We start from the raw sequence: 51,569 nt of genomic DNA, 5'->3' as shown, positions 1-51,569 counted from the left end.
CTGGTCCTCCCCTGGGAGGGCTGGGCTGAGCTGAGCTTTTTCTGTCTTGTCATCCAGTAGCAATTTTTCTCCAATTCAGGATAACAAGCAGGTACAGAGGGTTTCAATTTTATAAAATTTGTACCCTACTGGGCAAAGTGAAGGGGACGAGGCTGGTAAGATGCAGGCATTAGGGTACTCTGCCTTCTGTAGGAAGCCTGGGGCCTCCCTGCTCTGCTCCCCCACAGGTAAAGATATACCTGGCCTGCTCTCCCACTCTCCCCTCTGTCTCCTCTGTGCCATCACTCCAACCCCACATAACACCTCTAACAACGTTCTCCTTAAACTGTCCCCTCACCTTGCCCTTATCCTTTCCAGAAAAATCACGGTCTCCTTCCCATTTGCCGTTTTCTCTTCAGCCCTTATCCTCACGGGGCTGTGATGAGAGCTAGGGGATTGGTGTGTACAAGTGCTGGCACCAGGAGATGCTCAGTAAGTGTTAACTCTTGCTGTCCACTGATGACTCCCAAGGGAAGCCGCAGTGGCCTGGGAACTGATCTCCTGCAGGTCTCAGCCCACCAGTCCAGTCCCCATAAAGCAGCCAGGATGCTCTTCCCAAGATGCAGGACTGATCTTGGCACAGACTTCCCACTGCAGTTGGATCAGGGCCAAATTCCTAGCTGTGGCCTGCTGGGCCCTGCCTTCCTTACCAGTCTTATCTTGGACCTCTTTTCCTGCATTCTCTGGGCTCCAGTCCTTTGAGCTCTCCTAAGGGCCATGACCCCATCCTTTGCCTAGACTACTCCCTGTTCCATCACCCAGTGAATTCCCTAAAATTCAGCCACAGTTATGATTCTCATTGCAGCAGTCTGCTTGACCTACTTATCTCTCCCTCCATTTTAGTTAGCAGGAGTCAATTTCAAGGTCTGATTGCTTAGGTACTTATATTAACCCCATTCACGAGTGTAGAAACCAAGGCTCAAAGAGGTTTGAGAACCTTGCTGAAGGTCACCTAGCCATCAAGAGGTGGAGCTGGGATGCAAACCCATGAATGACTAGTGGTACTGGTGCAATACAGCCTGAAGCACACCTTGCAGGCCATCACTTCCTCCCTGGTCTACCTCAGGATGCTTACCTGTCCAGGTTTGATCCCTGGTAGGGGGCGTGAAGGAGGCAGCTGATGCGTTTCACTCTCACAATGATGTTCCTCCCTCTCTCTAAAAATCAATTTTTAAAAAATCTTAAAGAAACCCCACTGCTATATCAGTCAGAGAGGTCCCAGAAAGCTCCTTGTCCTGTTAAACCCAGCAGAGCCCTGAGATCTGGGTCAGTGCCCCTTGCTAGGGTCTCCAGTCTACAAAGTCACCATGAATACATGTGGGTGCCAGATGCCTGCCTCTGCCCTGTCTTGTCCCCTCCCACACATTGCCATGGTAGCACTGGCAGCAGGCGGAGCTTTGTGAGCCTAGAAGTAAAGAGAAAACCCTGAAGAACAAGAGGAGTTTAGGGGAACTGATCTGAAGGGAGACCCCCCAGTGGAACCCCCTCTTTCCCTTCTAAAAATAATATTCTATAGAACAGCAGGGTCAGGAGGGATATGAAAGGTCACTTGGTCTTCCAGCTGGAAATGTCACCATTTAGATTTACTTGGGTCACAAAATTATTTGTGTAAAGAGCAAAGTAGGGCAGCCTGGGAGAGTGGGAAAAATATGTTTTAGAGTCAGACAGACTTGGGTTCCACTGCAAGCTTCTCTGCTGCCCAGCTCAGTGTCTTAGAGAAACTACCAAACCTCTCTGGGTCTTGGTTTTCTCGTCTATAAAATCTGATAGAGCTCAGACCAGGGAGGTGGCAGTGAGGAAGGGAGTGGTCAGATCCTGGAAGTATTGGGAGACTGAGCCAAGGGACTTGATTTCTCTGTTCTCTGCAATGCCTGTGGCAGTGCTTTGCACTTTAGAGACCCTCAACAAGGATTTTTTGCATCAATGAATGGATGAGCCACTACTCCTTAAACGCTAGATACCTTTTAATCCTCACAACAGTCCCCAGGCTAAAACAGATTAGGAAATTTGCCAGAGGGCAGCTGTCCTTAAATGGTGGAGCCGGAATTGGGAGCCAGCTGGCCCTTGGCTTCACTCAGAGCTGGGCACCCAGTGAGGCACTGGGGGAGGGGGTTTACAGATTCCATAAAACATGGCTTCTGCCCTCAAAGCTGCTGAGAGACAGAGATGCCAGTGGAGAAATGAAAAAAAACAGTGCCTGGCAAATAACAGGCGCCAATAAATATGTTTTGCTGTTGACCAGTTTCAGAACCCTAACAGTGTGCAGACATTTCGGCAGGGCCCAAAGGAGGCACCTAAGTGTGTTGGATGAGGGGCAGGGAAGAGGCTGGAAATGCCCGGAGGGGACGTTTGAGGTGGACCTTGCAGGGCAGTAGTGTGCCAGGAGCCAAGGGGCCTGGGAATCTGGAACAGCACGAAGGAATAAAGAAATCGATCTGAGAAAATGGGCTTGGAAGAGCTTTGAAAGCTATGCTGGGGAAGATTATGTTAGAATTCCCGCAAGTACCTCCGTGGTCCTGGTCCAGAAGGGGCTAAGGTTCGGCCCGACGCCCCCTAGCGCTTTCCTCTTTGGGGCTGGCATCCGCCGCTCCCTCCGGGGGGCGGGGCCTGAGCGTCCTCAGCAGACCTGTCCCTGTCGACGTCACGCAGAAGGCGGGGCTCAGGACTGTGGGCAGGCCCGACCAAGGGGCGCGGCCAGACGAAGCTCCTGGCCCCGCCCCGAGAGAGGCTGGAGCTAGGAAGACCGGAAGTCCGCCCGCCCCCGCCCGCCTCCGTACTCCCTGTAGTCCCTCCCCTCAGCTCCGCGCACAAGGTCGTGTCCCGGAAGTGAAGGGGCCATGTTGCTGGGTGACCCGGGGAGAGGTACCAGGCTAGAGGCGAATCCCGAGGAGTGGTAGCGCGCGCGGTCCGCGGGTGAGTGAGGGGAGCAGTGAGGGCCGGGGGCCGGGGCTCGCCGAGCCTCCTCTCCGACCGGTGGCCGGTGCTCCCCATCCGGCCCGGGGCTACGGGCCTGGACGCCGGGGTCTCGTCCCAGCCACCCCGGGCATTCTCCGCGAAGCCGCTCCGGCGCCCCGAGCCGGCCTGCCCCAGCCTCTAGGTCTCCCACCCCGACTTGGACCGGTGCCCCCCAGGATGGGCAGAGGAACTGGGGACCTGCCGGGACTCAGCTGCTCACTCGTCGAGAGACCCCGTACTAACAGCCCCTACGTGACAGTCGCCTCCCACCTCATAAAGCACTTTTCCTGTTGATTTTCTGGGTTCATCTCCCACCCCGGGAGGCCCTTGGGGCCGAGGGGAGTTCTCCAGTGGAGGAAATGGGACGGGGACAGTGGCTTGCTCAAGCTCGCGCAGGAAGGTAGCAAGGCCCGAGGCTGATGGCCACCGACTTTGGGCCCAAAGTCTAGATCTGTTTACCAGATATCTCCCCCACTCAGTCTCATTACTTTATTTCTGAAACGGGAGTGAACATTCCTTCCACATAGGGACGTCGTGAGGATTCCCTTTTTCATTCAGCTTAGTTTTGAGCTCCTGGTACGTGCCAGGCGCGGTGCTGGGAAAGTACGAGCATCCAGAAGTGCTGTTTACATACATGCAAGGCCCCAGCGAGAGGAACTGCCCTTGCAGCGGCCGGAATCGGCGTCAGGGTGCAGCCACCCTCCAGTCGTGTTCCCTCGGCAAGTTCCCTCCCTCTGGGAGCTTCAGTCGCCTCCACTTAAAATGGGGATAATGATGACACTGGGATGGTTGACAGTGAGATGTGGGACATGCTTAGAGCAGGCAGGCGTGGTATGTAGTAAACAGTAAGTGTTCACTATTGTTATGAGCCCTGACCACCTCATAGGCTCCTTAAATATGATAACAGATGACAAAGCACTTTACCGAGGTAACACTCTACTTGTGAAAGGGTTTATTGTTACCGAAAGATGGTGGCAGTTTATGTGGAACTAAATCTAATATTTATTAGGCACTTACTAACCAAGCTGTGGCACTAGTGATAGTTATGTCCCAAGTGCTGTTCTAAACACGTTCACATACACTAACTCATTTTGTCCTTATACCAGCCATATGGGCAGAATACAGTTTTCGTTCTCGTTTTACAGATGAGAAACAGGTAAGCACAGAGGGGTTAAGAAACTTGCCCAAAGTGATGAGCTCATTAGTGGTGGTGTCAGGATTTAAGTATGGCTGAGAGTCATTCAACAAGTCTGGACCACCCCTGTGGTGAAATTCTATTACAGGTGCTTTACATGTATTAGCTCACACAGTTCTCAAAACTGGAGTAGGTACTGTTAGTATCATTTCCATTTGACAAGTGAGAAAGCTGATGTGTAGAGGGGTTAAGTACATTGCCCCAAGTCCTGTGGTAAGTGGCAGAGCCAGGATTCAAGCCCAGGCAGTTCAGCTTCCGAGTCCTGGCCTTTCAGCAGAAACTATACTTTCCCAGAAGCGGGGATAGAGAGGCTGGGGTCTAGTCTTAGCTCTGCCACTAAGTTATATTAAGTTGTAGTGGCCTTGGGGGTCTCCTAGACCTAGATTAAGAATTCTTGAATTTTAAATAATCTCTATAGGCCCATCTCTTATCAGTTCTGATTCTAGGCTTCTGTTTTTTTCCCTTTGCTATAGCTTGACGCCCAGCTGCTGCCAGTCCCCCATGGCCCCATGGAGCAGAGAGGCGGTGTTGAGTCTCTACCGGGCTCTGCTGCGCCAGGGCCGAGAGCTTCGCTACACTGATCGGGACTTCTATCTTGCCTCCATCCGCCGTGAGTTCCGGAAAAATCAGAAGCTAGAGGACCCTGAGGCCCGGGAGAGGCAGCTGGAAAAGGGCCTGGTCTTCCTCCACAGCAAATTGGGGGGGATTATTTAGGATCCTCTTCCTTCCTCTCCCACCCTAATTCCAAGGGAAAGAGGGCAAAGGTGCCTTCTGTAGATACTCCTGCTCTCTCCCACCCCCACCTCACAGATGCAGTAAGAAGCTTCAGGTGGGTAGACCCTTGTTTCTGTAGTTTCATTTTTTTTCTGAGGTAGGGGACCAGGAAAGGGAGACCCTTTTCGCTCAGTGACGAAAGTCCTTTAATCATTATAGAAATCAATGGAGAAACTACAGACATGTTAACAGAAGTAAATTCTCTTATTGAGAAAAAATAGGCCCTGAGTTTCAAGTCCTACAAGAATAGGTTTGTTATCACCATTTTATTTCAAGTAGAACAATTTACATGTGAAAATGTTAGAAAAGACATTGGTTAGAACTATTAGAGTTCAGTTCCAGGCTGGCTTAGTTTTCACTGCATTCAGTTATCTTGTGGGCCTGATCACACTCCCCAAAACATAACTATATTCCATTACAAGTCTGTAATATAAAGCAAACAGAGTGTACAGACGTCAGAGGATAGCATTGCTTCACATCCTGGCATTGCTGCTAACAGCTGTGGGATTTAGGGCAAATCACTAAACCTTTCCAAGCCTCCATTTCCTCACTTGTAAAAGGGACATCACAGTACCTACCCCTTCAGGTTATGAGAATTAAATGAGACAGTGCACACACAGCACTTAGAATTTCTTGGCAAGTGGTATTAGCTCTTTCCTCCCAATACCAGTGTTATTAAGAAGTCCCTAACTATAAACTAATGGTTATATTTAATTCAGTGACTTTCCCAGTGGGCCTTTGTGGTGCTGGCATTCTGATAGGCTCTGGGTTAGAAACAAATGATACGTCCATCAAGGGACTCTAATTAGACTCAAGTCGAATGTGGAGATCACCAGGACATAATGCCAGCACGAGCAGCTCTGTAGTAGAGGGTTAGGTGCAGAGCTTAGAGACAAAGATGAGAACATATCTGCCTTGGGGAGGTGGTGGTAGGGGGAATCACAGGTAGATGTAGGAAAGAGGACGTTTGAGGTCTGCCTCAAATGAGAAATAGGTCAGTGAGTAGATCGGCAAGAATAAGCAAATGTGGAGGTGGAAGCTGTACTTTTTAGTCTGGAAACCTGAGTCTGGCATGGCTAGAATGGTGTACCTGTAAGGCAGGTGGCTGGAGTTGAGGCTGAGCCAGGTCCAGAAGGACACTGAATCCCCTGTTGAGGAGATTGTGACATCTGATAGTAGGGAGACCATCAGAGCGTTGAAAGCAGTGGAATGTCGTGGCAGAGGGATTGTGGCAGTGGCAGCCTGGAGAATGAATCGGTGAGATTGTAGAGGCAGCGAATATGGCCAGATGAGATTGAGGGACTGAGGTGGTGGGGTGTTCGCACATAAATACATGTACAGCAGCAGGACTTGGTGACCAGTTGGCTGAGGAAAGAGGAGGAGAAAGAAGAGTGAAGGCTAACTGAGGTGTAAGGCTTGCCAGCTGGGTAGAGGGTACTGTTTTCAACTTATAGAGGGAAAGCAGGAGGAGGAGCTTTATGGAATGGCTTTTGATTCTCAGCCACTTGGGTTGATTGGCAGACCAGTCTTTCGCAGTGTAGGGCCAGGGTGGGTTGATGTCATGGGGCCTGCCTGCACAGGGAAGGGTGGTGGGTCTGGAATGAAATAGAGTTAGTCTTTGTGCTCCCAATCTATTTTAACTGTGAGTTGGATTACAGGTTGCCACCAGCCCCTCCTCAGAAAAAGAAAAAGCCACAGGGTTAATAGCTCATTTGTTCAACAAGTACTGTGTGTCAAACACTGATGGCCCTGGGTATTAGCAGTGAATGAGCCAAAATGCCCCCCAGAAGCTTGTGGTCTAGTGGTTAATAGAGAGGATGTGAGCAAGCTACCGAGACCCCGTAAACTGCATCATGAGCTCTAGGTTCAAATCTTGGTACAATTTAGCCATGGTGACCCTGGGCCTGTTACTTAACCTATGAAAAGCAGAGATAACAATATGATTGACCTCATAGGGTTGATGTGAGGATTAAGGGAATTAATATGTGAAAATGTCCAGCACATGGTACACACTCAGCATGTTAGCTGGTCTCATGTGTACTCAAGCCAGATATGTTTAAATTGTATGAACTTTCAAGTAAAAGAAGTTAGAATATTCATAGTTCTGTGTTACCACCTTAGGAAGCTGCAGGGCCTCCACTGGGGTGATGAGTATTTCTGTTCCCATTTCTCTATCTAGGGAGACAGGTTATAAAACTTGCCTGAAATATTGGCAGCACTCAGATTCTCCATCCCCAGCCCTGCCCACCAGGTCAGTGTTCCTACTTTTAAACATTTTAACCATTTTTTAGTGTGCAGTTCAGTAGTGTTAAGAATATTCACATTGTTTATGCTACTCGAACAAAACCACAAATTTGGTTTTGGTACTTTTTGTTTCTTTTTGTATTGAGTTGTATAGTACTTCCAAACTCAAAATGAGAAAAAAGGCTGTTCTTTTTTTTTTTTTTTTTTTTTAATTTTTAAAAATTTTTTGATAATCAATGATTGATTTTATTTTATTTTTTAAATCTTTATTGTTGGATGTAAAATGTATTACAGATGTTCCACATTTTTCCCCCATTGACCCCCTCCTCCCCACTCCTGCCCCCCTCCCACCTTTTCCCACACTATTGTCTGTGTCCATTGGTTATGCATATAAGTTCTTTGGTTTATTTCTTCCCACCCCCCAACCCCTTTCCCTTTGAGGTTTGTCAGTCTAGCATTGAATTTGTATTTATTAATCCCTTCACCTTTTTCACCCATTCCCCCTAACCCCCCTCCCAACTGGCAACCAACAAAATGTTCTCTGTATCTATGAGAATGTTTCTGTTCTACCTGTTCACTATGTTTGTAGATTCCATTGTTGATAGATTTGTATTCATTGCCATTTTGTTTGTTCATATATTTTATCTTTTTCTTCAAAAAGACCCTTCATCATTTTATATAATAACGGTTTGGTGGTGATGAACTCCTTTAACTTTTTCTTGGCTAGGAAAGTTTTTATATGTCCATCGATTCTAAATGACAGCTTTGCAGGATAGAGTAATCTTGGTTGTAGGTTCTTGCTTTTCATCACTCTGAATATTTCTTGCCACTCCCTTCTGGCCTGCAAAGTTTCTTTTGAGAAATCAGCTGACAGCTTAATGGGAACTCCCTTGTAGGTAGGAACTTTCTCTTGCTGCTTTTAAGATTCTCTCTTTGTCTTGAACCTTTTGCATTTTGATGATGTGTCTTGGTGTGGGCCTCTTGGGGTTCATCTTGTTTGGGACTCTCTGTGCTTCCTGGACTTGTATGTCTGTTTCCTTCTCCAAGTTAGGAAAGTGTTCTGCCATTATTGTTTCAAACAGGTTTTCTATTTCTTGTTCTCGCTCTTCTCCTTCTGGCACCCCCAAGACGCGAATGTTGGCACGCTTGAAGTTGTCCCAGAGGCTCCTTACACTATCCTCATTTTTTTGGATTCTTTTTTCTTTTTGCTGTTCTGATTGGGCATTTTTTGCTTCCTTATATTCCAAATCGATGGTTTGCTCCTTGGATTTACATACTCTATTATTGAAGCTGTGTAAATTATTCTTTATTTCAGTTAATGCCTCCTTCAATTCTAACTGTGTGTCCATGATTTCTAACTGGTCCTTTTTTATGCTCTTGAGGCCCTCCCTAAGTTCACTGAGGTTCTCACTAAGTTCATTGAGCATCCTTATAAGCAGTATTTTGAACTCAGTATCCGTTAGGTTGCTTATCTCCTTTTCGCTAAGTTCTTTCATTTGGGATCTGTTTCTTTGTCTCCTCATTTTGGCTGCCTCCCTGTGTTTGTTTCTGTGTATTACTTAATGAGAGGTATGGGGCTCGCTGAGACCAGATGCTGCTCGTTTGAAAGAATTTAGGAAAACCTGAAGCAGGATCCAAGACAGGCCAATCCTGTGGTTAAGCAAGTGGCAACAGCTTGGGTGGGCTTGAAAGTTGGGTGGGGCAGGGCAGGGCCTCAGGGAATCACCAGGGCGGGGCAACTAGTGTGAGCCAGGTTGCTGGAGTCCCAGGTATGGCTGCTGTCTGCCGCCCCGGGAAGGGCTCACCAAAGGAACAAAGGCCTCTTACAGCACGTTTGTCCTGGAGAAAGCCCCCTCTCCAGCCCTCGCTCCAGTGCTAAACAGCTCAGTTCTTCCGTGTATATCTCTGGTGCCCCTCTAGCTGCCTCCCCTCCAAGCTTAGAGGGAGAGAGTCCGATAAGTCTGTGCGCGGGCCCTTTAAGGAGCTGCCTGGGGCTCCAGCCGCTTCAGCCTCCCTGAGCCTCAGTTCCCACTGGTTTTTCCAGCCAGAAGTTATGGGGACTTCTCTTCCTGGCACTGGAACCCTGAGGGGGCACCTGGTGTGGGACGGGGACCCCTCAGTCCTCAGGGAGGACCTTCCCAGCCGAGGTGTCCTCCTGATTTTTATCCTCCACACATGGGTGTGGGACCAGCGCCTCGCGCCTCCGCCCCTCCTACCAGTCTGGATGTGGCTGCTGCTTTAATTCCGTAGTTGTAGGACTGCCATTCAGCTTGATTTCAGGCGGTTTTGAATGATGGTTGTTCTGTCGTTTAGTCGTAACTTTGATGTGGTTGTGGGAGGACGCGATACCGCGTTTACCTACCCGCCATCTTGACCAGAAGTTCTCTGATTGATTGATTTTAGAGAGAAAGGGAGAAGAGAGTGATAGAAACATCGATAAGAGAGAACATCGATTGGCCACCTCCTGCACGCCCCCCACTGGGGATTGGGCCCACAACCTGGGCATGTGCCCTGACTGAGAATTGAACTGGCGACCTTTTGGTGCATGGGTCAATGCTCAACCACTGAGCCACACCGGCCGGGCACAAAAGCTGTTCTATATCAAATCATCTAAGCAATAAATGTTATATTTTAAAAATAGCCAAAAAGAAAATATTCACACTGTGGTGTAACATCTCCAGAACTTTTTTATCTAGCAAAACTGAAACTCTTGACCCCATTAAACAACCGTGCTCCTTTTTTTTTTTTTTTAATACTCACCTGTGGACACTTTTGCAGTCATCTTCAGATAGAGCAAGAGGGAGAGAGGGAGAGATAAACATCAATGTGAGAGAGACACATCAACTGAGCGCCACCTACATGACCCTAACCAGGGCCAGGGGCAAACTGCAACCAAGGCACATGCCCTTAGTAGGAACCAAGCCCGGGTCTCTCTGGACCGCAGGCCAACACTCCAACTGCTGAGCCAAACCGGCCAGGGCCAGTGCTCCTTTTATATTGTACCGAGGAGCCAGGCCCCTCTCTTCTTGCCAGGTGGAGTTTCTGTCTCCTAGGAGGCTCCAGGCTAGTGCAGCAGAAACTGACTGGAGGATGTACAGTGGAGAAGCTCTTAAGCTCTTTCAACTGGAACATATATTTTTGTTTGTTAATTTTGTTTGTTTGTTTGTTAATTCTCACCTGAGGATATTTTTTCCATTGATTTTTATTAAAAAAATTTTTTTTTAACTTATTGATTTGAGAGAGCATGCAAGAGAGAAACATCCATTTGTTGTTCCACTTATTTATGCATTCATTGGTTGATTCTTGTATGTGCCCTGACTGGGGATTGAACCTGCAACCTTGGCGTATTGGGGTGATGCTCTAACCATCTGAGCTACCCGGCCAGGGCATTCCATTGAATTTTAGAGAGAGGAAGGGGCATTGATGTGAGAGAGAGACACATTGATTGGTTGCCTCCCACATGTGCCCCATTCGAGGGCCAGGGATTGAAACTGCAACCCAGGTATGTGCCCTTGACTGGGAATCGAACACACTATCCTTCACTGCAAGGGCCGATGTTCTCACCATTGAGCTACGTCAGCCAGGGCATGGAACAAGTTAAGTTTTAAAATGAGAGCGTATGTCTCCCTGTTGGAGCTTGTGGATGCTGTCTCCTTTTTCAGGTCACCCAGATATTGGATGAGAGGAGCATACTGCACTAGGGTAGGAAAGCCTTTTTTATTATTTTGTTTTTGTGTGACCATTTCTTTTTTTTTATTAATTTATTTTTGTTACAGATATTTCTCCTTTTTTCCCCCATTGACACCCTCCTCCCCATGCCCCCAACCCCGTCCCTGGCTTTGTTGTCCAAGTCCTCCATTGGTTATGCGTACATGCATATAAGTTCTGTGGTTTATCGGAAAGCTTTTCCATAAGCCTGCTCACCTTCAACAGTTTTGATCTCAAGCCCAGGACAGCATCAGTATGAATTTTAGAGACCATTCCTGGCTCTGTCTCAGAAGGTCAGATATAACTCAGAGGACAGTCTGGATTGCTCACTGCCTTCTGGAAGTTGATCTTTTGTCCTGTAAGTGGTAATCTTAAAAGACTTAATGATAAACCCACATTTTTGGAGTACTTTTACTGTTTGTAAAGTGTTCACATACAGTATTTTAGTAGATGCTTTTTCCTTACTACCACCCTATGATTTAGGCCACACAGGCATCATTATCCCCTTTTCATAGTTGAGGGGTTAACTCATTTGAGGTCACCCAGCTAATAAGTCAGGGCTCAAAGGCAAGTACTTGGTCTCAGCATTTCTGACTTGAAAACTCAGGCTCTTTTCTACTCTGCCACAACACCGTCTTGCTCTTACCAGTCATCATCAGATGGGCCAAGGACGAAATGACCCAGGGAGGCTCCTTCTGGCTTCTGCTCAGCGGGAGGACGTGCCCTTCTGGTCTGCTGCATCACATCGGGATCCCTTAAAGTGTCTGCATCCAGGGGTTCTCCCTATTGTAAATATAGCAGTAAAGGTTCTTTTGTTTTAAAAAAATGAAACTGGTCGTTGTTACGTGTGGGAACCATGTAACATTCAACATAGTCCTGACTGGGTTACTTTGCTCGGTTGAGTTTATATGTCCCAACTCTGTCTCAGTGGCCACTGGAGAGAGGCTGACTAGCATTCTTGCCTGACCCCACCTGTAAATATAAAGTTGAACTCTTCTCCTTGGCTTTGCTTGCTCTGTGCATTTGAAGTGGCAATATATTTCATTTGGCCAAGTGGTCTCATATGTCCCTAACCTGAAGCTTCTATTGACTATAAAAGGTGGAGAAAAGTGCCATCAAGGTTGTGAACTCTAGTTAGGGAAAAATATTTTGGGGCTTGACAGTGACTGTTAACTCAATTGCTGGAATAAGAGTCAGAAAGGTTTCTTTTCTTTTTGGGGGTGCGCAGAGGTATAGGCAGCGCACATGAACTGTGAAATTGGCAATCCCAGTTGTAACATGGTATAAGAAAGAATGTCACTTTACACTGGAAGATACACCAGGGCCTTATGTTTCTCTATCCTCCCATTTTGGGTATATTGGGATCCTGAATGGTATACAGTAGTGTTTTCCCCTACATAATTCCTGGTGTACAGGATACAGGAGCTAGGAGAGAGGAGTGGTATTAGGAGCAGCATTCAGGCCTGAAGCACTTTGCCATCCTTTATCTGGGTCGGGCCCAGGGTTCTAACTCCATGGGAAAAGGGCTTATTTGGGGACTAGAAGAACTTCAGGATGATTCCATTGTTGCCAAGGAGCAAGTGTGTGCTGGCCTCGCTTGAGCTGTGTCCAGGAGGCCAGCCTCTTCAGTACTGTGCCTAAGAACTCCTTTTAGGTGTCCACATTTTTAGTTCATTTTTCAAGTGCAATTGAGCAGATGAGTTTATTTTGTTTTTCAGTTAACAGCCAAGTCTACAGTATCCTTTGTGTTTCTGCTCAGTCTCCCAGTGCCAGTCTCAACTGAGCTCGTTGTAGGCCCCCTGCACACTTGTCCCAGGAAACAAAGCATTTGTCAAGTGGGAGTGTCCACAGAGGGTTATTTTCTTCTTTGAACCTTTCTCACATAGGGACTTATAGTCATGTACCTATGTGCAGGTGTTTGGTCCATGCCATTTTGTGGTGTTTTTTTTTTTTTTTTTTATCCTCACCCGAGGACATTTTTCCATCTTTTGTACAGATAGAGTGGGAGGGAGAGAGAGGAAGAGAGAGAGAGAGAAACATCGACGTGAAAGGGACACATCGAGTGGCTGCCACCCACACGACCAACCAGGGCTGGGGACAAGCTGCAACCGAAGTACGTGCCCTTAGCGGGAACCGAACCCGGGTCTCTCCGGACCGCAGGCCGATGCTCTAACCGCTGAGCCAAACCGGCCAGGGCCATTTTGTGGGTTTTTTGTTTTTTTGTTTTACAGAAAGTAAATAGAATAGGAAGAGTTTGATGTGGACAAGGGTAAATATGATACTGAAAAAGCATTGCAGTCGGATTTGGGAATCCTGAGTTCTGGAGATGGCTCTGCCATTTCCTTTGTCTGGGGCCTCTAACAAGTCACCTTCCTATGTGTGAAGTGATGCAACGGGATAAGATGAGCCTCATCTAATCTATTAGATTAGACCTTCTCAGATCTAACCTTCCATGAAGCAGTAGCCAAAGGATCAAAACACAATCTTCATTGTAACATTGGGCAAGGGAAGGGAGATGGCTGTGGTGGGGTACTTCACTCTAATGCAAGAAAGGACCAAAATAAGTAAGCTTAATGCTTTGTATAATTTCAGTAGACTAGTGGAGAGGTTTTCCTACAGTGAGCATGATAGGTTCCCCTCTTACATTCAAATACATCACAGGACTTGCTATCTCCCTCTTGACCCTAGAGCATGCAGTGCTAGAGGCAGGAGGATTCACTGGAACTCACAGTACCCTGAGCTGGTTGGGGACTGGCCTGATGGGGGAGACAGGAGGGACAGTTCTTGAGGTCCCAGGTGGTGATGGCTGTGTTCTGCCTTCATCCTCAGGTGAGCAATGGCAGGCGCCGGTGAGCGCAAAGGCAAGAAGGATGACAATGGCATCGGCACAGCCATTGATTTTGTGCTCTCCAATGCCCGGCTGGTGCTGGGGGTGGGTGGAGCAGCCATGCTGGGCATCGCTACACTGGCGGTTAAGCGGGTAAGTGCCTGCAGCCTGAGCCAGGGGTGGGAGAGGTGGGAGGCTGCCTCTACAGAGTGGAGGTGACCTGGACCAAGACTTTGATGATGCTCAGGGAGGAAACTTTGATCATTTGGCATTATTAGATGAGACCTTGAGAGAATTCAGTTAAGGCTACTGCTAGGTCTCTGGCCTAAAGAAACTGTTGCAGATACAAATAAAGAAGTGTATTCCAGCAGGTAAAAAAAATTGTAAATAACCAAAATATCCTTCCTTGTCTACCTTGTTTAAAATAGCAATACCCCCTCTACATACACACTTCCTGTTTCCCTTTCCTACTTTATTCTTCACATTTATCGCTTTCTGCATGGGTTGTATTTAACTTGTTTATGTTTTACCTGTGTCCCTCTACTAGACTGAAAACTCCATGAGGATAAGGTTTGGGTCTCTTGGTTTAGTGATCCAGTCTTTTACTTTTTTTCCTTTATGGATTTTAGAGTGAGAGGGAGAGAGAGAGAGAAACATCGATGAAAGAGAACACTGATTGGCCGCCTCCTGCATGCCCCCCACTGGAGATGGGGCCTACAACCTGGGCATGTACCCTGACCAGGAATTGAACCGGTGACCTCTTGGTGCATGGGTCGATGCTCAACCACTGAGCCACACTGGCTGGACTAGTGATCTAGTCTTGTACCTAGAACAGTGCTTGGCACACAGTAGTCACTCAGTAAGTATTTGTTAAATAAATTAATCAGTGTTCAGCATTACATTCATAAGGTACAATGTTGTATAGTCTGAAAATGTACCATAATGTTGAACACTGGTTCATTTTTACTGATATGGGTAAATGATAAAAATCATAAATGAAAAAATCAGGTTTCAAAAGTATATATAGAGTAGGATCCTAGTTACATATATCAATTTTTCCAGAAATATACCAAAATATTAATATTTATTTCTGGGTTGTGACATTACGGATAAATCTGTTTCTTATTTATATCATTTCATATTTTCTAAATTTTCTACAGGGAGAAAAGTATTCCATAATCTAGAATAAAACACAAAAGTATTGCCCTGGCCGGTTTGGCTCAGCGGTTAGAGCGTCGGCCCATGAACCAGAGAGTCCCAGGTTCAGTTCCCACTAAGGTCACGCACCTCAGTTGCAGTTTATCCCCGTCCCCGGCTGGGGTCATGTGGATGGCAACCAGTCAATGTGTCTCTCTCACATTGATGTTTCTTTCTCTCTCTTCCTCCCTCTTTCTCTCCTGCTCTATCTGAAGATAAATGCCACAAAAAACCAAACAAACCCACAAAGGTATTGAAAAATAGTAGTTTAGTAGTTTAGAACTCACTGGGGCAAAGCTGCTGGGGAGGAGGGAAACAGGAAGGAAGGTACATGTGTGGGGTTCTCCTGCCATTTCAGATGTACGATAGGGCAATCAGTGCCCCTACGAGCCCCACCCGCCTGAGCCATTCAGGGAAAAGGAGCTGGGAAGAACCCAACTGGATGGGCTCCCCCCGATTGCTGAACAAGGACATGAAGACAGGCCTGAGCCGTTCCTTGCAGACCCTGCCCACAGATTCCTCTGCCTTCGACACAGGTGAGAAAGCCTGTTGCCCCTTCTGGGACTTATCCGTGGGCTCTCAGACATTCCTTGAACACTTATGTGCCAGGCACCATGCTAGCGCTTGCCTTTTGTGCCAAGCCCTTTCTGGGATCGAGGCAGCCTGGGAAGAGCTGACATGCTTCTCTCTCTTACCTTGGCAGATACATTCTGCCCACCCCAGACCAAGCCATTGGCCAGGAAGGGCCAGGTAGACTTGAAGAAGTCACGACTCCGCATGTCCCTGCAGGAGAAACTTCTTACTTATTACCGGAACCGGGCCGCCATCCCTGCTGGCGAGCAGGCTCGGGCCAAGCAAGCTGCTGTGGACATATGTGCTGAGCTCCGGGGCTTCCTGCGGGCCAAATTGCCTGACATGCCACTGCGGGACATGTACCTGAGTGGCAGCCTCTATGATGACCTGCAGGTAACAAGGTGGTTCTCATGAAGGGTAGGGTTGGGTACTGACCAAGATGCTTCTCAGTAGTGCTGTTGGTACAAAAGATCATTGACCCATGCTTGCTGGAAAGACTGAAGTCTTACTGCTTCTGAATTCTGCACAGTGGGGGCATTTGGAGATCACTATCTTGGATCTTTATTTGTTTGTTTGTTTTTTAGATCTTATTTATTTATTTTATTGAATTTATTTTGGTCTTTAAAACCCCTTTCTTGTTTTTTAGTCATACTCACATTTTCTAGGAAACTATAAGAGGTCTCCTCCTCCTTCCCATATTCCTCTCCCTATCTCTCATTTCCAGTTTTCTTTCTTATTGGGTCTTCAGGCTTAGGGGATGTCCTGTGTACTTCATTCCCCAAGATGATTGGCATGGGGAATGAGCACGGGTTCTGGTGTCTGACAGACCTGGGCTTAAATCCTCACTATGTCTATATCTGAATTGAAAGGCTGACAGGAAAGAATTCTTAGTTTCCTTTATTGTTGGGGGAATGCAAGATGGAGGGACCTGTGTTTGAGGAAGCTGATATTTTGAACAGAGTAAGTCCCTCAAAATCTTTTTAATTCTTCTCCACCAGGTGGTGACAGCTGACCACATCCAGCTCATTGTGCCCCTTGTGCTGGAGCAGAACCTGTGGTCGTGTATTCCTGGTGAGGACACTATCATGAATGTCCCTGGCTTCTTCCTGGTTCGTCGTGAGAACCCAGAGTACTTTCCTCGTGGTAGTAGTTACTGGGACCGCTGTGTAGTAGGGGGCTACCTCTCCCCAAAGACAGTGGCAGACACATTTGAGAAGGTAGTGGCTGGCTCCATCAATTGGCCGGCCATAGGGTCCCTCTTGGACTATGTGATCCGACCAGCACCACCCCCAGAGGCCCTAACTCTGGAAGTTCAGTATGAGCGTGACAAACATCTTGTCATTGACTTCTTGCCATCAGTGACCCTTGGTGACACTGTCTTGGTGGCCAGACCACACCGACTAGCCCAGTATGACAACCTTTGGCGGCTGAGCCTGCGTCCTGCTGAGACAGCACGCCTACGGGCTTTGGACCAGGCCGACTCGGGCTGCCGATCTCTTTGCCTCAAGATCCTCAAGGCCATATGCAAGTCCACTCCAGCTCTGGGCCACCTCACTGCCAGCCAGCTCACGAATGTTATCCTCCACTTGGCCCAGGAGGAGGCTGACTGGTCTCCAGATATGCTGGCCGATCGATTTCTGCAGGCCTTGAGGGGACTCATCAGGTACCTAGAGGCCGGAGTCCTGCCCAGTGCCCTAAACCCCAAGGTGAACTTATTTGCTGAGCTCACCGCTGAAGAAATAGACGAATTGGGATACACTCTCTATTGCTCATTGTCTGAGCCAGAGGTGCTGCTGCAGACGTAGGGAAGGTGAAGGCCAAAATGGGCGTTGGGCATTCAGGCCGTGGATTCTCCGTTAGAAACACTTGGCTGTATAGTTGGTGCCTCACAGGGTCCCTAGGTGCCTCCTGTCTTGCTATTCATCGCCCTGGTCACTTCATGCTGATTAGAATGACATCTCTTAATCTCCTATTTTCTCAAACCCAACCCTTTCTATTTTTGTTACCAAACACTGTGCTCCCTCCTCCTCTCACCCTTCTCCAGGCAAATTTTTCTGGAATGAATTGAGAAGGTGGAGCACTGGCCTGAGCTGTTGAAACACTTGGTGTTCTGCATGTGGCCCAGTATTCTGCTCCTGTCTGCCCTGCCTTGCCCTTTGGCCTGTTTCTCTTCAGTGTTTTCTCTAGTTTTTCCTCTTGTTTGCGCCTTCTGTTTTGCTCCTTTCCCTGGAGTGTACTTGCCTAATCAAGATGTTGCCTTTAGTTGAAAGTCACTGAGGTTATGATTGCATATTTCCAAGCGGAACGCTGCAGAGAGTGCTCAGACTGTATTTAGGGTTTCTGGGGGTAAAGTGGAAGAACTGGCCTTTGACCCAGGCTCCTGGAAGAGAAGCCCACTCCTCCGACCTCCTGACTAACTCATATCCATAGTGCTGAGACAGTCTCTTATGGGAACACTGTTATTGACCCACACAGGAGTCCTGAGGGTTCAAGATACACTGGATGCAAAGTTATTTGGAGATTGTGTTTCTTAGTGGCCATCAGTGACAGTGCAGAGTGGGGGAGCCAGAGGTGGTAAAGGGGCCTGGGAGAGGTTCTGTGTGCCCAGTGTCTATGCCTCATGTGGCTGGTCCAGACCAGTGGCACTGTGCAGGGGTCAGACAAGACAAAGGCGGGAAGGGGCTGCAAGGGCAGCGCCTTGGCGTGAGTGCTCTTGTTCACCCCCTTCCTGCCTCATTGCCAGTTAGGATGAGGCCTTCAAGAACACAGCCTTGGCTGTAGAGAGGCTGACAGGTGGCAGGACGTCAGCTGGAAGATGCAGTCACCAGTTGGGGCTCAGTGACAATGCTTCTCCCCCACCAGGCCCTGCCTTTCTAGGATATTGTCTTAGAGCAAGAACAGATCCAACAGTCTGCTGTAGGAATGTGAGAGGGCTGTTTGCTGAACTCTCCAGGCACCTCCAGAGGCCAAAGGGCAAGCAAACGTGCTCAGACCTCTTCCCCCCTCTCCCCCACCCCAGTCCTGTCTCTCACCCAGCACCTGGGGAGATCGGTGCTACCTAGGAAGAGTGCACATCAATAAAACATGAGACGAAGGTGGGGGCTTCCTATGCTCCTTGTTTCCCGCTGCTAAAATTGCACTATTTATTGCAATTTAAAAAGTTTCCTAAGGGTGGGGAGGAATGTTTAATACACAGTGTCAGTGCATCTTGTTTTTTGTTTCTTTTTTCCTGTTTGTGACAAGAACCTGATAATTCTGTTTCTGATCTGCCCATCCAGTATTTTGTTCTCCCATCAAGTGTTGCTATTTTTTCCATTCATACTACCTCTCCAATCAGTGAGATTCTGGTGAAGCTCTGCAGCTGTCTCATTCCTTCCCAATGACAGCAACATGAATTGGCTCTATAAATAGCATTGAAACCTCAGCTAACCTCTGAATTTAGGCTAGAGATTCCTGTTCCCTTTCTGTTATAGATTAAGAGGTTGAGAACTAGGGTTAACTTTTGCTATATTTGGAGAATCTTCCTGCCATATATATATATATATATATATGGTTCAGTTGTTTCATTTGTATGAAGGTATTGGGAGAGAATGAAAAATATAAACCCCAGAACCCTGAGAGGGATTCTCCAGCCTGGCTGTTCATCAGAATCAAATTGGAGGTTAAAAATCTACATGCCCGAGTGCTGCTCTGGGTGAGTGGCGTAGAGGGTAATGGGTAGAGCCTGGCATGGCATCCAGGATAGGGGTGGGCTGAGAAAGTGTTGCCACAGCATCGGTTATTATTCATTGAGATAAAGGATTTGGTTTCCCCAATGTATTCTAAAACAGTTTTCCCAAGCTGGTGTCTCCAACCAAATTCCATATAAAACTTTGGAAGGAGAGCTCAAAAAAGAAAAGATTTTAAAGATCAAGTCCCAAATTATCAAGGCCAAGTGTAATTGTGATTTGATTTTATCTCCTCCTTTAAAGAGCATCTTTCTAAGGGCACCTCTGCCTCTTAACTATACTTCACAAAACCGAAAACCATAACTTTGCCATTTCATAAGCAAGAATCTCTTAGAAATCTTCAGAACTAGAAGCAGTGGGAATTCCCAGCTCTGGTCCTGGTGGTTTTGTTGACTGACTTGGCAAACCATCATAAAACATAGAAGACAGTCAAGTACTTTGAGATTCTTGGGTGGAATAAAGCAACATTCTGCCCCCCACCCCCTTTAATCTTTGGGGAAAAGATGTGGTGCCCTTCCCACCATTCTGCCTTTCTACTCATAACTCCCACCTTTCTGAAGTAATAGCATCTGGTCCTAGTTCTCCATCTGGAAATTTTTTTTACACCATCTAGGTTAGCAAACTACACAGTTAGCCTAATGCTTGAAAAATATACTCATCATCTTGAAATGCTAATCAATTCCAAAATGTATTTTGGTTTTCCCTGTTGCCCCTTTTTAAAAATGAGTTCAGGACAACAGTATTTTTTATACACTTGGTTATGACTTTTTTTCAAATAAATAATCAAAGCTCATGTTTGGAAAAGCTGTGTTGAGGCCTACAGTCTTTCTTCCTGGGTCTCAGCCCCTGGTGGTCCACTGGTTGACACTCCAGATTAGCTTAGCTTGCTCCCTTGCACTCCACTAAAGTTGAGAGCACAAATGGTTTTGATGAGGAATCAGCCTCAGGATCAAAAGGCCCAAGAGAGGCCCCAAGGGGTTTGTGTAAGTAGGGATCCCTGCATGTGTCCAGAGTCCTCTGCAGTTGTACATCTTCCTTGAGACTATGACCCTGGCTGAGAATGTCTGTTGTTACAGGATTTGTTAGAACTCTGCCCGTGCTGCTGAAGTTCCAGGCCAAAGAGACACCTAGGACTAGACCTGTGAGGCTGTAGCCCTTTTAGACACTGCTGATTCTAAGTGGCCAAAGTACCAGGGATGTGGGTTCTTGGGTTAAATGTATTCAGTGTTGTTTACCTTTTCATTTTGATCACCCTGTAGTCTAAATTCTTGATCTCATGTCAAGTCCACAACTTGCCTTCCAATCACTTGCCTGACCTTCAGTAGCAGTTGATGTTTGGCTGGTAGATTTGGAATCAGTCACCAATCTTTCTGTCCTGTCTTGGTTAGCTTCATATAGAAGCAGCTTAACCCGGAGACCCAGAAAACTGCTGTCCTTTTTCTCCTTAAAGGAGGAAATAAAGCTGGGGAACGTGATGTCCTTCCACAGCATGGGAAGAAATAAAAGTCTCTTTTCCAACAGCTCTGACTTTTGTGTGTGATATGAAACATTTTCCCTCAGGAGTGATTCTGGTTCATTTCAGCTAGAATGTTGAGGTGCTTGATTTTTGTCTCCATAATAGAATAGATGGGACAAGCTGCTACTGAAGTCATTCTTCCATGACCTCTGCAGTGTCAAAACTGGGGTAGTGTTACTTTAATTCTCAACCATCTGCATGGTCATCCCTCAGGAGGCACTGATAAGTGTCTCGATACAGCAAAAGGAGGACATGCCCTGTGGGTCCTTAGATATGCCTTTGAAAGACTTCTGTAGTGGCTTGCATTCTTACCACTTTTGCACCGAAGACTAGACAACTTCTGTGTATCTCAATACATGGGATTCCCCAAGGGGAAAGAAAAACCACACTTACCCCAGCATCTGGTATGCTTTGCGTATCCCAGTTTTATAGTTGTTGGTTTCATCTCAGTAAATAAGGGAGTACTCTGAGGAAGCAGGATGATGTAATGGAGTTGGGGAGGTGGGTACTGGGAGGTCAGGGTCAGGAGACCTGAGTTCTAATAGTAATTAGTAATTGAGCATGGATCAGGTACCAGGCACTTGGTTTTTTACATATATGACTGTATTTTATTCTAAGGATAAGGACACTACTCATTAGCCTCATTTTACAGATGAGGAAACTGAGGCTCAGCAAGAATAAGTCACTTAACCAAAACGTCTTGGCTAATAAATGGAAGAGCCAGAATTCTTTTGGGTTTGCCCCTAAAATCTGCCTCTAACCCCTATACTGGGAGCTATGTGACTTTGGGCAAGACACCTTATCTGAGCCATTAGTCCTCAGATAAGAAACTGAGCTAGATGAATGAAGTCAATGAATGGTCTGTAGTATCTAGGATGGTGCTTCCCAAATGTTTTTACAGTATAGCCCTGATGGCAATATTTGTATGGCCCACTGAAATGAACGGAGGCAGAAAACGCAAGGTTTCTGTCCCTACAGGGCCTGACTGAGGCTGAGGGATGGTGTAGAGCTTTCTCAGCACTCTTAACAGTTCCCCAGTAGAGAGCAAGTTGCTGGCGCTGCCCCCGCGTGTGGGCCTGGGTTCCTTTCTTCACAGGGCCATTTGGAGGACTCGCTAGGGAGTGGAAGTCTGGGTGTTACAGAATTGGTAGGTAGTTGAAACGACCCTAGAGTGAGAGATCCCAGTTGAATAAATTCTCTCCTTGTTCTTAGAGAAATGGAAGCTGTATAACCAAAGAAGTTCCCCTGTGATAGGCTGCATATTTTAATAGACTAGCAAACTTATTTTAGCAGAATGTATATGTAAACTATGATAGGTTAGACTGTAAGATGCTGCATCTTCCCGGCTCAACTTTACCCAGTTCAGCGTAAGGACACAGAGCCGGCCTTTTATGGAAGGTGGGCATGGATCAGGTGATCGTCCACCTGAGGTCCTCAGTCTCCCTTTCGGCTGTTTAAGGGCTTACATGTGATGAAATGACATTTCCTTTTGCCTAGTTTCATCGTCCAGCCGCAATCTGGTGGTCCTTAGCTGGAGTTACACTAACAGCAAGCAACTAGTGACCACGGGGGCTAGCGCCTGACGCCACTATTTGGGACTCTGGATTAGAAGTGGTCACGGCCAGGTACAAGCCGGAGTGCAGAAGCCATTGCAGTGGGGTGCCACCAGGGGGGGGCAGACGACAGAGCACGCGCGAACGCGGTCAGCGCAGCTGCTGCTCCTCCCCACCCCTCGCGGACCCTAGGCCATCTCATCGAACAGCCCACCCACCTCGGATCCTGAGCCAATAAAAACTCGAGATATATATGACTCACCACGTCTGGCCAATCAGCTAGACGCGCGCTCTCCGCCGGCATCTCGCGCGATAATGAGAGGGCCTCGGACTTCGCAATAAAAACCTTTCTGGGGATGGAACGCTTCTCGCTCCCCGCCCTCCAGCTAACACCGGAAGCGGGCTGTGCCTGGTGGATCCCTCCGCGCTCCCCAGCGGCGGCGGCCAGTGAGCCTTTGATCTTAGCGGCCTTGTAAAGTAGTGCGTCTTTCCTTTCTCGAGGTCTTTCAAGTAACTCATTTTCTCGTCAGACCTACGCCCTGGACAAAAAAAGTCGTTGGTTGGAAATGGTAGGGCGTCAACAGATGAAAACAAATGGGTGGGAGGCGAAGGTCACGTGGCCGCAGCGGAAGGATTTCCCCCGTGATGCGTCATCGTAGAGGCAGAATTTTATAAAGGAGCCGCGGTGAGCCCGCCGCAGCCATTTCTCCTTCAGCCTGCCGATGTAGTTCCGCGAGTGTGGCCCGCCCTCCCTCCGCTCCCGCAGGTCCCCGGCCGCCATGGCGCATTAGAGGCAGCAGTGCCTGCGGCAGCGTTGGCCTTTGCAGCGGCAGCAGCAGCACCAGGCTCTGCAGCGGCACCCCCAGCGGCTTAAGCCATGGCGTAAGTATGGGGTCGGGCCGCTCGGGCCGAGCGCCCCCGGGTCTGCGAGGGCTTCGACCTGTCTGGGCGCGGCCTGCGGACGGGCGGCGGCGCGGAGTGGGAAGCGGGTTTACGAGCGCTGGGGACGCGTGGCTCTTGTTTGGGTGACCCTGAGACGCCGGCGCTCCTGAGTCGAAGGAGCGCGGTCTGGCCCGGGGGGAGAAGCCCTCGGTGGCGCCCCCGCCCCCCCCCGACCGCCCGAGTCCCGCCTGGCTCCCGGCGAAACGTGGCAGGAGCAAAGATGGCGCTGGGCAGGGCGGCGGCCGACGCGGCGTGAGTCACGGGGCGGGGGCGAGGCACAGGCGGCGCGGCCGTATATGGACGTGAGGGTGGCGCGCCTTCCTCTTGTGGCCGGTTGGGGGACGGCCGCGCTCCGAGGGCGTCCATCTTGTGTCGCCGGAGCAGGGAATTCCGCACAATGGCCCTGGGGCCACGTGTCCCCAATTTTTTACAGCCAAGTAGAGTTTGGCCGTCCTGCCTCAGGAGCAAAAAGATGAAATTCTCAGGCCAGCTGATCGTAAATGCGACTTGGTTTCTGATTCCCATTCAGGCTTTTCACGGCATTCAGCAGCAGCATTGCTGTAACCGACAAAGACACCCTCGAAGTACCCACCTTCCTCGATTCCAGCAAACCCCTACAACATGACCGAGATGAGCTTCCTGAGCAGCGAGGTGTTGGTGGGGGGCTTCGTGTCCCCCTTCGACCAGTCGGGTTTGGGGGCTGAAGAAAGCCTAGGTCTCTTAGACGACTATCTGGAGGTGGCCAAGCACTTCAAACCTCATGGGTTCTCCAGCGACAAGGCTAAGGCGGGCTCCTCCGAATGGCTGGCTGTGGATGGGTTGGTCAGTGCCTCAGACAACGGCAAGGGTGAGTGTCCATACTCGACTTGCCAGTGAGGTCTGGTCATAAGAGTTTTGTCAACTTGTGCATCTGGCTGGATTTACTTCATTTCTTTTAAATGTTTTGCAGAGGACGCCTTCTCCGGGACAGATTGGATGGTGGAGAAAATGGATCTCAAGGAGTTTGACTTTGATGCCCTGTTAAGTTTAGGTGACCTGGAAACCTTGCCTGATGAGCTTTTGGCCACGTTGGATGACACGTGTGATCTCTTTGACCCCTTAGACCAGGAGATTAATAAGGAGCCCCCCCAGACAGTGAACCCAATTGGCCATCTTCCAGAAAATTTACCAAAAACTGACCAGGTTGCCCCCTTCACCTTCCTGCAACCTCTTCCCCTTTCCCCAGGGGCCCCGTCCTCTACTCCAGATCATTCCTTCAGTTTAGAGCTAGGCAGTGAAGTTGATATCTCTGAAGGAGATAGGAAATCAGACTCCACTGCTTATATTACCCTAATCCCTCAGTGCATAAAGGAGGAGGATGCCATCTCAGACAATGATAGCGGTGTCTGTATGAGCCCTGAGTCCTATCCGGGTTCTCCCCAGCATAGTCCCTCTAACTCTGGGGCCTCTCCAAACGGGAACCGGCTATCTCCAAGTGCCCTCTGTGGCTCTGCTGGCCCCAAACCCTACGACCCTCCTGTAGAGAAGGTGGTAGCAGCAAAAGTAAAGGGTGAGAAAGTAGATAAAAGGCTGAAAAAAATGGAGCAAAACAAGACAGCAGCCACTAGGTACCGCCAGAAGAAGAGGGCAGAGCAGGAGGCCCTCACTGGCGAGTGTAAAGAGCTAGAAAAGAAAAACGAGGCTCTGAAAGAGAAGGCAGATTCCTTGGCCAAGGAGATCCAGTATTTGAAAGATCTAATAGAAGAGGTCCGCAAGGCCAGGGGAAAGAAAAGGGCCCCCTAGTTAGGGTAGTCAGTGTGTGCTTGTACATAGGAGGCTTGTGCTGGAGCTGTGTGTTGTAATAAATTATTTTGTAGTGAAAGTACTGTGCCATCTGCTGTGTCTGGTTTCTTGTCTCAACCCAGCCAACTTTTCTGGAACTAGATTCTTAAATGGGGGCGGAGGGGGGGTTGCCATACTTAAAATTGAGCGCTCACGCTACGCTGGACACTTCTGGGTGCTGGGGATTCAGTAGTGAGGTATATATATAAAAAGTTTGCCTGCCCACTGGTAGGGGTGTCCAGTAAAAAAAGACACCTGATGTGATGTGAGAATAGATGTTGGGTGCTGGGGTGTGAGGATTTGCTTCTTGAGGTGGGAATTGAAGTCCCTTCTGGGAGGCAAACTTGGAAACCGAGACAGGATTGAGCCTGGCGTGGGGCATGGGCCTTAAAACCCTGATAGGACTTGAGAGTCCTCTGCTTGACTTAGGGATCTTCCAGAACAGGGTTTCTATATGAAGAGGGTTCCCTCCAGGATCCTGTGGTAGGTGGGCATGGGCCTCCGCCAGGAGAGGATTGGGCTGGGGTCAGCTCAGGTGCTGGAGGCTTGGGGTGGGTGGGGATGCTGGTGAGGGGGCCTGGATATATTGTGCTCAAGCTAGCTGGGCTAGGATGGGAGATTGTGAGTGGAGACCAAAGTGATGACTTAAGTGGAAGCGTGATTTCCATTTACTGAGGTGGGAAAACCAGGGAAGGGGATTTGTTTGAACTTGATGTTGGCAGAGTAATTAGAATTACAGGTAGGGATGGCAAGGAGGTAGAGGATGTAAAGTCCAGAGACCAGGAGGAGGTCCAGCTGTAGACAAGTCCCTGCAGTGGCTTTCTAGTGCCAGCACCTCTGCCAGGCACCACGTGGCAGGGGCAGGAGGGTAGAATGCGTTCAGCGTGTGGAAAGTGATATCCCCACAAGTTAGGGCTGTCAGGCTGGGCAACCTCGAAGGAGCAGTGACTCCTGGGTGGCAGGGTGCCTGAGCTGGGCTTTGAAAGATGGGGAAAGTTGTGGATGCAGGGAGGAGACTACCCTAAGAAAGCCAGTCCAGGCAAAGACAGGTGGGAACAAAATGGGTACACACTGAAGGCCATAGTCCCACCCACCTTTCCAAGTTGGCTCCCCACCCCCAGCCCTGCTGGAGGAAGTCACCTGATGGGGACCCGCCCTGTGGGAACTTGAGCTAAGCCTTTCCTTAAACCAGCTCTGGGCTGTCCTGTAGCTGGGCCCCAGCGAGGTTCCACATAACAGTCCTGCTCCACTTCTGCCTGGTCCCTTGGCAACCCAGTCAGAGGACCAGGGAGTGTGGGTGGCTTAAGGAGCCCACCCCAAATCTGTCAGCTGTACTAAACCTGAGACACATGCTTCCAGGTGCTTTAGAGTCACCACAGTGTCTCAACTGGGGCAAACCACCTCCAAGGTCTTTATAGTCCTGCAGTGACTCTGTAAACTCAGTGTCTTCTCACTTGGACCCTGTCCCTCCCTTTCCCAGATCAGTCACCAGGTCCTGAGACTCACGGCCAGCCGCAATGCCCCTCCCTGCCTACCTCACGGTGACCTTCACATCCTCCTTCAGAACCTGCACCAGCCTCCGCCTGGATCCCACCACCTAATCCCCTGCCCCACACTTGTTCAGGTTACTGTTAAAATACAGACCCTGAGTCCTACTCTATTAGACCAGAATCTCAGGGGTGAACACTCTGTTAGTCATGGACACACCCCACTGTTTGGCATAAGTGTAATGAGAGACTGGAAAACCCCCAAGCAGAGAAGTGGCAGAAGCCCTGTTCCCATCGTCACTCAGGAGGCAGCTGTCACTCTACAGCTGGGAGGGGTCAGGAACCTGTGGTGATTACGTAACAGCAGGTGTCCTTGTTAGGGACCCTGGAGCTCAGTGTCTGGTCAGCCTGTTCTGAGAAGCAACTTGCCAGCTGCTGAGTCAGCTTCTTAAGGTGCTTAGATGAAGGGATCTAAGGATATCCAGGTGTGTAGCTCTCTCTCCCGTCAGGGTTATTCAGGCTCAGCTGGAGGGAGGAGGGCGTGGAGAATTTGAGGCTGGAGACCTGTTGCCCCCTTCTTTGGAACAAGCACATCTGAGGCAGGTGGGTCAATGCGAGCTTGGAGTACAGTGCCCTCCTCTCCTGCAGCCTTGACCTGGAGGGTCTGCTTCCTACAGCTCAGACCAGGTCCACCTCTGCCTCGGGCAGTTCTGTAGCCCAGCCGGTCCTCAGCACTGAAAGCTGGATAATGACCAGAATCAGCCTCCAGGGAAGTGGGTAGGGCGAGGAACCCTCTCCTCTGGCACACTAGAACCCATCGTGGGGAGGCAGACTGTCACTCCAGCCACAGGGGACCCTTCTGAAGTCCTCTATCAGACAATTCCATGACCTTTGGAGCCCTTTGGGGTGGGGGAAAGGTAGAAGAGCTGCCTGAAGGTGTCCAGGGCCCTCCTCTCCAGGAGGCCCACGACCCCTGCTCTAGGACTTGGCATCCTGACACTGAAGACAATGCTGGTTGGCACCATCCACTCAGTCATGCGTTTGGTGAGCACCTGTGCTTGGCACTGGGCTGGCTGGAAGAGGTCCAGCTCCCCCTCCCCCTAAGCACTCACTGCCTTTTCTGCTTGGGCATAGACCTGAGTTTCTTGAAGTCACCCCACTAGTCCAACTCATGTGACAGTTCAGAGTAAAACAAAAATGTGGCCCTTGACACATAAACCCCGCTCTGCTCACAAGAGCACAGGACCTGGGCTGCAGCAATCCCTCTCCCCAGACCCTGGATTGGATGGAGTCCCTGGAACAAAGCTTCTGGCAGCTGTGGGTGCCATTTTTGCCTCAAGGACTACGCCATGGCTGCTGGCTGCCACCCCCAGGGGAGGAGGGCCCCTCTGGGCTGTTAGTGGATACTGGGTGAACTCTCTGGGTGGCCACCTGTACTGGGGTTGACTGGAGGACTTCTGATCTGGAGCTCCAAGAACCACACTGGAAGACTGGGAGGGGAGGGAAGGGAAGGCCCCTTCGTGCCACAGGAGATGAGACACCCCATGAATCTGATCAGCAGCACACACACAGCTCTTGAGCCCACATTTATTAAAACCAGGAAGTATACCCAGCAGCCCTCCTCCTCCTCGTAGAGATGTGGCCCCCGAGGGCCTAGTAACTGGCCTCTCCATGGCAAACAGCCAAGAGGGCCTACTTGGGCCAAAGCAAACAAAACAGTCAGAAATGTTCCCTTTTGGCAGGTGAACAGGTCCTCCCAAGCTTGCGGGTTTCAGCTTCCCCCTGAGTTTAAATCCTCCCTCAGGCTTCCATCTCACCAGCTCCACTCCAGCCTGCCCCTAGCTTCAGTTCCAAGGCCCCGCTGTGCATGGCAGGGTCCTGGGGCCACCAGTGGCCGTGAGGTCAGAGGAGGAAGCTGGTCCTGAGTGCTTTCCCACTCTGCTCTTCGGGAGCCTAGCTGCCGAAGTATTCCTGCTGGAACTTCTGGAAGTCTTCCTCAGTGAACACGGTGCCCTCGGCCTTCTTCTTCTTCTTCTTCTTGGTCAGAGGCCGATCACAGGCCTTGCGGCCCCGGTTCTGGCGCACAATCTGGGGACGTGTGAGTGTCAGGACATGAGGGCAGTGCACAATCTGGCCAAGTGCTGCCCCTTCACCTGGTCCACACACCTGCCTCCCAGGGGCAGGGCCTGGCCTGGCCTGCCACCTCCCCTGCTCTGCGCTCAGCCCTTCAGGGGGAGACGCCCCCCACAGCACAGCAATATAGGAACATGGGGGGAGGGTGGGTGGCCCAACCTTTACCCTATGCTCAGGGCTGAGACCCTCAGGGATTCCCAGGAACGTCTTCAGCTCTCTCCCCCACAGGTTCCTTCTCATAGCCATCCCTGACAAACCTGCTGGGTGATGGACTCGGGTACGGCGTTTCTTGCACTGGTCATAAACTTTAGGTTCACTCCAAGGTAGCCCCGGCTCTCTCGCTTCTGGAACTCAGCTGTGGATGGCAAGCAGGGCGGCATCATTTCAGATTCACTCCCTGGAAGCCTTCTGGGTCCCCTCTTCACATCTTCCCATTACCCCCTAACCCCCAAGGCCCTGCCAAAGGTCTAGTGGTCCCTTCCCTCGATTTCTGCAGTAGCCTGCGCTCTTTCCTGTCACTCTCCACACAGATCCCGCTGAAAGTCCCCCTTGGTTCCCAGTTGCTCAAGTTACTTATTCAACAAATGTCCTAAGTGCTTACTGTGTGTCAGGCACTGTTCTGGGTGTAAGCATACAGCAGGACATGGCAAGCAAAACCTCCTGCCCTCACGGAGCTGAGCTTACATGCCAATGAGAAGAGAGGTGGTAAATAGTATTTTAGATGATATATTTTATGGAGAAAATCAGAATAGTAAACAGGAATGAGGAATGCCAGAGGTGGAGGGTTGCAATTCTTTTGTATTTATTGATTCATTTTAGCAGGAAGGGAGGGAGAGAGGAGGGAGAGAGAGAGAAAGAAAGAAACATCAGTTGGCTGCTTGGTGCATATACCACAACTGGGCATCGAACCCACAACCTGGGCATGTGCCCTGACCAGGAATCAAACCTGTGACCTTTCAGTGCACTGGACGACACTCCAATCACCTGAGCCACACCGGCCAGGGCAGCTGTTCCACTTATTTATTCATTCATTAGTTGATTCTTGTATGTGCCCTGACCGGGGATCGAATCCCACAACCTTGGTATATTGGGACGATGCTCTAACCAGCTGAGCTGCTCCGCCAGGAAAGGGTTGCAATTCTAAACCTGAGGGTCTGAGAAAACCTCAGTGAAATGATGTTTGAGCAAAGACTCAAGGGAGAGTGTAGTATCTGGGGGAAGAGTATTCTAGACAGAGGCAACAGCCATTGCAAAGACTCAAGCAGAGCTGTGAGAAATAGCTGGGAGGGGAGGGGAGGGGAGGGGAGAACAGTAGAAGGGGTAGACCATGTGGGGCCACATTAAGCACCCTAAGAACTTGGGCTCTCATAAGAGGGTGTGGGGCAGAGAAGAGAAAGGTCCGACATGATTTTATAGGATCACTTTGGCTGTTGTGCTGAGAACAAGATTAGGGGGGAGGAGGGAGTGGAAGGTGAGACACCAGTTAGGAGGCTTTCACCATAATCCAGGCAAGAGATGATGTAGTTCACATAGGCGGCAGTCACAGAAGTGTTCTTTAGATTGGCCACTGAGGCTTGAAAGTCCCCTCACTTGTCAATTACGTACCAATTATGGGACAAGGTGTGGGTTGGATGGGGGTACCTCTGGTGTCCTATACTCTTTACACCAACATCACTGTTGCTCAAAAGGGTCTCACTTTTCTGCCTCCACACTTTAGTTCAGGCTGTTTCCTCCCTGGAATTCATAGTTCCTTTAACAAGCACCTGAACATATTTTATGCACCAGGCCCAGATTCAAAGACACCATAGAAGCTAATCAAGTCCTGCCACAAATCCTCCCACCACCCTGCTCACATCTGCCCCTCCCCACGTCTCCATGCCTTAAGTGGCACCACATCCCTCAAGATACTCTTTAGAAACTGGGCTCGGTTCTGGCTGTCTCCCTCTTCCTCCTTCCTCAAAGCCGGTTCACCACTGACACCCATCAACGCTCCCTCCTCCCACCTTCCACCTGCGCAGTTCTCTTATCTCTGCACCCTCGCCACTGCCCAGGTCACAGTGCCTCCCACTTGAACAGAGTAGGTAAGAGCAGGGCACTGGAGACACACTGCCTGGCTGCCACCTGCACCATCTGTACCAACCTCACAGGGCAGTTGTGAGGAATTAAATGAGTGAACATTTGTACAGGGTTTAGAACAGCACCTGGCACACGGATTATGAACTGTTAAATGCTCCATCTCTGACCCTTGTTCACTCTGTTGCCTTTACTAGGCTTCTTTCATTCAAACTTTCAAAACCAACACATTTCTTTCTGACCCTGCATATGCCATTCTCTCTAGAATACTCTTCCCCTTGGTTCACTCTATACTTCCTTCAGATCTGGACTTAAGTGTCGCTTCCTCGAGAAGTCTGAGTCTTTTATTCGAAGTCCCTCTCAGAGCACAAATCTTCAAAGCCCTCATCATACTTTGCTGATTTTGAAACTCTTTAATGCCTCTCTCCCCACCGGGGCTGTGGATCATGAGAACTGGGACAATGTGGTTCGATCATTCATATTCCCAGGACTCCGCTCTGCGCACGGCTCACAGCAGGCATCACAGAAATGCCGGACAAACGTTTCAAGCCCGGCCTCAAGCCCTTCCTCCAAGGCACAGAGGCAGCACGTCCAGCCCCTTCCGGAGCTTACCGAGCGCCGACTTGGGCACTTTTCCCTTCGCCGAGTTCCGCAGTTTCCCGGTCTGGGTCGCCTTCGCCTTCCGGGCCCGCTTTCCTGGAGCCCCGCTCTGCTTGGCCTGGCCTGGCGCGGCCTGGGGGGCTGTAGGGGAACAGAGAGAGGCACGGACCCAGGTCGGAGGACGCGGATAAGGCCGGCCTGGATCGTTCCGTACCCCCCGGGCTCCTGCCCTCAGCCCCAGCCGCCCCCCGCACGCGCTCGAAGTCTTGGGTCAGGCTCTTCTCACCCTCGGGCGCCCCCAGCAGCTCCAGGCCCCGCCGCAGCAAGGCCGCTGACATATTGTTCTCAGCCCCGCCCACACACCTAACACCACTTCCGCCCTGGCCGCCCTTGTTGTCTCGGCGGAAACCCGAGCGGGAACAGAAAGTTCCGGGGTGAGCGGAGGAAAGTGCCCTCCTTCCTTAGGACGCATGCGTAAGGAAGAGGGGAGCGAATCGGGGGCGGGGCGACGCGCAGAAAGACGCATTTATTGTCCAATCCCAGCCCAACTTTCCCTTTGGGCCCCAGGCCACGCCTCCCGGAAACCGTTCACAACTAACCTAATTGACCAGGTTGGTCAAACCTCTCGCGTCTCGCAGCTTCGTAGTGGTCGAGGCCGGGGGGCGCAATATTAGTATTCTTAGTTTTTGCTAAAAAGGAGACTGTTGAGCTGGATATTTTTTCATGTACTTCAACCAAAGCCACATATCGCACAGATTGAGTGCGGCATGAGAGTTCTTCTGTCTTCCATTAAGCCAGACATTCAAGACATGAACAACAATCAGTGTTTTCACATGGTTTTGGAAAAAACGATTTTCATAAAAATACGTTATTTAGTTAACATGCAATGAGTTTGTTGTTATTTTATTTAAAAACTTTTTTTCCTTTATTGATTTTAAAGAGAGAGGAAGTAAGAGGGAGCAAGAGCTATAGACATATCCATGAGAGAGAACATGGATTAGTAGCCTCCCGCACGCCCCCACTGGGGATCCGGCCCACAACCTGGGCATGTGTCCTGACTGGGAATGGAACTGGCGACCTCTTGGTGCAGGGTCGACGTTCAACCACTGAGCCACACAGGCAGGACAAGTTTGCTGTTATTTTAAATGAATTGATAAATATTTAAAAGTTTCTGGAGTTTTAGTTTCTAGTATGGCAAATAGCAATAGATATTTACATATACAAAAGCTTTTTGGGATTCTGACTTTTTTAAGAGTGTAAAGATGGCCGGGCTGGTGTGGCTCAGTGGTTGAGTGTGCATGCACCAAGGGGTCGCCAGTTTGATTCCCAGTCAGGGCACGTGCCCAGGTTGTGGGTCCGATCCCCGGTGTGGGGCGTGCAGGAGGTAGCCAACCAGTGTTCTCTCTCATCGATGTCTCTATCTGCCTTCCTCTCTCTCTAAAATCAATGAAGAAAACTTATTTAAAAAAAAAAAACGAGTGTAAAGACATTCTTAGACCAAAAATTTGAGAACTTCTTGCCTAGAAATTACTCTTGTTGCAATGGAAAGGAACCCTGTCTTCAGTGCTTCATCTGTAGCTCCTAGTCTAGTTCTACTTGGCATGCAGAAGGCACTCAATAAATGAATGGTGAGAAGAGGAAGCACTGAATTCACTGAGCAAATGCCTTCTGAGGGCCTTTTGTATACCTGACACTGTAGAGTGTGGGGCATGGAAATGACTCAGCTGATCCTTCCTGCATAACTGTCACTGTCTAACCTCCATCAGCTAGGCCAGGAAGGAGAGAAACACCTAAATAGACATTAATATAACAAAACTCTGTCAAAATGCTGTTTTAAGTGTTTAACACTTGTTATTCCCCTCCCCCCACCCCCAATTCTGAAGTAGAAGCAATTGTTTTTCCCATTTTACAGATGAGGAAACAGAGAGGCCAAGGAATCTGTCCAGGTCACAGGTGGTATTGGAGATGGGAATCAAGACAGCCTGGACTGAGCATTTGTGCACTGGGGGAGGCCCAGCAAGCCTCTCTTTTTATTTTTTGAATATGTTTCTATTGAATTTTTTTAGAGAAGCAGGGAGAGAGAGAGAGAGAGAGAGAGATCAATGTGAGAGAAAAACAGATTGGCTGCCTCCTGCACGTCCCCCACTGGGGATCAAGCCCCCAACCCCGGTATGTGCCCTGACCAGGACCTCTCAGTCCATGGGATGTCACTCAATCCACTGAGCCACACCCGCTGGGCTACAAATGCTTTATAAATGCATGCATTAGAGAGATGACGGTTGAGTTTGGGACATCTGTGGGCGGAGGGTAGAGATGTCCAGATGGTGGTGGGATGTGTGAGTGCCTCTCTGGAGGACAAAGGACCAAGCTCTACTGTACCGCTTCCTCCTCCCGACCTGGGATGGTCAACACACGGTCCCTAGGATAGACGAATTCTTTGCACTCTATTGTCCCAGTGAACTGGGGCGACTGGGGTCCCCAGCTCAGCCTGGCACTCAGCAGGACTCGCGGGGCCAGGAGGCCTCTTCGGCCACTAGGTGGCGCCGCAGGACAGCTTTCTCGCGCCGCGCGAGTCAGAAGCAGTGTGCCGCCGTCCCGGTTCGGGTGTCCAGGTAGGAGTGTGGGGTCGGGACACGCTGGGTCTCAGCTAGCTCTTTGCAGCCAGCCCTCGTGGCTCCGGCTTCCTGCTGTCCTTGCCCCGCGGCCCTTCAGGACCGGGCTGCACACCCTTGCTGGGCCTGACTTGGAGGAGTGGGTGGGAAGCTGAGGCAGAGCGTCAGGCTGGGCTGCCCAGAGGGAGACTCCTCTGGAAAGGTGTGCCAATGGCAGCAGGGGTTACACACTGTGGGGGAGGCTGCAGGGGGCTGTGTGACCCTAGGCAATCCCTTAACAGAGAGTGCCTCAGTTTCCTCCTCTGTTTAATGGGACTTAACTTCCTAACAAGGTGGGTGTGAGGAGCCAGTACAATAATACCATCAAGCACCTAGAACAGGGAATGGATGCCAGGGTCCAGAGACTGCACCAATATTCCAGACATGTCCACTCCCCGTCTGCACAAGAACAAGACACCCACATTTGGGCTCCTAAGAAGTGCCAGACCTGTCCTGGACCCCTGATGGGATAGGCTCAGGAAGGGCAGCTTCCTCCTGCTCTGTTCAGCTCCCTGGCAGCAGGTGCATCATGAGGTCTCGCAGGTGGGTGCGGCAGTACATTGAGGGAGCAGCTTTGCTGCTTTGAGCCTGGTTCCTCAACTGTAGTGGAAGCACTGGGTCCCTGCCTGCCCATGGCCCTTCCTTAGGTCCCCCTCAGCGCCTGCTCAGCTAGGGCCCTCTGCCACAGAGGGGACATCATGGTGAGGTTGCTGCCTGCCCAGACCCTGTTGCCCACATGCTCTCGTTTTCCTGGAGCCAGCTTAACCTTACCAGTGCTCAGGGGGGACCTGAGGCTCAGAACGAGGTGGGTCTTCTGCAAGGTCACAGCATTTCAAGAACAGAGTCCACACTAGAACCCAGATCTCTGAGTCCTGAGCAGGAGTGTGCATGAGTCTGTGTATGAGCGTGCTTGAGTGTGTATGTGTGGCCTTTTTGAATTGTGTATTGGGGGCATCTGGGATCTTGTAATTTGCATTTGCTTTTCTTTCCATGTTCTGTCTCTGTGTGCCCTTTATCTCCTTATCTTTATCTCTGACTCTTGTCTCTCCTGTCTCTGTCCTCTCCTCTCTCTGTCTGAGTCTTCTCTCTTTCCATCTCTTCCTCAGTCATCCCCGCCCCCACCCCCCAAACTCCTGGCCTCTCTCCACCTTCAATTGAAAACCCAAATGGGGATTTCCAGTTGCCTTTTCGGACAGGTGAGTTTCAGTCTCTGTGTGTCGCGCCCTCCCGCTTCTCTCTGCCTCTCACCCTGCGTGGCAGCTGAGTGCATCCCCCCCCCCTCACCTCCTCCTGCCATCAGTGGCTTTGAAGTGCCTTCTCTGGCTTTGGCTCAGTCTTGGGCTTTCTTTTTATTTTTTAATTTTTTTATTATTATTTTTTTATCCTCACCCGAGGACATTTTTCCATTTTTTGTTCAGGTAGAGTGGGAGGGAGAGAGAGGAAGAGAGAGAGAGAGAAACATCAATGTGAAAGGGACACATCGAGTGGCTGCCACCCGCACGACCAACCAGGGCCGGGGACAAACTGCAACCGAGGTACGTGCCCTTAGCGGGAACCGAACCCCGGTCTCTGTGGACGGCAGGCCGACGCTCTAACTGCTGAGCCAAACCGGCCAGGGCTTGGGCTTTCTTTTTAAAAAAGTAATGCTTGTGTCTCACATCTGGCTCCCTCCTGACCACACTGTCACCAGGCAGTCGCTCTTCCTCAGTGTCCCCGAGCAGGTCCCCCTGCATGGAAGATGTTGGCAGATAGGCAGGGTTGTGGGCAGGGGATCCTCGGGTATGACACAGACGCTCTGGGTTGACAGACTGTGCTCGCACAGCTGTGTGTCCGGAAACATACTGCCTTTATTCAGGGCCTGTTTCCTTCTCTGTGAGTTGGGCTTTGAGCAGTACTGTCCAGCCCTCTTCCCAGGCCTGGGGGTGGGAGGCGCCCAGAGCTCCTGGGTCCTGAGGTCTGGAGGGAGGAAGGGTTCTAGAGCCAGGCCGTTCAGGTTGAAATCCTGTCTTTTTCACTCACCAGCTGTGTGACCTTAGATAAGTCACAAATCTTTTTCTGCCTTGGTTTCCTCATCTGTGGTTTGAATAGAATAATTGTTCCTATCTTATAGGGTTGCTGTGAGGTTTGAGTGCAAAACACTTGGAATAGCGCAGGGCACAGAGTTTGTGCTATATGTTTGTAAATAAGTGACTGCCACGTGGGCCAGCAGTGCGCCTGTGGGACCTGTGCCCGTGTTTGTGTGCATGACCTGCATGTGTATGTAGCTGCTGGGCCCCAGGCTCTTGTGATCAGCACTTAGGGTGGTTTGAGGCCACAGAGAGTAATGCTCAAGAGTCAGCAGGTCTGTGTTCCAATGCAGCCTTTGCCACTTACCAGCTGTGTGACCTCTCTGAGCTTTGTGGGGGGTTGGGTGGAGGCTGGTGGTGCCTCCCTCCCAGGTCTGTTGCAGGGTGCAGTGAGAGGCTGCACGGAATGTGCTCAGCAACTGGGCCTGCCCCTTAGTCACGCAGCAAACATCGGCTAAGCATGCACCGTGTGCAGGGAGGTAGATTCGGGGTAAACACAGGGCTGCTTGTGGGCCTGGTGGTGTTCACGTACTCAGCAAGTGTGGGCCTCTGCTGCCCTTCAAGAGCCCAGGATTTTCAGGGTTCAGGGTGGCACCCAGGGACTGTGGCGCCCTCTGGGGGTGGGTCCAGGCAGAGACAGAGTGGCTTTTCTTCAACGATTTGATAATAAAAAGATAAACTTGTTGGCATGACTGATCTTAAGAACTCCACAGAGACATGGGAAGAGCTCTGGACAGTGTGGCTCAGTTGATTGGGCGTCTCCCATGAATCCATGCAGGAGGCAGCCGATTGATGTTATGCTTTCACATTGATGTTTCTCTCCCTCTCCCTCTCCCTTTTTCTCTCTCAAAATCAATAAAAAATCTTAAAAAAAAAAAAAAGACACGGGAAGAAGCTGTTGGAAATTCTCCACGGAGGGCTGGGGTTAGACAGTGACTCTGGCTGGGGGTCACAGGTGGGATCTTCTTAATGGCGCCACCCTGACCGGCCAAAGACACAGCTCAGGGCTCCCTCCTGCGCAGTGGGGGCAGACACTAGGAATGTGGTGGTAGAAAAGAAGGTCAGGAGGGAGTGGGAGGGGGTTCTGGCTCCCTAAGGGATGGGATGGCTCTGTTCCTTTCAGCTTCAGCATGCTTTTATTTATTTATTATTTATAATTTTGAATCCTCACCCAAGGATACTTTTCCATTTATCTTCAGGTAGAGTGGGAGGGAGGGGGGGGGGGAGAGAGAAACAACAATGTGAGAGGGACACCTCAACTGGTTGCCCCCCGCATGACCCGACCAGGGCCGGGGATGAACCGCAACTGGGGTACGTGCCCTTGATCGGAATTGAACCCGCGACTCATTGGTCCCCGGGCTGATGCTCTAACCACTGAGCAACCGGCCAGGGCCCAGCCTCAGCCTTTCCTAATTACATCTCTATTAAAATACAAATTCCCAGTAAATACCCAGAATGTAGGCCTGTTGTCATGGCAACTGAAGCCTGGGAATGGGAAGAGGGGAGCTATCTCCATCTCTTGATCCTTTCTGTCTAAGTTGAGGACTGCCTGGATGTCCCCCTCACCCCCCCAGAACTCTGAGCATCTCCACCTACAGCTTGGGAGTCTCCTGCCCTGAGGCTGGGTCTTCAAGGGAAGGGAGCTGGGTAAGCTTGCAAAAGTTATTTTCCTTTCTTGGCCTCAGTTTCTCCATCTGTGAACGGGGGATAACATTATTGGCCTCTCCTGCAGGGTCATCCTGGCGATTCAGTGAATTAATGTATAGGACATTAGGGAAGGGGGTGTACCCTCCAAATGCAGTTCCAGGGTACTTGATGACACCACAGTCTGGACCCCTCCCCATGTGGAGTCAAGATGTCTTCTGCCCTGGAGTTCTAGCCTCTGCTTCATCCCTGGAGAAGGAGCCAGAGGGTGTGGCAGTGACGCGCCAGTCCTGTGTGGGCTGTTCTTCAGGGTGAGGCTTCCCTCACTAATCCTGCAGCCATTTGACTTCATGATATTCCTTGCTTACAGGGGGAATCTGGGTGTCTAAAAAGTGAGGAGATCTTTCTGCCCTCAGTGAATCTGAAAACAAGGGAGGATAAAGAGAAGAAACTTTAGGAAGGGAAAATTGAAGTGGCAAAAGAACCATGAAGACATGCTTATACGGAGGAAGAAGTTTTGTCCCCCCCCCCTTTTTTTTCCTCATCTGAGGACATTTTTGCATTTTTCTTTAGATAGAGCAAGAGGGAGAGAGGGAGAAAGAGAGAGAGAAACATTGATGTGAGAGAGACACATCGAGTGGCTGCCACCCACAGGACCCCAACTGGGGCCGGGGACAAACTGCCACCGAGGTACACACCCTTAGCGGGAACCGAACCCGGGTCTCTCTGGACCGCGGGCCGACGCTCTAACCACCGAGCCAAAAGGGCCAGGGTTTGTTCCCCTTTTTGCCTGTGTTTCTAGGAAACTCAGATTGAGTAGTATTATTACTGTATCACAGGAATGCATGTAATTTATTATTGTGTTACATTACTATATTATTCAACTGTAATAAATATTCATTTCCACTTTCTAATATGTCTAGCTCACTCCTGTTCCCTAAATGATTTCCAGTCTTTTATTTTACTTTTTAAGGAATCCTCTTTAGAAATAGCTGAGAGTATAAATTATAAATGAACAATTGTGACAGAGAGAAAGAACGAGCATGGGCTGTTCTGTGCAAACCTTTTAGTTCCTAAACTGCTGGGTGATTGTGGCCTTTGGTGAAGTGCCTGCCGGGAGGGAGGGAAGGGGTGGGGAGTGATGGCATTTTGCATGATGATTGATTCTGAGTTCTTAATGCTAAGCTGTTAAGGCTGCATCCCAGCAAGAACAAGGGTGGGGCTGAAGGGCTGGCTTTGGAGGGGACTGTTAAGGAACAAGATGGGGCTCAGTTTCCAGAAGAGAATATGCATTGACTTTCTTGCCAATCAAGAGAGGACCGAGTTGGGTGTTTACATGCCTTCCCCCACTGCTGCTGCAAATTTCTTTGCAATTAGCTGGGGCCAGGAATTGAGTTCTGAGCCTGGCCTGGCTCTTGGAAACATCCCTTGCGATCTCCAGCTCATTTTTCTTGCTACCGTGACCTTGGTACACTGTGAATGGCAGAGGACTGTCCAGTAGGTCTCTGACTCAAATAAGCAATAAACTATTGTTGTGTCAAAGCTCTGAGAGTTTTGAGATCTGGCCAGAGGCTGGGGCTTGAGGCCTATGGGTGTGCTGAGCTTTCGATTAGGCCCCTGGGGCTTTCTCAGCCACAGAGGAGGAGATCTGAGGGTTCTGAGATGTCTTGGAGGGGGTACTTAGAGAGGAACAAAGATCTGAGGCTGGGCTCCCATCCTGCCCCTACCTGTCCTTGTTGGCAGCAGAGTCAGCCCGTTTTGGGCTTCCTTTGCCAACCTGTGGAAAGAAGGCACGAAATGTCTGAGTCTCTTCACTTCAGACAGGTGGAGCCGAGGGTGCAGTGAACACTTCTCTGGACCCCAGACCCCTAACTGGGTTTATCCTGAGAGGCTGCATCTGGGTGAGGAGCCCAGGACAGGAGTCAGGATGTGGCCCGAGGGGAACTGTAGAATCTCCAAGTAGAAACCAGAGCTAGAAATTGCACCAACTCTACCAAGGACCCTAAAGAGGGGCTGGTTCATTCCATCCCACTGCAGCCGGTCTGATCCAGCCAATACTCTCCTGTCTCTGTGCCTGGCCCTGTGCTGGGCTTTGCAAAGAGCCACAGAAGAATCGTCTGGCCCCACCACCATGGAGGAGTCTGGTGGGGGAGACAGCTGACAGTGCTCCTTGACTTGGTGTGGCAGGGCTGGTAGGCCAGAGGAGGAGGGGGAGGGCATCTGTTGGAGGCATCTGAGGGCAGGGCTGACTACATATTTGTGGAGCCCAGTGCAAAAGAAAAATGTGGGGCCCCTTGTTCAACAATTATTAACATGGTGAGAGCAGAGCATGAAACCAGGCACTGGGGCCCTTCTGAGTGTGGGGCGGGAGACCCTGTGTGACTGTCCCATGGGCATGGGGAGGTTCCCAGCTTGGCCATTCCTTAAGCCACCGTCCACCCTACCCCAGTTAACGTGGTGGCTTCTAGCACAGACGGGCCGGATGGTCTCGTGCAGATCTGGCTGGAACAGGGGTCAGGGACTCTGCCTGTGCTTCAGTTTCCTCTTTTGCAAAATGAAAAGAATAATAACACCTACCTTCAAGGGTTGTGAGGATTGTGTGAGTTAAAGTGGCTAAAACCTGAGCCAGGGGCTGGGCAGAAATCACTCCACAGGTGGTAGCTCTTCAAATTACCATTGCCACCACTCCCCCCCACCTGCCCATCTTCAAATTACCATTGCCACCACTCCCCCCCCACCTGCCCATCTTCAAATTACCATTGCCACCACTACCGCCCCCACCTGCCCATCTTCAAATTACCATTGCCACCACTACCGCCCCCACCTGCCCATCTTCAAATTACCATTGCCACCACTACCCCCCCCCACCCCATGCCCTCCTGCTATTCTCCTCCAGAGCACTGACTGCCAGATGGGCTTCCTAGGTGTCTTTTTTTTTCCCCCTCACCCAAGGACATTTTTCCATTTTTTGTTCAGATAGAATGGGAGGGAAAGAGAGAGAGAAACATCGACGCGAAAGGGACACATCGAGTGGCTGCCTCCCGCACGACCCAACTGGGGCCGGGGATAAACTGCAACTGAGGTGCGTGCCCCTAGCGGGAACCAAACCCAGGTCTCTCCAGACTGCAGGCCGATGCTCTAACTGCTGAGCCAAACCGGCCAGGGCTCCTTTGGCGTCCTTGCTGTGCGTCTCTGCAATCACAGATTGAGGACCATGGGGCCTCTGTGGATCTTGTTCTTATCTGGAGCTGCAGGTCCTAGACTGGGGCCGGCATGTAGTAGGTACATGACAGATGTTTCTAGGATAAGTGTCAAGTAAAAATATCCATTAGGTAAAAAGTATGCATTTAGCACCTATGATGTGCCAGGGACTGTGTGGGGATTCAGCATGAGCCAGGCTTGAGGCAGGAAGGCAGGTGGGGAGCAGGGTGACAGTGTGAACGAGAGATGGTGAAGCCTGGAGGGGCTAGTGGGGTGCAGTTGGTGTCCACCGACGCGAGCTCAGGAAGGCGGATTCAAGGCTTGTTTGGGAGGAGGGAGCGTTTGTTAGTTCTGTGGCTATAATCTGTCATGGAGAGCTCACTCCTTCGCCGGTGGCCTGTTCCCAGGCGGGATGGCCTTCAGACGGGGGAAGTTCTCCCTGCAGCCGGGGTTAGCGCCTGGTGCCCATGGTGTCTGCCATCTCTGTGCTTGAGGTGACATCCCTGGAATCGCCCGGAGGGCTCCGAGGACAGGCACCTTGACAGCCTCACCTCAGGAGGGAGTCCTGGGTGGCCACCGGTTGCTGGGGCCCTGGCATGGTGAACAGAGCCAGGAGATGGCCCCAGCGGGGTCTGGCAGCTTGACTCAACTCCTTTCCCGGGAAACCGGTGCAAGGAGGGCTGGCGAGTCCACTGAGCCGCGGGGCGTCTGTGCAAGCTCAGACCTCTCTCTGGGCCCCAGACTCACATCCTCAAAGCCTCCTGGGCTTGTTCTCCTGCTCCTGTGTGTCCCAAAGACCCCTCAGCCTCACCTTGTCCCGGATAGAGCTTGCTTCCTCCCCGAACCGGTTCCTCCTTTCCTTTCCCCTGTCTCACCCCAGCTAGAAACCAGGGTGCTAGTCTCCCCTTCTCCTTCACCTCGCATGAGAGGAGTCACCTGTCCTGTCCATTGAACCTTCTAAATCACTCTCAGACTCTCCCCTCTCTCCACCCCCAGAACCATACCCCAGCCCAGGTCACCAGCCTTCCCCCACATACCTCCCTTCAGCCCCCCTTCAGATGCCCCCTCAGGGCAGGAGTTTCTGGGAGGCCCAGTGGGGAGTGGTGGGCAGCTTTTGCCTGCGCAGCTGGTGGCCCACATGGTCTCTGCTGCCACGTCTGCCTGCCACTGTGTTGGCGACACTCCTCCCCCAAAGAAGCTATTTGTGCCTGGGGCCCCGTGGCTTCAGCACAGGCAGGTTCACAAGACCCCTTGTTCCTGGAGTGGGGCCTAAGCTGTGTCCCCACCCCAGGTCTGGTCCCAGAATCACCCCCTTTTCTGCCTCTGCCCTTCCCTCTTCTCTGCCAGATGACCTCCTCCTGTGTCCTCCCAGGCCTCAGTGCCGGCTCCATCCCCTTCTCTTCCCTTTGAGACCTCCCTGGGGGCGGGGGCAGAGCATGGGGGCTCTGCAGCCAGCCTCTTGGGTTCCAGTCCTGGTTCCACCATCTATGGGCTGTGTGAACTTGCGGAAATTACTTAAACTTTCTATGCTTTTGTTTCATTACAAACTGTGCTTAATAATGTCAATCCTGTAGGTTGCTGTGAGGATTAAACGATGAATATAGCTATCGTGTTTTTGGTGCCCATCCATTTACCAGTTAACATCTGATCCTCATACTTCATCTGTGACACAGGCGTCAGACCCCATTGACAAATGTGGGGTTTGAGGTCCTCACCTGCTCAATGCAGAGGCTGGGACTTGGGGTCAGACCGATTGTGAGTTTAAGGTTGGTCATTTCCTATATGCCTTTAGGGGATACCCTCCACTTTCTGAGCCTGTTTCCTGATCTTTAGGATCAGGATCATAAATCTTACTTTCCAGGATTCAGAGAATCCACCACTTTCTAGCTGCATGACCCTCAGCCAGGTTACTGGCGCTCTGTGTTTTAGTTTTCTTATCTGTGAAACGGGGTCGATGATACCGGTGCCTACCTCCCAGGGCTGTTGTGAAGGTGAAATGAGTTTACATGGAAAAGTGCTTGGAACAGGGCTGGGTACATAATGAAGATTGTATGAGTGTTTGCTAGAATTATTATTAATATTAGTACTTGTTGATGTAATTTGCACATATATGCAGGATTTCCCTGACATTTCCAGGAGGTCCATCCCTGGAGTGTTACCATCCTTGGACTAGCCGTCCTGGGGTTCCTTGTCAGAGGTGGGGTGTGGATGGGTAGAAACCCCTGTGGAGGTGGAACTTGTGGGCAGGAGCTTTAAGCCAGAAATAGCACTTTTGAGTCCTGGTTGTGCCCCTTACCTGTCTTGTGGCCTCGGGCAAGTCACTTCCTGTCCTTTGAGCCTCAGTTTCTTCTTTTGCAAAGTGCAGATGGAAATACTGTGAGGTTAAAGCCAAGTTGGATAAAGTGTTTGACAAGAGAAGACCTCAAGACATGGTCACAATGCTTATGATGCTCCCATGCCCAATTCTCTGGCTGCGTTTGTGAGCCGGCGTTGGAAACACCACACAAGGCTTTCCCCTGCCCCTTGCTTCATCCCCCAGCTGCCTCCTCACCCTCTGCCCACATCCTGCTTGTCCCAAAGCCCAACTATGATGGAGGGGTTCCCTGCAGGCAAAGTAGAAGGCACACAGTCCCAGAGGACAATGGGACCCTGGCCTCTCCTTCTCCCTTCCCTGAAACAGGAAGGAAAATCTTCCCTCCCTACTGAGCAGTTTCTCAGACTCTAGCTCAAAGTTCCTTGGAGACCAGGATTAATTAAAGATGTAATTAAATTAGGAATGGTTCATTATTTAAAGTCTGGGATCCTCTAGCAGGTGAGGTAGAGGAGGAGGGGAGGCAGGGCCGTCTTTCTGCCAGGGGCCCAAAGATTTTCTCCTGAGGGGTGTGTGGCCAAGATGGGGTCCAGGATCCTGGGAGAGGGAGCTGGCCCCCTCCCCACCTGCTCCCACTCAGAAGGACATCCCCACGATCTCCCTGGCCAACCTTGTAGAAAGACCTTTCTCAGCCTCTGTTTTCTGATCTGCAAAATGAGACAAAGTAGGGAGGGAAGAGTGTACTAAATTGTCTTCAGGCTTTCTTTAGGCAGCACCTTTCTATCAAAGAGCCTGGAGACATCCCGGTCTGAACACCTCCAAGGTGTTGATATGTACCTCTCCCCCAATCCTAGGATGTTTAGCCACGCAGTTTTTTTTTTGGCTCAGCTCATTCATATAGAAGGAAAGGAAACTAAATGATGGATATGGCAGGCTCTGTGCTAGCTGCTGGGGATACTGAAATGAGTGTGGTACTTCCTGCCCTGCAGTGTCCCATGGGGAGACAGAGAAGCTGGGCCTAGAAGGAGAAAGGGGGGGGGGGGAGAAGGCACTGCAGGTGGGAGGGCCTCAGCATGTGCAAAGGTCTGGAGACACAAGACAGCGGGGATGGGGCAAATGTAACTGGAGCATTGGGGGCGGGGGTCATGTATGTGCCAGGGAACGAGGCTCCTGAGCCTGGAATGTGACAAGGAAAGGGAGGGTTAGTGCTCTTCTGTGTTTTCAGAGGAAAGTAAAATTTTGAAACTGTCAGAAATGTGGTGGAACTGTCAGGAGTACATGAAACAGTCATGTACCCTGGGAAACAGAAGTCACAGCTCCATTTGTCCTGTGACAGTGTGAAAACTCACAACCTTTTCATCAAGATGGGCAAGAAAACACAGGCAAACTAGAAGCTCTTTGGTTCAACGCTGCTCAGGCGGTTACTCTCAGCCCACCCAGTCTCTGCCCTTCGGCCTGGAGTCCGTTGTGCATGTCAACACTTGCCCAGCTTTGCAGACATCTCACTCTGCCTTGCTTCCTTGATCTGTCAGCCATATTCGCGTGTGGTGTTCTTGGTCACTGTCGCTATTTGAAAACAACAGCAGGGAAGAAATTGCTCTCTCTCCCTGGAAGCCTTTGGCTGGGGCCACTTCATCCACATTCCCTGTCCTTTTTTTTCCCTCCCTCCCTTTCTTCCTACCACCACCTCTTCCTTCAACCCCTTTGAACGCCTGGGAGACATCTGGGTGGGAATGGACACTGTCTAGACTAGGGAGAGGCATTGGGGAGATTCAGCACCACGGACAGCGGCGGCCGGACTCAGGTTCTTTAGGAAGCGAATTGGGCTGGTTGTGTGGCCTTGAATTGCCCACCTGGGAGGCTGGGTGCAGGAAGCTGGTGATGTTGGAGGAGTTCCCTGTGACATGGGGGCTGATAACATCAGAGGAACTCCCTGTGGGTCCAGAGATGATTTTGCCAGTGGAATTCTCATTTACTCCCAAGATCCTTGATTGTCTTCCCCTGCCTCCCCTTGCCCCCAATTCCATTTCTTTCTTGCTTTGTGGGCACTCTCTCTTCTCCAGCCCCAGCCTGCTTACCCCTGGGCACTCAGTCTCACTACCCCAGACCCTCATCCCTGTCTCCTGGGAGTTTCTGGCCTGACAGTCACATGAGGCTCTGGTGTGGCTCATCTACTTGCATGCTGTGTGACCTTGGGCAAGCATCACCCCTCCCACCTAACTGCCTGGCTTCAGAAAGGGCTGTTTGGACCATGCTAATTCTGAGCTTGCAACCAAACCCCATGGACAGCTTCTGGTGGGAAGAGCGGCAGGCAAGGGCAGGATGGGTGCTAGTGTGGCAGGAGGGCACAGGCAGAGCCCTGTGGGCTTGGGAGAGGGAGAGGCAGGCCTGTGGGGTGGGGGGGGGAGAGAGAGAGAGAGAGAGCGAGAGAGCGAGCGTGAGCGCACTGGGGATGGCAGGCGAGGGCGGGAGGAAGAACACAGAGGAGCTGCTGGACCAGAACAGAAGAACCCCTTAGCCTGTATATTTAGCTCATCGAGGTATATAAACAGAAACCTGGAGCCGACTCAACGCTCCCCCCGAAGTGTGAGTCACCAGTGCCGCTGCAGCTAAAGTTAGGCTCCAATCACAGCTCCTCTCCCCTCTCTCTTCCCGGCTTCTTTCTCTGTCCCCTACTGCCTCCTTATCTCTTTCCCCTCTCCTATCTTTCTCCCCAAACCTGCCTCCTTTTAGATGCTCTAAACTCGATCCCCGATCTGCCGATTCCCTCCCTATTCCTCTCTCCTTGATTTTTTCTGTCTCCCTTCTTCGGTCTCTCTTCCTTTCTTCTCTCTAACACTTTAATATGTCCTCCTTCTTCCTGAGTGCATTTAAAAAAGGGTATATTTGTGCTTGTCTGTGTTTGTGTGAACTTAATAATAATAACATGCTGTGTGTACTTGAGAGGAGTGTGAATGTGTCTGCATGAATTTATGTTTTGGAGTGAGGGTGTATTTAATAAAAATGATGTCTGTTTGGGTGTATTGTGAGGATGTCTGTGGTGTTTGTGAGTCTGTGTGAATGTGTCAGTTTGTGTGTCTCTGTGTGTGTGTGCACATGGGAGTGGGAGGATTGTGTGCCAATGTCTTGTGTGTTTCTTCTCCTTTGGGGAGGCCAGCTCTGTGCCCCAGAAGTGAATGACCTGGGTTAAACTGTGGAGAGTCCTCCCTGTTTCCTATGGAGGTTTGTGGTACAGGGGGATCCCCAGGTTCCTACAGAGTGGGAGCAGGGTGGCCACTGGCTTCAGGCTATCTGGAGATGGGGTCCCGGCTTAGCCTTTGGGCTGTGCTACTTTCTGCTGTGTTACCTTGTGCCAATCTCTTGGCCTCTCTGGTCCTTGATTCTGCATCTGTTAGAGGAACATGATGACCCTGCTTCCCTCACCAGGTTGGGATATGGGGCACAAGGGAACTCATGGATATGGAGGCGCAGGCAGTTGGTGGTGAGGACAGACTGGTCACTGGGACACCAGAAGCCTCTCTGTCAGGTGTGTGCTTTTCTGCCTCAATGGTTGGCTCATGCTGCTTCCTCAACTGTGTATTTATAATTTATACTGATGTTCAAACAGAATTGGAGGCTGGATTCCTCCCACAGGAAGTGCTCCCCTACCTTAATCCATGGTTGGCCACTGCCACCTTCGAGAGCTCTCTCTGCATGAAGCCTCCCCAGATGTCTGCACCCGCCTTTTCCGTCCCTCCCTGCGTGGGCCTCTGTAACACCTCACGATGGTCTGGGTCTCTCCACAGGGGATTCCTGGAGAGGTTTCCAGAAGGAAATGCATGTGCCCTGGGGATGGTGTAAGAGAGTGAAAGATGAGAGATGGATGTGAGGGAGTGAAATAGGGGAATAGGGGTGGGGGCTGGTGACGCAGCTTGAACTCCAGGTTCTGCTCACTAGGAAGAAGTGTCTGGGCCCTCAACTGGGTAGGTGGGCCCAGGTGTCAGGGGCCGTTTGCATCAGGGACTGAGGAGCCTGCCGAGAAAGCATCAGTCTTCTTGCCCGAGAGGGCTTGTGGACTGACAGCAAGACCTCCTCCCAGTCCATTCTCCGTGCAGCAGCCAGGGTGGTCTTTTAGGATTTGACAGCTCATGTCTCTGACCAACTCGCTGGAAATACCCCCAACGTGCTCATTTCCCACCCGCCTCTCCTGCTTCGTTTTCCTCGGTGGGCTAGTGTCATCTGATGCACTGTAGAGTGCACGCATTTACCTCATGTGTTTTCTGACTCACTACGATATAAGCTCCATGAGGTCAGGACTTCCTTTTGTTCACTGCTGGACCCCCAGGGCGTGGGACTGTGCTGGACACACAGTTGGGGCTCAGAGAGGAGCTGCTAAAAAAACAAAGCTGCCCTGCCACCCCTCCTGTGTGATGATCATTCATTCATTCATTCATTCATTCGTTCAGCACATCTCCAGCACCTCTTTATGCCCAGCTCTGCCTCCTTTGCAGGATTCCCAGTCTGGTGAGAGTAAGGCTGAGAGACAGGCCATCGACAAAGTGGGAGTGTGGAGTGAGGGACCCCTGACTTGGCCTGGTGTGATTCCAGAGGAGGAGACATCTGAGCTGGGCTTGAGGATGCGAAGGCACTCTCTAGGTGGTGACAGCTGGTCACAGCCTTTTCTACCCCACCCAACACAATGGCCAAGCAGGGGGCAGGGCTGGGGATTGTTCTTCAAACCCATACGGGGCATAGGCACAGAACTGGAGCTCTGGGCTCCATAATCCTTCCCAGGGGGCTTCCAGTTTTAACAAAGCTCAAAACCTTAAAAGAAAGGACTGTGGCCCTGATGGTGGAATTTCAGGCACTCTGGGAGGCTGAGGAGCTGCCCGCCTGCCTCTGGACAAAGCCAGTCTGCTCTCTAAAATGCCCATCCTGAGTTACCTTGGGTCAAAGGTTGCAGGGCAGGGGTCAAGACCAGCCTGGGCCAGGCGCTCCAGCCCAGGGTGCTGCTCCCACCAGCATACTCCCAATCACCTCTCCTTGATGGTGACATTGAAGGTGGCTTCCTGGATGCCCGACTGCTGGGCACCAGGGGTGCCAGCCTTTGTCCAGCAGAGAATAAAGGAAGAGCTGCCTGCTCTATTATTCTTTCTCCAACAGCAGGAACGGTGTAGAGAGAAAGGGCATGAGAGTGACGGCACATGCGTGAGAGACACACACAGGACATAAAGACAGGGAGAGTGAGGCAGGCAGAGGGAGCCCGACACGTGGAGTTAGGGAGCCGGAGAGGTGGGGACAGAGACAGAGCAGATGGAGGAGGAGGAAAGATGGAGAGAGAAAGGAGAAGACAGAGAAACAGTCTAGGAGGAAGGGAGGCAGGCAAGAGGAACAGGAGAAAGGAGAACGATGCCCACAGAGAGACGGGGGCAGAGAAAAAGCAGAGGGCAGAGGGAGCCCTCAATGGTGCTGGTTTCTCTTCCTTCTTCCCCTCATTGCCTCTCCCACTCCATCATGCTTGAACTTGCCTCTCCCTTCACCTCTCCCTTCCCATGTCCTTCTTCATCTCATATTTCCCATCTGATTCGCCGTCGCTCCCTCACTGTGCCTGTCTCAGGTCCCTCACTGTGCCTTCCCAGACTGTGGAGTTTCCGGAGCCAGGCTGGGAGGAGCCCTGGGGCTCTGCTGGGGTAGACGGCAGGCACCACCATCCACCAGGGAAGGCCCAGAAACCAGGGTCTTCCCTGCTCCCCTCCCTCCTTAAGTTTCCAAGTCTGTTCCTCTGCCTCCTACACATCTCTCAAATCCTTCCCATCCAGTCCCTCCTGTTGGCAATGCAGCCCAGCCCAGTTCAGGCGGGGCGCTGCCCTCTGTAACTGGCTCCCATGCTGCACCGGGGAAGGGCCCCTGTAGCAAACCTGACCTTGCCACCGCCCACGCACACTTCCCTGAGCTTGGCCTTCAAAGCCACATGGGACCTCCTGTTGTTCCTACAACAAGCCTCGCTCCTTCACACCCCCGGGCCTTTGCTCCTGCTGTTGCCCGTCCTGGGATGGCCTTCCTTCAGTGCTCTGTTAGGAGACGTGTCATTGGCCCACAACCCACCACCCTCCAAGCCTTCATTCGGTCATTCTGTGTGAAGCCTTCCTGGTCTGTCCCCTGCCAGAAATGACGGTTTCCTCCTGGGGTCCCCACTTCTCTTCTACCGGCTTAACCTAGGTTGTCTAAACATGGCTGTGTTCCAGCTGGACTGAGATTTGTTCATTTCTGCACATCCAACACCTGGCACATAGTAGGTGGTCAATACGGGTCACCGACTGACCACCTAGGGTAAGTGTGGGCATGTCATATTACCTCTCCTGACCTTAATGTCCTCATCAGTAAAATGGACCTGGAAATGACTGCTTGGAGCCCTGACATTCAAAAATGCACTCAGCAAACATTGAGCACCTGCTACATGCCAGGCTGTGCATGCTGGGTGTCGTGAGGCACAAAGGAGCCCATGTGCCAACTATCAAGCACCAGTCAGGAGTGGGGGGTTTCTGGTGTTTCTGTCTGGGTGGGCATCTGGGCAGTTCAGCCTGCTGGTCTCCTCTCTGACATTCACACGAGAATAAACCTGCTGCTACTCTGTGCCCCCCTTGCCGCTTGCAGACGTTGGCCATCTAGCAGCCTGTCCTGATGCACCAGGCTGGATTGTTCAGGTCCCATCCAAGGAAGCTTCTAGGGTATCAACTGCCTCTTTTGGCCGAGAATCAGGGGCTTCCCACCTGGCAGGAACTTGGGGGTCCTGAGATCTTTCCCTTCCTGTAGCCTCCTTTCCTGGTCAGGTGGGAGAAGGGCCTCTCCTCCTCCTCCTCCTCCTCCTCCTCCTCCTCTTCCTCCTCCTCCTCCTCCTCTTCCTCCTTCTTCTTCTCTCTCTCTCTAACACACACACACACACACACACACTCACACACTCACATTGGCATAGAATCCTGTTTCTGCCACTCATCAGCTGTGTGACCCTGGGAAATTTAATTTCTCTGAATTCTGGCTCTCCTACCAGTGAAATGAGCTTCATGACACCTCTTTCCTAGCACCGTGCCAGGGTTAAGTGGGCTAGTGGACTAATGGGGCCCGTGTCAGTGGGGAGGGGTGTACTCCCTCTCTTCCTGCCTGGGCAGGGTTCCTATCGCCACTCTGGGGGAATGCCACGTCCTCCCAGGCCCCTTGGGCTCTGACCTTTGTCTCTGCCTGCTTAGTCCAGTTGGGGGATGAACGGCTGGCTTGCCTGCCCTCCCTCTGAGTGCGACTCTAGATCCCCTCCCTGTTTCACCCACAGCCAGCACGTCTGGACCTCTCCATCTGGTAATGTTCTCCGGCTCTGGCACATGCCTGCTACTCAGATGCTTAATGAAAGTTTTTGGAATGCTGAAGTTCGTTTTCTCCTGTCCTTACTTCCTAGCACGATGGGCTGCTCCCAGAGCCTGGTTCTTGGGCATTCAGGGTGCTGCTTGGGGCTGAGAGTAGTCCTTCTCTAGGCCCTGGGGGAACCTTCTCTAACAGGGTAGGGGTGGCCCAAGTGAGGGTGTCTTGGGCCAGGCCCCTCCTTCCTCTGGTAGGTGGGGCCACTCTGCTAGTTTGGAATCCTAGAAATCTTGACTCAGAGTTTTGAATCTTAGAATCCAGAACCCTAATTAAGAGCACAGACTCTAGCTCAACTGGTGTGGCTCAGTGGTTGAGCGTCGACCCATGCACCAAGAGGTTGCCAGTTCAATTTCCGGTCAGGGCACATGCCCAGGTTGTGGGCCAAATCCCCAGTGGGGGGGGGGGGGAGGCGTGCAGGAGGCTCGCCAATCGATATTCTCTCTCATCGATGTTTCTATCTTTCTCGCCCTCTCCTTTCCTCTCTCTCTCAAATCAATAAAGAAAAAAAAAAAAAAAGAGCAGACTCTGAAGTAGGCCCCTGAGTTCAAATCCCAGCTCTGCCATTTATTAGCTGTGTGACTTTGAGCAACTTACCTAACTTCTCTGTGCCAATAGCTCCTCATCTGGGAAACAGATTTACAAGATTGTGATTGTGGAAAGGATTAAATGTGTTACTATTTGTCAAGGGCTTAGACCAGAGCCTGGTGCGGATAAATACTTTGTAAGTGTTTGACAAATAAATCAGTGTGGATTCTGAGGATATTGGAATCTTTGTCTCTGATCTTAGGATCTTCAGGCCTGAGAAGGATTTCATCTCATGTCCTGGGGCAGGAACCCTGCCCCAGCTTCCTTCAGCCCCAGCTTACTTATCCCTATTGACACTATAATTGCTAGAAAGTTCTGGGGGACTGAGGTGGGTCTGGGCTGCTCTGCCCAGCAGCT

At 50.8% G+C, this 51,569-nt stretch overlaps 3 protein-coding genes across 5 annotated transcripts; 2 read left to right on the top strand and 1 right to left on the bottom strand.

Annotated features, from left to right (window-relative positions):
- Positions 1–2,851: 2,851 nt before the first annotated feature.
- On the top strand, positions 2,852–20,760 carry MIEF1 (mitochondrial elongation factor 1). Of its 3 annotated transcripts, none has more exons than XM_036251236.1 (6): positions 2,852–2,952; positions 4,663–4,799; positions 13,745–13,895; positions 15,298–15,475; positions 15,643–15,905; positions 16,511–20,760. In XM_036251236.1, the coding sequence occupies exons 3-6, from the start codon at positions 13,752–13,754 to the stop codon at positions 17,315–17,317; spliced, it is 1,392 nt and encodes a 463-aa protein (XP_036107129.1). In that variant the 5' UTR covers positions 2,852–2,952; positions 4,663–4,799; positions 13,745–13,751; the 3' UTR covers positions 17,318–20,760. The 3 variants fall into 3 exon arrangements, with proteins under 3 accessions (XP_036107129.1, XP_036107128.1, XP_036107130.1); XM_036251235.1 differs by having other exon boundaries at positions 4,663–5,018; XM_036251237.1 differs by lacking the exon at positions 13,745–13,895 and having other exon boundaries at positions 4,663–5,018.
- Positions 20,761–23,015: 2,255 nt separating this feature from the next.
- Positions 23,016–25,115, top strand: ATF4 (activating transcription factor 4). Its single transcript, XM_036251238.1, has 3 exons — positions 23,016–23,191; positions 23,781–24,098; positions 24,201–25,115. The coding sequence occupies exons 2-3, from the start codon at positions 23,873–23,875 to the stop codon at positions 25,031–25,033; spliced, it is 1,059 nt and encodes a 352-aa protein (XP_036107131.1). The 5' UTR covers positions 23,016–23,191; positions 23,781–23,872; the 3' UTR covers positions 25,034–25,115.
- A 3,023-nt stretch (positions 25,116–28,138) lies between these two features.
- RPS19BP1 (ribosomal protein S19 binding protein 1) lies at positions 28,139–31,737 on the bottom strand. Its single transcript, XM_036252221.1, has 4 exons — positions 31,652–31,737; positions 31,378–31,506; positions 28,950–29,047; positions 28,139–28,647 (listed from the first exon to the last, which is right to left on the bottom strand). Exons 1-4 carry the CDS (start codon positions 31,701–31,703, stop codon positions 28,513–28,515), a joined length of 414 nt encoding a protein of 137 aa, XP_036108114.1. The 5' UTR covers positions 31,704–31,737; the 3' UTR covers positions 28,139–28,512.
- Between the last annotated feature and the right edge of the window lie 19,832 nt (positions 31,738–51,569).

This window comes from Molossus molossus, unplaced genomic scaffold (genome assembly GCF_014108415.1).
Source record: "Molossus molossus isolate mMolMol1 unplaced genomic scaffold, mMolMol1.p scaffold_m16_p_10, whole genome shotgun sequence".
NCBI classification, from domain to species: Eukaryota; Metazoa; Chordata; class Mammalia; order Chiroptera; family Molossidae; genus Molossus; species Molossus molossus.
This window is presented reverse-complemented; position numbering and strand designations above follow the sequence as displayed.

Excerpts from the sequence above, each read along its gene's own strand:
- MIEF1 (XM_036251236.1), top strand. The coding sequence starts at position 13,752 with ATGGCAGGCGCCGGTGAGCGCAAAGGCAAGAAGGATGACAATGGCATC. Across the intron at positions 13,896-15,297 it reads CTACACTGGCGGTTAAGCGG|ATGTACGATAGGGCAATCAG; the intron begins GTAAGTGCCTGC and ends CTGCCATTTCAG. Across the intron at positions 15,906-16,510 it reads GCCTCTATGATGACCTGCAG|GTGGTGACAGCTGACCACAT; the intron begins GTAACAAGGTGG and ends CTTCTCCACCAG.
- ATF4 (XM_036251238.1), top strand. The coding sequence starts at position 23,873 with ATGACCGAGATGAGCTTCCTGAGCAGCGAGGTGTTGGTGGGGGGCTTC. Across the intron at positions 24,099-24,200 it reads TGCCTCAGACAACGGCAAGG|AGGACGCCTTCTCCGGGACA; the intron begins GTGAGTGTCCAT and ends AATGTTTTGCAG.
- RPS19BP1 (XM_036252221.1), bottom strand. The coding sequence starts at position 31,703 with ATGTCAGCGGCCTTGCTGCGGCGGGGCCTGGAGCTGCTGGGGGCGCCC. Across the intron at positions 29,048-31,377 it reads AGTGCCCAAGTCGGCGCTCG|CTGAGTTCCAGAAGCGAGAG; the intron begins GTAAGCTCCGGA and ends TGCCATCCACAG. Across the intron at positions 28,648-28,949 it reads CCGAGTCCATCACCCAGCAG|ATTGTGCGCCAGAACCGGGG; the intron begins GTTTGTCAGGGA and ends ACACGTCCCCAG.